General features: G+C 36.4%; 1 pseudogene; it reads left to right on the top strand.

Annotated features, from left to right (window-relative positions):
- The first annotated feature begins 49,619 nt into the window (after positions 1–49,619).
- LOC121482660 lies at positions 49,620–53,608 on the top strand (annotated as a pseudogene).
- Positions 53,609–72,089: the final 18,481 nt, after the last annotated feature.

Below are 72,089 nucleotides of genomic sequence, written 5' to 3'. Positions count from 1 at the left end.
ACTCCAAATGTTACATGAATTCAAGTCTTTGTCATGTCAAGGTTTTTCTATTTCAAGAACTTCTAAACTACCTGCTTGGTTCTAATGTCTGATATTATCCATCTCTATAATATGCAGTAACTGCTACTTATGTAATTCCCTTAAGCTCTTATTATCTCTTTATATTCTGGTAAAATTCTGCCCTTAGCCAATGAATTAACATTGGAACCCTTCACAATCTGACCATGTCACCCATGCTCATTATGTTTGAAGTATACTTTATATGAATTCAAAGATGATTATATTTTCTAAAACAAAAATTATTGTGGTAGGCTGAATAATGGTCCCTCAAATGTCTATTTCCTAATCCCTAAAATCTCTGAATAAGTTACCTTACACATAAAATGAATTGAGAGAGAGACTTCAAAAAACTATCTCATTCCATTATGGAGTCTGAGAAATCCCAATCTGCACTTGGCAAACTGGAGACTCAAGAGAACCAACGTTACAGTTATAGTCTGAGAGCAAAGGCAGGAGAAGACTGACATTTCAGCTCAAAGACATTCAATCAGAGAGCAAACTTTCCACTGTTCAACCTTTTTGTTATATTCAGGCCTTCAATGGATTGGATGTGGCCTACCCACATTAGAATGAACAATCTGCTTTCCTCAGTCTACTGATTCCAATGCTAATCTCATCCACCCTTACAGAAACACTCTTACAGGCATGTCCATAATAATGTTTAGACAAATATCTGGGCACCTCATAGCCTATCAAGTTGACACAAAAAATTAAGCCTTACCAATCCATCCCTTGTCAACTTGGCATTCATATTCATTGCCTTAGACCATATTTAATCTCCAAATAAAGATAACAAAAAGATAACACTTTAACATGATATAACAATTCTATGTACAACTAAAAATAGAATCACCCATTCCCCAGAAAAGGAGATAAATATCTTGAGTCATGTCTACTCATTTTCTTCATACCCTGCAACTTAAATACAATCATATGAAGTTAATATTTAAATACCATAGTATGAAGTCAGTACATTTTATGTTACAGAATGAGGGAATAAGAGAGGAGAGAAATTTGCAAAATACATACACAGAAACATAGGCATACAAACATATTCATAACAAAATAAGGAAGAGATACACATGATGATTACAGTCCTCATTTCTGTAACTGATCATGTGCCTTTAGCTGGAAGAACTACTTTCTTCCACTATCCATCTTGTATTCCTTTATCTTTTATCCTATATCACAGCAAGCACCTCACCTGGCTACAGTTCTTAATTTATCGAGATAAACCAAATCTTCACTGACAGTAGTTTTCTATCCACCTTAATTACAGAGCATGGTAACACTAAAAGGCACTTTAAGGGATATCTATTCCAGACATAGTCTTCCTTACTTCCATTGTAGAATAGTAGTCCAATTCCCCCTTAGTATTCAGGATCAATCACTCCACACAACAGTTACTCCTTTCTTTGCCTATTGATCTAGAAACATGGGGACCAGGTAGCAGTTTTAACTTTCAGGTCAATGGAATTGTTGTTGTGTTTATTGGTGGAAGAATTCCTCCCTGTGGAGTTAAGACATCGAGACCAGCAAGGCATATTATCATGGGATCAAAAAGCAAAAATTTTTCCAGTGGGTCACTAGGAGTAATAATGAGTGATATCACTACTATTTCCATCCCTTGATTCCCAGATCTGATTCAGAGGATGCTGATTCAGAGGATATACACCATTCTGGAGAACATTGCCTCAGCCCTGCAAGGTATTAGCACTTTGCTGGTGCTGTTACTGACTCTTCAGATGGCTGTTCCACCATTCTATTGGCAGCTGCTTCAAGATGGTAATTACCATGGTAGACCAATGCACTTCATGAGCATAGGTCTTTGTCATACTCCTTTTGCTGTGGAATGAGTTCCATGATCACAAGCAATGCTATTTAGAACATTATAATGGTGTACAAGGCATTATATAAGTCTATGGATGGTAGTTTAAGCAAAAGGACTGCATGCAGGGAAGGCAAATCCATATCCAGAGTAAGTGTATATTTCAGTAAAGACAAAACCCAGCTCCTTCCATGATGAGAGCAAATCAATGTTATCAATCTGCCAGCAGGTAGCAGGCTATTACCCTGGGGCAATGATGCCATATATTTGGAACTCAGTGTTGGTTTCTGTTGCTTGTAGTTTGGACACTCAGCAGTGGCCATAGCCAGATTGACCTGGTGTGTGAAACTCCATGCTGATGAGCTGATGAATATCCTCCTAAGCTTGCGATCATATCCACTTTACAATTGAGTCCATTGGGTCATAACAGGGGTGACTGGAGAAAGAGGCTGCCTGGTATTCATAGACACTATTCAAAGGATTATTAAAATTCTGCTTTGCTCAGGTCACTTTTTGGTGGACATTCATGTACAGCACACATATGTTTATGCCTTTGCCCATTCAAAGAGGTATACCCACATACTTTCCCACCAAAATCCTTTATCACCAAACTTTTCACTTATATTCCTTTCACATAACTCACCATCCTGCCAAACCATTGTCTACAGCCCATGAATCAGCATATAAACACACATCTGGAAATTTCTCCTTATATGCAAAGTGAATAATCGGGTGCACTGCTCAAAGTTCTGCCTTATTGGAGAATTTCCTTTTGCCACTGTCATTTGGCGATATATCAGAAAAGAGATATGATGCCAAAACTATCCACTTTAAGGGGGTACTTGCATATCATGCAGGACCATTTGTAAATCAGCCTCTGTTTTTATATCTTCTAGCAGCTGATTGTAGGGAATTCTTCATTAAGCTATGCACGTGAGTTGGGAGAGAAAAGACAGTGTAGCAGGAATGGAATCATTATCATTTGGGCTATTTCATGTTACTTATGTGTGCCTTCAGGGCCTGCTCAGGACAGTCATTTGAATGATTTCCATTTGATGATGGAATGCTGCTGTGCATATCCAAATTTATGTCTTGGTAGGTCAGATAACACCCAGTTCATCATGGGAAGTTAAGTTTGAGTGGTAATTTATTGAGCTATATTTAAGCAATCAGGCCTAGTAGCAGCTCAAGAGCTTTTTTCCAAAAGGAGACTAGTTATCCACAGAGTATGGAAAGCCTTGTTTTGAAATCATGAAGACCTGTGCCACGATTCACCTATAGGAGTCAGCTAAAGGTTCCTAACAGCATCCCTAATCACCACTGATACTTCAAACCCCACTGGGTATATTGGATCATATGACCCAAATGGCAGAGCAGCTTGCACAGAAGCATGGATCTGTTGCAGACTTTTCTTTTCTAAGCTCCACCCATATCTAGCAACTTTTCAAGTACCTTGGCCAATGAGCCAGAGTAAGATACCTAATTAGGAAACATGTTGCCCCCCAAATCCAAAGAGGCACACAAGACATTGTACCTCCTTTTTGGTTGTTGGAGGGTACATATACAACAAATTATCCTTCACTGTCATAATCTGGGCAACTATAATAGAATACAATGGACTGAGTGTCTTCTAAAGAACATAAATTTATTTCCCACAGTTCTCGAGGCTGGGGACTCCAAGATAAAGGTGCTAGCAGATTCAGTGTCTATTGAGACCTGCATTCTGGTTCACAGTCAGTCATTTTCTCTCCATGTCCACACACAGTGAAAAATATAAGGGGGTTATCTTGGATCTCTTTTATAAGGACGTGGATCCCATTTATGAGGATCCACCCTTATGATATAATCACTTCCTCATCTCCAATACCATCACATTGAAGATTAGGTTTCAACATTTGAATAGGAGTGCGTGTGCAAAACATTGTAAATAGCATTCACCTTAAATAGAATATCTAAAAAGAATATCTTAACATGCTCCATACACCACCACCATAGTTATTTACTGAGGCAGAATGAATAAAATATTGTCAGATTTATTTTCCACCTTCTGACATGCAAATATCATTAGGTCGATAATAGCTGCTAATTCTTGATAACTATGTCCAATAAGCATAATGTGATCAATGCAATGGGTGAATGTAACAGCCTATTGGAAAAGGTGATCAAGATCCCTGTAAACTAAATTATGACATAAGGATAGAGAATTGCTCTATCTCTCCAAATAGGACATAAAGGTATATTTCTGGTCTTTCCAGCTGAAAGCAAACTGCTTCTGGTAGATTATAAGGACAGGGATGTATAAAAAACTATTTGACAAATCAGTAGCTGAAAACCAGGTATCAGGGGATGCATTGATTTCCTCAAGCAATAAAAACACATCTGGTACAACAGCTGCAATTGGAGTCGCCACCTGGTAAAGCTTGCAATAATCAACTGCCATTCACCAAAATCCATCTGAGTTCTGCACAAGCCAAATAGGATATTTGAATGGGGATGTGGTGGGAACTTCCACCCCTACATCTTTCATATTTTCAAGTTTTTCAAGTCTTGGCACTAACTTCTGCATTTTTTTCAAGAATGTGGTATTGTTTAGGGTTTGCAATTTTTCTAGGTAGAGGCAGCTCTACTGGCTTCCATTTGGCTTAATCCAGAATAATAGCCTTCATTCCACAGATCAGGGAGCCAATGTGAGGATTCTGTCAGCTGTTGAGTATATCTATTCCAAACATGCATCCTGTGTGACTATAACCACAGAATGGGGTTGGGGACCCACTGAGTCCACTGGGAGATCTGAGCTAAAATTTCACTAATCATTTAACCTTAATAAGTCCCTACTTTGATTAATTATAGTGATATTTTGGGTATCCTCACATTAGTGTCCTTTGACAGTCAGGGTCTGGTAGTTTCTAAATGGTCTGTTATTTCTTTTCCCACAATATAGTTACCCTGGTACAAGACCATTGGTGCCTTTGGAAAAGGCAGGGAAAAAGAGTAACTGTAAAATTTTGACAGTGTACTAGAGTTGTTCCTCAAGAGGGCCTGGTATGTCCTTCATTAAAAGAGTTCTGGATAAGTAAACTGGCTCAAGACTGGAAAGTGATTGGGGTGCCTGGGTGGCTCAGTGGTTGAGCATCTGCCTTTGGCTCAAGTAGTGATCCTGGGGTCCTGGAATTGAGTTCTGCATGGGGCTCTCTGCAAGGAGTCTGCTTCTTTCCCTGCCTCTCTCTGTGTCTCTCACAAATAAATAAATAATAAAATCTTTAAAAAAAAAAGACTGGAGAATGATTAAGGATCCATGACACCTTTTATGATCCAATTTAGACTTTTTTCACTTCACCTAGAAGTTTTCTTCTTATTCAGATGAAATAAGAATTTAAGAGACTCTTAACTATAGGGAACAAACTGAGGATTGCTGGAGGGGAGGTAGGGTGAGGGATAGGATAACTGGATGATAGGCATTATGGAGGGCACTTGATGTAATGAACACTGATGAATCACGAAATTCCACCCCTAAAACTAATAATACATTATATGTTAACTAAACTGAATTTAAATAAAAAATTAAAAAATAAATAATTTAATTTTTAAAAAGTAAAAAAAAAAGGATTTAGTAAAATTTTTATCTATTTCACTTCCACATTCACCATGATAAATTATCCAACAGCACAGGTCTGCATGAGTCAGACTATTCTGATTACTGCTTTGATTCTACTGTTTATTATAGCAACCACACTCAACTTGCTTTTGGTAGCTGATTCCTGCTGCTTAGATCTTGCCACCTGGCATCCAGTTACTTATTGTTTTTATATTTGGTAACTTAGTGACTGTGGTTCCATGAAAAAGTCTTGCTTACATAGAAGAACAATTATAAAACTCTTCAAGGATGCTGGGGCTCCCCTCAGAAATTTATTTCTCAAAGTTGTGGTGAAAGGTAAAAGGTATATCTTCTGAATTTTCCCTGTGTTGTGAGTAGGTCTTAAATGACATACACATTCTACCATCTCAATCTCCCTAAGCCTTAAAATCTTTTCCTCTGCATTAAAACAGGGCAAGTTTGCCTTTTCTAATTCACTCATTATGGGCCACTTAAAAAAAAGATTTTATTTATTTATTTAAGAGAGACAGAGAGAGTGCAAGCAGGGGGAAGGATAGAGAGAGAAGGAGAGGCAGACTCTCCATTGAGCAGGGAGCCTGACACCAGGCTCGATGCTAAGACCATGTGATCATGACCTGAGCTAAAGGCAGATGTTTAACTGACTGAGCATCCCAGGTGCCACTGTAGGCCACTTTTTATCTATGTTTCAGCCAATCAAACAAACTGTTATATCCCTTTCTAACTCCCTGAGCTACAACATTAAATGTAGAATTTCTGCTTGGTGAGCGCATCTCAATATTTGTTTTTCTGATCCAACATTGTTTGTTCTATTATTATTCCACAACTTCAATTCTCCTATCCATTCTCATACATGTCCCTGAGATCTGTCTATATAAATTAGAAAACTCAAGTATTTCTTTTGGTGTGTGACACACAGTTTTGTGGGTCATAATTTGTACTTCACCTTTAGGAACCTTCTGGGACTTGAGTCAAGTTAGAGGTCTAGAAACAAAGATAAGTAGTAGGGATGGGACTGGGAAGAATTAGCACTGTCTTGCAAGACAACTGCCTTAGGGGTGCCATTACAATTTTCTCAAGCAATGCAGGGCTAATCCCCTTAGATTATGGTGGGGACACCACTCTCATTGTGGTTGAGAAGTCCTATTCCTCTGACAAAGAAGAGAATTCAAAGTTTAGGAGCTCAGTGTCTAGCTACTTAATAGTAATTTTGAAAAGTTCATCATTCTTATTCACATCAAATAGGTAGGAGGAAAATATGACTCTGGTTACAAGTTACTTTCAATAATTGTATTAGTAATTTGATAAAGAATATTTTTCTTCCCATGTGCCATTTATTTTGCACAAAAGCAAAAGACACATTCTAATAGTTACAAATAATTTTTAAAAAGAAATGATATTTGCAGACACAAATTTGAGAAGGTGTGAATGAATATTCATTCACTCATTAGTAAGTTTGTAAACCTGAGTTTTTTAAAATTGATATTGATCACATAGTCCTTCTTTTTGAGAATGGCTTTATAAATGTACACAAGCAAATGAAAAATATTCAGTTGCCCACATGAATAGAATTGCTAGTTCAACTAATCTTATGGAAGCTAAAACTAAACACATGTGCTATAGATAAGGTAGAAAATTTACTTTTTTCCAGTTTTATTGAGATATAATTGACATATAACATTGTACAAGTTGAAGGTGTACCATGTGATGATCTGATACACATTACAAATGAGTATCACAATAAGGTTAATTATCACATCCATCACCCAACATGATTATCTATATATATTTTATGGTATTAACATTTAAGACCTATTCTCTTTGCAAATTTCATGAATACAGTACAGTATTGTTAACTATAGTCACTATGCTGTATACTAGATCCCCAAAATTTATTCAATTCATAACGGCAAGTTTGTATACTTTGGCCAACATCATCCCATTTCTGTTACCCCCAGCCCCTGGAAATGACCATTCTTTTTTATTTTATTTTTTTATTTAAATTAATTTTTATTGGTGTCCAATTTACCAACATACAGAAAAACACCCAGTGCTCATCCCGTGAACTGGTGCAGCCACTCTGGAAAACTGTGTGGAGGTTCCTCAAAGAGTAAATCACCATTCTATTTTGTTTTGGAGTTTGGATTTTTTTTAATTCCAAATATAAGGGAAATCATACAATATTTATCTTTTTCTGTATGGTTTATTTTACATAGCATAATATACTCAATGTACATTCATATTGTTACAAATAGCAACATTTTCCTCTTTCTTATGACTGAATAATATTCAATTATATATACATATATTTATATATACACACATATACATATATTAATATACATACACATTTATACTTACATATTTATATTTATCACTTTTCTTTATCTAGTCATCCACTTATAGACACTTAGGTTCTTTCTAGGTGTTCTCTATTGTGAATAATGCTGAAATGAGTAGGGGGATGCAGATATATACTCAAAATTGGGATTGCTTGATCATATGGAGGTTCTGTTTTGTTTTTAATTTTCTTGATAAAGCTACATACTATTCTCCATAATGGTTGTACTAGAAATTTGACTTTTAAAAAAATAATGTTGAGAAGTGTGGCAGTAGATATTTTTTTCCAGGCTAAAATGTCCTTAAGATTGTCTCCATATAGGTCTATTTCCATAGAATAAAATTTAATGTAAACTTAAATTTAAGAGGCAGGGCAAGATGACAGAGAAGTCAGGTTCTCAACTCACCTGGCCCAAAAAACTTACCTAGATAACTTTCAAACCATCCTGAAAACCAACGAATTAGACCTGGGATTTAAAGAGAGAACCTCCAGATGCTACAGAGAGAAAGAATTTTGCTTCTAATAAGACTCAACTAGGGTGAAATTACGTTAGGTTGTGGTTGATATTCTTCACACAGCCTGCTCATACAGCCAGTCTGAACTGAGCAAAATGATTATAAGGAAGAATTCATCACAAAACAAAGAATCAGAAACAATACTCTCTGCTACAGAGTTACAGAATTTTTATTACTATTCAATGTCAGAAAGCCAATTCAGAAGCACAATTATAAAGCTACTGGTGGCTATTGAAAAAAGCGCAAAGGAATCAAGAGACGTCATGACAGCAGAATTTAGATCTAATAGGCCAAAATTAAAAATCAACTAAATGAGATGCAATCCAAACTGGAGGTCCTAACAGTGAAGGTTAATGAGGTAGAAGAAAGAGTGAGTGACATAGAACACAAGTTGATGGCAAAGGAGGGAAGCTGAGGAAACAAGAGAAAAAAAATTAAAAGACCATGAGGAAAAGTTAAGGGAAATAAATGACACCCTCCGAAAAGGAAAAATCTATGTATAATTGGGGCTCCAAAGAACTCCGAGAGGGACAGAGAAACAGAGAGCATATTTGAACAAATCATAGCTGAGAACTTCCCTAATTTGGGGAAGGACACAGGAATTCAAATCCAGGAGAAAGGTCCTACCCTAAAATCAATAAAAACCATTCAACACCTCGACATTTAATAGTAAAACTTGCAAATTCCAAAGATAAAGAGAAAATCCTTAAAGCAGCGAGAGACAAAAGATCCCTAACTTACATGGGGAGAAATATTAGATTAACAGCAGACCTCTCCACAGAGATATGGCAGGACAGAAAGGTCTGGCAAGATATATTGAGAGTACTAAATGAGAACATGCAGCCAAGAATACTTTATCTAGCAAAGCTCTCATTCAGAATAGGAGGAGAGATAAAGAGCTTCCAAGATAGGCAAAAAGTAAAAGAAAATGTGACCACTAAACCAGCTCTGCAAGAAAGATTAAGGGGTACCCTGAGAAAGAAGAGGAAACCCAAAGAGATAATCCACAAAAACAGGGACTCAATAGGTATTATAATGAGACTAAAATCATATCTTTCTATAGTAATGCTGAATGTGAATGGCCTAATGATCCCATCAAAAGGCACAGGATTTCAGACAGGATAAAAAAGCAATACCCAAGTATTTGATGTCTACAAGAGACACAATTTGGAACTCAGGACACCTCTAGCCTGAAAATGAAAGGTTGGAGAATCATTTACCATTCAAATGGTCCTCAAAAGAAAGCTGGGGTAGCAATCTTCATATCAGAAAAATTAAAGTATATACCAAAGACTGTAGTAAGAGATGAAGAGAGACACTGTATCATATTTAAAGGGTCTATCCAACAATAAGACCTACCAATCATGAATATTTATGCTTCTAATGTGGGAGCTGCCAAGTATATCATTCAATTAATAACCAAAGTAAAGATGTACTTATATAATAATACACTAATAGTTGGAAATTTCAACATGGCACTTTCTGCAAATGACATAATCAAAGCATAACATCACCAAATAAAAAAGAGCTTTAAATGATGCACTGGACAAGATGGATTTCACAGATGTATACAGAACTTTACATCCAAATGCAACTGAATGCACATTCTTCTCAAGTGCACATGGAACTTTCTCCAGAATAGACCACATACTGGGTCATAAATCAGGTCTTAACCAATAGCAAAAGACTGGAATTGTCCCCTGCATATTTTCAGACCACAATGCTTTGAAACTTGAACTCAATCACAAGAAGAAATTTGGAAGAAACTCAAACACGTGGAGGTTAAAGAGCATCCTGTTAAAAGATGAAAGGGTCAACCACGAAACTAGAGAAGAATTAAAAATATTCATGGAAATTAATGAAAATGAAGATATAACCACTCAAAATCTTTGGGATACAGCAAAAGCATTCCTAGGAGGGCAATACATCACAATACAAGCATCCCTCAAAAACATGGAAAAAACACAAATACACAACCTAACCTGACACCTAAAGGAACCAGAGAGATAACAGCAAATAAAACCTACACCAAGCAGAAAAAGAGAGTTAATAAAGATTCAAGCAGAACTCAATGAAATAGAGACCAGAAGAACTGTAGAATAGATCAACAAAACCAGGAGTTGGTTCTTTAAAGAATTAAGGAGACAGATAAATCATTAGCCAGCCTTATTAAAAACAAAAGAGAAAAGACTCTAATTAATAATTTCATGAATGAAAAAGGGAGATGACAACCAATACCAAGAAAATACAAACGATTTTAAAAATGTATTATGAGCAGCTATATGCCAATAAATTAGGCAATCTAGGAGAAATGGACGCATTTCTAGAAAACCACAAACTACCAAAATTGGAACAGGAAGAAATAGAAAACCTGAACAGGCTGATAACCAGGGAGGAAATAGAAACAGTCATTCAAAATCTCCTAGGACACAAAAGTCCAGGTCCAGATGGCTTCCCATGGGAATTCTATCAGACGTTAAAGAAGAAACAATACCTATTCTACTAAAGTTGTTCCAAAAGGTAGAAAGCGATGGAAGACTTCCAAACTCATTTTATGAGCCCAGCATCACTTTAATTCCAAAACCAGACAAAGACCCTACCAAAAAGGAGAACCATAGACAAATATCCCTGATGAACACAGATGCGAAAATTCTCAACATGATACTAGCCAATAGAATCCAACAGTACATTAAGAAGATTATTCACCATGACCAAGTGGGATTTATCCCTGGGATGCAAGCCTGGTTCAACACTCATAAAAATCAAAGTGATAGATCATATCAACCAGAGAAAAAAAAGAACCATATGATCCTGTCAATAGATGAAGAGAAAGCATTTGAAAAAATGCAGCATCCATTTCTGATCAAAACTCTTCAGAGCACAGGGATAGAGGGAAAATTCCTCAGCATCTTAAAAGCCATCTACAAAAATCCCAGAGCAAATATAATTCTCAATGTGGAAACACTGAGAGCCTCTCCCCTAAGATCAGGAACACAACAGGAATGTTCACTCTCACCACTGCTATTCAACACAGTACTAGAAGTCCTAGCCTCAGAAATCAGGCAACAAAAAGAAATAAAAGGCATTCAAATTGGCAAGGAAGAAATCAAATTCTCTCTCTTTGCAGATGACATGATACAGTACATAGAAAACCCAAAAGACTCCACCCCAACATTTCTATAACTCATACATCAATTCGGCAGTGTGGCAGGATGCAAAATCAATAATCCATAAATCAGTGGAATTTCTACACATTAATAAGGAGACTGAAGAAAGAGAAATTAAGGAGTGAATCCCATTTACAATCTCACCAAAAAGCATAAGATACCTAGGAATAAACCTAACCAAAGAGGTAAAGGATCTATACCCTAAAAACTACAGAACACTTCTGAAAGAAATGGAGGAAGACACAAAGAGATGGAAAAATATTCCATGCTCATGGATTGGAAGAATTAATATTGTGAAAATGTCCATGCTACCCAGGGCAATTTACCCATTTAATGCAATCCCTATCAAAATACCATGGACTTTCTTCAGAGAATTGGAACAAATCATCTTAAGATTTGTGTAGAATAAGAAAAGACTCCGAATAGCCAGGGAAATACTGAAAAAGAAAACCTGAGCTGAAGGCATCACAATGCCAGATTTCAAGGTGTACTACAAAACTGTGATTATCTAGACAGTGTGGTACTGGCACAAAAACAGATAGATCAATGGAACAAAATAGAAAACCCAGAAATGGGCCCTCAACTTTATGGTCAATTAATATTTGACAACGCAGGAAAGACTATCCACTGGAAAAAGAACAGTGTCTTCAATAAATGGTGCTGGGAAAATTGGACAGCTACATGCAGAAGGATGAAAGTAGACCATTTTTTTACACCATACCCAAACATAAACTCAAAATGGATGAAAGATCTAAATGTGAGACAAGAATCCATCAAAATCTTAGAGGAGAACACAGGCAACACCTTTTGAACTTGGACACAGCAACTTCTTGCTGTAAAAAAATAGATAATAATTTAGTTTTGTCGTAAAGGAGGAAGAACTTTTAACAGAAGTGAAGGTCTATAATTATGCTATTGTTTTAGCTTCTTCTGATCATCTGATTATACTGGACATCTCAGTCACAGTTCAGCATCATCTTATGGCTACATTTATCTCTATGGCACTTCCCTACATTTAGGTTAACTATAAGTGGATGAATGAATTTGGACTTGAAGATTTAAGTGTGATTGAAATGATATCATAACAGGAGTACCTGGGTGAACCAGTCAGTTAAGTGTCTGCCTTCAGCTGGAATCATGATCTTGGTCCTGGGATCAAGCCCTGCTTTGGGCTCCCTGCTTGGTGGACAGGCCGCTTCTCCTTTTCCCTCTGCCTCTTCCCCCACTTGTACTCTCTCTCTCATTCACTCTTTCTCAAATAAATCAATAAAAATCTTTAAAAACATGATGTCTTTCCAGGTAATTGGGTATTTTTCAGCCACCTGAATGAGAAGTTAGGCAGACCAATGCTAATTAAGTCAACGTATTATCTCTCTTTCAATATTCAACATCCACAATTTCTCACATTTATCAAATATTTCTCAGTAAAAATAACCGGCATTTGAGAGCTTACTATGTATCAAGTATGGTTCTGAGAGCTTTTATGTATTATCTCCCTTAGTCATCACAACAGCCGAATGAATCAGTACTATTGTTACCTACTTTTTACAGATGATTAAATTGAGACCTAGAGAGCTAACTAACTTACCCAAAGTTACACAGATAGTAAGTGGTAAAATGGTTATCTATATAAGTGATCTTGTTTCAGAACTTTTTGTATGTGTGTGTTTGTTTTTGTTTTTATTCATGAGAGACACACACACAGAGAGAGGCAGAGACACAGGCAGAGGGAGAAGCAGGCTCCAGTCAGGCAGTCCGACATGGGACTTGATCCCGGGTCTCCAGGATCACACCCTGGGCTGAAGGTGGCACTAAACCACTGAGCCAACAGGGCTTCCCTTGTTTTAGAACTTTTATTCTTCATTGATGACCTATATCATTACCAAATCCTATTGTATTTTTTTCTTTTTTTTCCCATACACAAGTGCTTTGTTTATTTCAATTGTAGACTGAACTGTACATAAAATGAAAGGATTGACAGCTTCAGGTCATGTGGGGCTACTAGTAGCCTCTATAACCTTGTATGGTCTCTGAAATTGCTTGGAAAATGATCAGTGGGCCAGTGGTGAGAATAATGATGAGCATAATGATCAGAAAGAGGCCTAAAACCAGGGCCCAGATGCTCAGACACTTGGTGGTGGAGGCATAGGCCTGGGCTCCAATCATGTCACCCACCATCTTCCAGTCCCTAGATGTCATGGAGTAGGCCCATGCCACAAAGCCCAGGCAACACAAGTTTATGAGGATTGTGTTGAACAGGGACCAGATAATGTGGTTGGGCACAGCCATCTCAATGTGGATATTGACCATGGTAGTTATCCAAGGAGCCCAGTTTTGGAGTGCCCTGAGTACAGCACCTTGTGCTCCTCTTTGAGAATCTCCTAGGTTGGATGATTCAGGTATGGGCACCAAGGAAGAAGGGCTGGGAATTAGGGTTTATGGTGTGAGGTGGAGCAGCTGTTATTTTTTTAATAGCTTTCTAAGTTGACCAAATGTCATTAATTGATGAATAGTCCAATGTTTTAATCCCTCAGGATTGTTTATATTAACTCTTTATTTCTAATAATCATTCATTTTTATAGAAAAAGGACTATCAAAACATAAGTAAAGTAAAAGTGATAGTTTCCCTATAATCTCATCAATGCTACTGAGTTAAATTCCCTGGATTTAATTTTCTCCATTTAAATCCTGAGGTAATGCCTGATTATTTCTATCACCACTTTCTTATTATTCAAATCAACTTAATATTAGTGAATATTAATTCAGAATTAATATTTTAATTATGTTTAGAATTTTAATAAATACTATCTTCTAGCTTATTCATAAACACACACACTCAAAATTGTCAATTATGTATTATTAAATAATTTTCAGATGAGGAAATTGAGGCACAAAGGTTGTAAATTACACCAAGTAACATACCTAGAAAAAAGACAAAGTGAGATTCAAACTGATGTCTCCTGACACCTAAAAATATATACTTTCTAATACATTATACCAAATACAAATTGAAGCTATCAAATGAAAAATACTATAGACCTGAAAACCATAATATGAGATGGATAGTGATGAGAGAATAGTGGCCTATATAGCCCCATTTTGGTTATAGAAGAAAAACTATTGTGGAATGTGTTAATTAGAGTAGGCTAGACTGCAGTAATGATTAAAATATGAAATGGATCAATAAATATAGTTTATTTCTTGCTCACCTAAGAGTCCACGGATCTTGTGTTCTGCTTTTCCAAAACATTATTTACATGCTAACCAAAATAATGCCATCCAGGTGGCCTGAAAGGGAAAAGAACATGGAGAAAGTACACTAGCTTAAGAGCTTTGGCTTGGAAGTGACACAGATCACTTCCATTAACATGCCACTCACAACTTGCTGGCTGGGTATCCTGGTACAATTGATACTGAAAAATAAGAAAGTAGATTGAGAAGGACAGATATTCATCCTTGCCACAGGAGGTTATTGGTGTTGAGTTAAATAATAGCCTAAAATTGATTGCATATAAGAAGATATTTTTTATTGTTACATGTGGACCAATAGGCCAATATATATTTAAGTGAGCACCCCTGGCATTTGTAAACATATATATATATATATATATACCCTTTGTGTGTGTGTGTGTGTGTGTGTGTGTGTGTGTGTGTTTTAAGTGAGAAGATATGCCTAAGGGAATTGCTGATGAAAAAAACATAACATTATGTAAGTTCCTTTTTTCACACCTGCCAAAGATTATTTAATAGCCACTCATGTCTAATCATTCTTAAATGAAAAGTAAGTAGAATTGTAATGTTAGAATAATTTACTGTTCATCAGAAATGAGAAATTAATAGAATAATATGCTGTTCACACATTTATAATCAAAATAAAATGAAAACAGTTTTTATTTCTATTGAAATCTAGCATCTAGACCATCAGAAGACAAACTTTAGCAAGTAAGGACAAAAGATGCTTAGCTGCATCTGTTATCTTTGTAAACTGTCAGTTTCTTTTTTTAAATAAAAATATTTTAATTTATTTATTCATGAGAGACACACAGAGAGAGGCAGGAACATAGGCAGAGGGAGAAGCAGGCTCCCAGGAGAAAGCCTGATGTGGGACTCAATCCTAGGACCCAGGGATCACGACCTGAGCCAAAGTCAGATGCTCAACCATTGAGCCACCTAGGTGCCCCTAAATTGTCAGTTTCTTTGTTATAAAGGCCTTCAAAAAAGAATGTAGCTTAGAAATAAACATTGAACATAGGTTCAGTCTTTATTCCAAAGACTGAGAAAATATTGGGATGAGACATAAATGCCAGATTTTGTTTGGCAGGCTAAATACAAAAAAAAAAAAAAAAAAAAAAGGTAATTTGCATGTTGCCATTAAAAAAAAGCGCTTAAAAATACTTTTAAGGGGATGCAGTGATCATTTTAACTATAAAATAAATTTGGTTATTGGTTCATTTAGATAAACCTAAATCACATCTAAAATGATATAGAATAAAGTTTTACCCCATGTTGCACTATTATGCTATCCAAATATAATTATATTATGTTTACATCCTTTGAAGGTCACTGAATTGACAAACATATTGCCTATATAAGTGCTATTTGAATAAAGATTATGTTGTTTTATCAATGTACCATTTGTAATGGTTTGCTAAATGTGAAAAAAAACACATCAATAATGGGACAGTTTAGCTTGCTTTTCCCTTGTCTGTATATTTTCAGTCACTTAAATATTACTAGATCTCGGAAAGTTGAAATCACTAAAGTACTATGCTGCTTGAAATTTCTTTGCAAAATATATGAAGATCTCATGATTTGCCTGAGTGCTTAGAGTGCATATAGAGAACAGATCTGATGATATTGAGGCTCTAACCCTGAAATGACTAAAAGATATTTTAACAGACTTTGACATAGGCATAATTTGATTTGGACAACTGCTTTCTTTCAGATATTCAAAATATATGTTGATTATTACCAGATCACAAAAGTTTCACAATTATTATAATGTGAAAATATCTTCAGTTAATATGAATGAATTATAATTGACTCACTTATGTAGTTTTAAAAGGTAAAAAGCCATTATACAACTGGACAATGGTATTAGATTCCCTCCCTTGAGCTATCTGATTAGATGTGTAACATTCACCACTACTTGTGAGTCTTTTTAGATACACAGAATCCACAATGCCTGAGAGTTATAATTGAAAAATTTATTTTTGACATGCTTTCATTGTAATATAGATACACAATAAACAGATAAGTCCAAACAATTAATTTTTTTAATGTCTTTATTGGCAGTTGACCATTTGAGAAACAAAAATGAGTAATATCAAGATGAAAGAGATGAATGCACCTGTGTTGCTTGCAATTGAACAGTGAAACCAGTCTCTACATGAAAATGACTGTACATAAGCTTGAATTCATAGTTTACGCTAAGAAAAAAAAAGAATTTTCCATTGCATGCATTGTAGTAAATAAAGCCTTTATGGATTTTTATGTTGATGTTTTGCTAGATATCAAAATGATTTGTATGGGCAGCCCCAGTGGCGCAGTGGTTTAGTGCCAACTCCAGCCCGGGGTGTGATCCTGGAGACCCGGGATCGAGTCCCACTTTGGGCTCCCTGCGTGGAGACTGCTTCTCCCTCTGCCTGTGTCTCTGCCTCTCTCTCTCTCGTGTCTCTATGAATACATAAATAAAATCTTTTAAAAAATGATTTATATCTATCCCCTACTTTTTAAAAAAGATTTTATTTATTCATGAGAGACACACAGAGAGAGAGACAGAGAGGCAGAGACATAGGCAGAGGGAGAAGCAAGCTCCATACAGGGAGCTCCATGTGCGACTTGATCTTGATCCCAGGACTCCAGGATCATGCCCTGGGCTGAAGAGAGGCGCCCAACTGCTGAGCCACCCAGGTGTCCCATATCACCTACTTTTTAAGCTATGTTTATTTTAGTTACTATAGATACATAAAAATTCCAACAAATTGAATGAGCAAAAGCACAACATGAAAAATTAAAATATAAAGAGAATATTGTTCTTTAGGCCCTACTGCTTTCAACTTAACTCAGATAAGAGGTATGTACCACAGTATTTGTATTTGAAAATAATTTTATAGTAAAACATTACTTTCAAAAGTATATACCTAATTACGTTTCACAATTGTTTGTGTTTCTACAGACTGCTTGCAAAATATATAATAATACCTTTAGTTCCTGAAGTTATTGGTGTGGAAATGAATTGCATAATATAAAAAGAAACATAACTAAAGTGTTACTAGTAAATATAAGGTACAAGGAGAAGCATCTAGGATTAACAAAGTTCCGAAGAAAATACAATTGAAAAATATGAATCTTTCAATCACTATGAGTTTTAGACATCACCTAAAGGCAGATGAATTAACTATGTTTACTATTAATAGATTTTTAAAATTCATTTTGTCTACTACATTTACATAGGTATTTAGAAATTATAAGCATGTGTAGTATTAAGAGGATGAGCATTACAGAGGGACGGGCAAGATGGCAGAAGAGTAGGGTCCCCAAATTACCTAGATAACTTTCAAACCATCCTGACAATCTACGAATTCGGCCTGAGATTTAAAGAGAGAACAGCTGGATTGCTACAGTGAGAAGAGTTCGCGCTTCTCTCAAGGTAGGAAGACGGGGAAAAAGAAATAAAGACACAAAAGGCCTCCAAGGGGGAGGGGCCCCACGAGGAGCCGGGCTGAGGCTGGGGCGAGTGTCCGCAGGACAGGAGAGCTCCGTCCCAGAGAAGCAGGAGCTGCACCAACCTTCCTGGCAGAAAGGGGCTCACAGGGAGTTAGAGCAGGACCCAGGAGGGCGGGGATGCCCTCGGGCTCCCTGGGACACTAACAGGCACCTGCGCCCCGGGAGAGTGCGCCGAGCTCCCTAAGGGCTGCAGCGCGCACAGCGGGACCCGGAGCAGCTCGGAGGGGCTCGGGCGGCGGCTTCGCGGAGGGGGCTGCGCGGCCGGGAGCGGGAATCCAACAGCGCAGGCCCCGGAGCACAGGGCGCGGGGACACAGGCCATGATCCGACCTCCATCAGGGACAGGCAGAGGCCACGAGAGCCCAGGACAGCGAGGACGCTCCTGCCCCGAGCTGAGCAGATCAGTGGCCCAACCCCCGGAGCATCCAGGCCCCTGCAGACTGAGAGCTCCATAGTTACTGCGGGGGCTGAATCCAGGTTTCCAGAGCTGGCCCCGCCACTGCGGTTGTTCCTCCTGGGGCCTCACGGGGTAAACAACCCCCACTGAGCCCTGCACCAGGCAGGGGGCAGAGCAGCTACCCCAAGTGCTAACACCTGAAAATCAGCACAGCAGACCCCTCCCCCAGAAGACCAGCTAGACAGACAAGTTCCAGGGGAAGTCAAGGGACTTAAAGTATACAGAAACAGAAGATACATCCCCGTGTTCTGTTTTGTTTGTTTTGTTTTTTGTTTTTTGCTTTTTGATTTCTGTTTGCTTCCCCCACCCTTTTTTCCCTTTCTTTCTTTTTCTTTCTCTTTTTCTTCTCTTTTTGTCCTTTTATCTTCCTTTTTTCTTTTTCTCTTTTCCTTCCTTCTTTCTCTCCTCTCTTTTTCTCCTTTTCCCAATACAACTTGTTTTTGGCCACTCTGCACTGAGCAAAATGACTAGAAGGAAAACCTCACCTCAAAAGAAAGAATCCGAAACAGTCCTCTCTCCCACAGAGTTACAAAATCTGGATTACCATTCAATGTCAGAAAGCCAATTCAGAAGCACTATGAAACAGCTACTGGTGGCTCTAGAAAAAAGCATAAAGGACTCAAGAGACTTCATGACTGCAGAATTTAGATCTAATTAGGCAGAAATTAAAAATCAATTGAATGAGATGCAATCCAAACTAGAAGTCCTAACGACGAGGGTTAATGAGGTGGAAGAACGAGTGAGTGACATAGAAGACAAGTTGATGGCAAAGAGGGAAACTGAGGAAAAAAGAGAAAAACAATTAAAAGATCATGAGCATAGATTAAGGGAAATAAGTGACAGCCTGAGGAAAAAAAAATCTACGTTTAATTGGGGTTCCTGAGGGTGCCAAAAGGGACAGAGGGCCAGAATATCTGTTTGAACAAATCATAGCTGAAAGCTTTCCTAATCTGGGAAGGGAAACAGGCATTCAGATCCAGGAAATAGAGAGATCCCCCCCCCCTGTAAAATCAATAAAAACCGTTCAACACCTCGACATTTAATAGTTAAGCTTCCAAATGCCAAAGATAAAGAGAAGATCCTTAAAGCAGCAAGAGACAAGAAATCCCTGAATTTTATGGGGAGGAATATTAGGTAAACAGCAGACCTCTCCACAGAGACCTGGCAGGCCAGAAAGGGCTGGCAGGATATATTCAGGGTCCTAAATGAGAAGAACATGCAACCAATAATACTTTATCCAGCAAGGCTCACATTCAGAATGGAAGGAGAGATAAAGAGCTTCCAAGCCGGGCAGGAACTGAAAGAATTATGTGCTCTCCAAACCAGCCCTGCAAGAAAGTGTAAGGGGGGGGAACTCTCAAAATTTGCCTTTAAGAAGAAATCCAATGGAACAATCCACAAAAACAGGGACTGAATAGATATCATGATGACACTAAACTCATATCTTTCAATAGTAACTCTGAAAGTGAACAGGCTTAATGACCCCATTAAAAGGCGCAGGGTTTCAGACTGGATAAAAAAGCAGGACCCATCTATTTGCTGTCTACATGAGACACATTTTATTTTATTTTTATTTTTATTTTTTTTAATTAACTTTTATTGGTGTTTAATTTTCCAACATACAGAAAAACACCCAGTGCTCATCCCGTCAAGTGTCCACCTCAGTGCCCGTCACCCATTCCCCTCCAACACCCGCCCTCCTCCCCTTCCACCACCCCTAGTTCGTTTCCCCGAGTTAGGAGTCTTTATGTTCTGTCTCCCTTCCTGATATTTCCCAACATTTCTTTTCCCTTCCTTTATATTCCCTTTCACTATTATTCATATTCCCCAAATGAATGAGAACATACACTGTTTGTCCTTCTCCGATTGACTTATTTCACTCAGCATAATACCCTCCAGTTCCATCCACGTTGAAGCAAATGGTGGGTATTTGTCGTTTCTAATTGCTGAGTAATATTCCATTGTATACATAAACCACATCTTCTTTATCCATTCATCTTTCGATGGACACCGAGGCTCCTTCCACAGTTTGGCTATTGTGGCCATTGCTGATAGAAACATCGGGGTGCAGGTGTCCCGACGTTTCATTGCATCTGAATCTTTGGGGTAAATCCCCAACAGTGCAATTGCTGGGTCGTAGGGCAGGTCTATTTTTAACTCTTTGAGGAACCTCCACACAGTTTTCCAGAGTGGCTGCACCAGTTCACATTCCCACCAACAGTGTAAGAGGGTTCCCTTTTCTCCGCATCCTCTCCAACATTTGTTGTTTCCTGCCTTGTTAATTTTCCCCATTCTCACTGGTGTGAGGTGGTATCTCATTGTGGTTTTGATTTGTATTTCCCTGATGGCAAGTGATGCAGAGCATTTTCTCATGTGCATGTTGGCCATGTCCATGTCTTCCTCTGTGAGATTTCTCTTCATGTCTTTTGCCCATTTCATGATTGGATTGTTTGTTTCTTTGGTGTTGAGTTTAATAAGTTCTTTATAGATTTTGGAAACTAGCCCTTTATCTGATATGTCATTTGCAAATATCTTCTCCCATTCTGTAGGTTGTCTTTTAGTTTTGTTGACTGTATCCTTTGCTGTGCAAAAGCTTCTTATCTTGATGAAGTCCCAATAGTTCATTTTTGCTTTTGTTTCTTTTGCCTTCGTGGATGTATCTTGCAAGAAGTTACTGTGGCCAAGTTCAAAAAGGGTGTTGCCTGTGTTCTCCTCTAGGATTTTGATGGAATCTTGTCTCACATTTAGATCTCTCATCCATTTCGAGTTTATCTTTGTGTATGGTGAAAGAGAGTGGTCCAGTTTCATTCTTCTGCATGTGGATGTCCAATTTTCCCAGCACCATTTATTGAAGAGACTGTCTTTCTTCCAATGGATAGTCTTTCCTCCTTTATCGAATATTAGATGGCCGTACATTTCAGGGTCCACTTCTGGGTTCTCTATTCTGTTCCATTGATCTATGTGTCTGTTTTTGTGCCAGTACCACACTGTCTTGATGACCACAGCTTTGTAATACAACCTGAAATCTGGCATTGTGATGCCCCCAGCTAAGGTTTTCTTTTTTAAAATTCCCCTGGCTATTCGGGGTCTTTTCTGATTCCACACAAATCTTAAAATAATTTGTTCTAACTCTCTGAAGAAAGTCCATGGTATTTTGATAGGGATTGCATTAAACGTATAAATTGCCCTGGGTAACATTGACATTTTTACAATATTAATTCTGCCAATCCATGAGCATGGAATATTTTTCCATCTCTTTGTGTCTTCCTCAATTTCTTTCAGAAGTGTTCTATAGTTTTTAGGGTATAGATCTTTTACCTCTTTGGTTAGGTTTATTCCTAGGTATCTTATGCTTTTGGGTGCAATTGTAAATGGGATTGACTCCTTAATTTCTCTTTCTTCAGTCTCATTGTTAGTGTATAGAAATGCCATTGATTTCTGGGCATTGATTTTGTATCCTGCCACGCTACCAAATTGCTGTATGAGTTCAAGCAGTCTTGGGGTGGAGGCTTTTGGGTTTTCTATGTAGAGTATCATGTCATCGGCGAAGAGGGAGAGTTTGACTTCTTCTTTGCCAATTTGAATGCCTTTAATGTCTTTTTGTTGTCTGATTGCTGAGGCGAGGACTTCCAGAACTATGTTGAACAGCAGTGGTGAGAGTGGACATCCCTGTCTTGTTCCTGATCTTAGGGGAAAGGCTCCCAGTGCTTCCCCATTGAGAATGATATTTGCTGTGGGCTTTTCGTAGATGGCTTTTAAGATGTCGAGGAAAGTTCCCTCTATCCCAACACTCTGAAGGGTTTTGATCAGGAATGGATGCTGTATTTTGTCAAATGCTTTCTCTGCATCTAATGAGAGTATCATATGGTTCTTGGTTTTTCTCTTGCTGATATGATGAATCACATTGATGGTTTTACGAGTGTTGAACCAGCCTTGTGTCCCAGGGATAAATCCTACTTGGTCATGGTGAATAATTTTCTTAATGTGTTGTTGGATCCTATTGGCTAGTATCTTGTTGAGAATTTTTGCATCCATGTTCATCAGGGATATTGGTCTGTAATTCTCCTTTTTGGTGGGGTCTTTGTCTGGTTTCGGAATTAAGGTGATGCTGGCCTCATAGAACGAATTTGGAAGTACTCCATCTCTTTCTATCTTTCCAAACAGCTTTAGTAGAATAGGTATGATTTCTTCTTTAAACGTTTGATAGAATTCCCCTGGGAAGCCATCTGGCCCTGGACTCTTGTGTCTTGGGAGGTTTTTGATGACTGCTTCAATTTCCTCCCTGGTTATTGGCCTGTTCAGGTTTTCTATTTCTTCCTGCTCCAGTTTTGGTAGTTTGTGGCTTTCCAGGAATGCGTCCATTTCTTCTAGATTTCCTAATTTATTGGCGTACAGCTGTTCATAATATGTTTTTAAAATCGTTTGTATTTCCTTGGTGTTGGTAGTGATGTCCCCTTTCTCATTCATGATTTTATTAATTTGAGTCTTCTCTCTCTTCTTTTTAATAAGGTTGGCTAATGGTTTATCTATCTTATTAATTCTTTCAAAGAACCAACTCCTGGTTCTGTTGATCTGTTCCACAGTTCTTTTGGTACATGAGACACATTTTAGACAGAAGGACACCTACAGCCTGAAAATAAAGGGTTGGAGAACCATTTACCTTTTTTTTTTTTTTTTTTTTTATTTTATTTTTTATTTTTTTTTAACTTTTATTGGTGTTTAATTTACCAACATACAGAAAAACACCCAGTGCTCATCCCGTCAAGTGTCCACCTCAGTGCCCGTCACCCATTCCCCTCCAACACCCGCCCTCCTCCCCTTCCACCACCCCTAGTTCGTTTCCCCGAGTTAGGAGTCTTTATGTTCTGTCTCCCTTCCTGATATTTCCCAACATGCACATGAGAAAATGCTCTGCATCACTTGCCATCAGGGAAATACAAATCAAAACCACAATGAGATACCACCTCACACCAGTGAGAATGGGGAAAATTAACAAGGCAGGAAACAACAAATGTTGGAGAGGATGCGGAGAAAAGGGAACCCTCTTACACTGCTGGTGGGAATGTGAACTGGTGCAGCCACTCTGGAAAACTGTGTGGAGGTTCCTGAAAGAGTTAAAAATAGACCTGCCCTACGACCCAGCAATTGCACTGTTGGGGATTTACCCCAAAGATTCAGATGCAATGAAACGTCGGGACACCTGCACCCCGATGTTTCTATCAGCAATGGCCACAATAGCCAAACTGTGGAAGGAGCCTCGGTGTCCATCGAAAGATGAATGGATAAAGAAGATGTGGTTTATGTATACAATGGAATATTACTCAGCAATTAGAAACGACAAATACCCACCATTTGCTTCAACGTGGATGGAACTGGAGGGTATTATGCTGAGTGAAATAAGTCAATCGGAGAAGGACAAACAGTGTATGTTCTCATTCATTTGGGGAATATGAATAATAGTGAAAGGGACCATTTACCTTTCAAATGATCCTCAAAAGAAAAGAGGGGTAGCCATTCTTATATCAAATAAACTAACATTTACCCCAAAGACTGTAGTGAGAGATGAAGAGGGACACTATATCATACTTAAAGGATCTATACAACAAGAGGGCTTAACAATCATCAATATATATTCCCCGAATGTGGGAGCTGCCAAATATATCAATCAATTAATAACCAAAGTTAAGGCATACTTATATTATAACACACTTATACTTGGTGACTTCAATCTAGCACTTTCTACACTCGATAGGTCTTCTAAACACAACATCTTCAAAGAAACGAGAGCTTTAAATGATACACTGGACCAGATGGATTTCACAGATATCTACAGAACTTTACATCCAAACTCAACTGAATACATATTCTTCTCAAGTGCACATGGAACTTTCTCCAGAATAGACCACATACTGGGTCACAGATCAGGTAGGAACCAATACCAAAAGATTGGGATTGTCCCCTGTGTATTCTCAGACCTTAATGCCTTGAAATTAGAACAAAATCAAAACAAGATGTTTGGAAGGACTTCAAACACGTGGAGTTTAAGGACCATCCTACTAAAAGATGAAAGGGTCACCCAAGAAATTAAGGAAGAATTAAAAAGATTCATGGGCTAATGAGAATGAAGATACAACCATTCAAAATCTTTGGGATGCAGCAAAAGCAGTCCTAAGGGGGAAACAGATTGCAATACAAGCATCCATTCAAAACTGGAAAGAACTCAAATACAAAAGCTCATCTTACACATAAAGGAGCTAGAGAAAAAACAGCAAATCAACCCCACGCCCAGCAGAAGAAGAGAGTTAATTAAAATTCGAGCAACTCAATGAAATCGAGACCAAAAGAACTGTGGAACAGATCAACAAAACCAGGAGTTGGTTCTTTGAAAGAATTAATAAGATAGATAAACCATTAGCCAACCTTATCAAAAAGAAGAGAGAGAACACTCAAATTAATAAAATCATGAATGAGAAAGGAGAGATCACTACCAACACAAAGGAAATACAAACGATTTTAAAAACATATTATGAACAGCTCTACGCCAATAAATTAGGCAATCTAGAAGAAATGGACGCATTCCTGGAAAGCCACAAACTACCAAAACTGGAGCAGGAAGAAATAGAAAACCTAAACAGGCCAATAACCAGGGAGGAAATTGAAGCAGTCATCAAAAACCTCCCAAGACACAAGAGTCCAGGGCCAGATGGCTTCCCAGGGGAATTCTATCAAAAGTTTAAAGAAGAAACCATACTTATTCTACTAAAGATGTTTGGAAAGATAGAAAGAGATGGAGTATTCCAAACTCGTTCTATGAGGCCAGCCACACCTTAACTCCAAAAGCAGAGGGATCCCTGGGTGGCACAGCGGTTTGGCGCCTGCCTTTGGCCCAGGGCATGATCCTGGAGACCCGGGATCGAATCCCCCGTCGGGCTCCCGGTGCATGGAGCCTGCTTCTCCCTCTGCCTATGTCTCTGACTATCTCTCTCTGTGTGACTATCATAAATAAATAACAAAATTTAAAAAAATATTTTTAAAAAAGCAGACAAAGACCCCACCAAAAAGGAGAATTACAGACCAATATCCCTGATGAACATGGATGCAAAAATTCTCAACAAGATACTAGCCAATAGGATCCAACAACACATTAAGAAAATTATTCACCATGACCCAAGTAGGATTTATCCTGGGGACACAAGGCTGGTTCAACACTCATAAAACCATCAATGTGATTCATCATATCAGCAAGAGAAAAACCAAGAACCATATGATACTCTCATTAGATGCAGAGAAAGCTTTTGACAAAATAAAGCATCCATTCCTGATCAAAACACTTCAGAGGGTTGGGAGAGAGGGAACTTTCCTTGACATCTTAAAAGCCATCTACGAAAAGCCCACAGCAAATATCATTCTCAATGGGGAAGCACTGGGAGACTTTCCCCTAAGATCAGGAACAAGACAGGGATGTCCACTCTCACCACTGCTATTCAACATAGTACTGGAAGTCTTCGCCTCAGCAATCAGACAACAAAAAAGACATTAAAGGCATTCAAATTGGCAAAGAAGAAGTCAAACTCTCCCTCTTCGCCGATGACATGATAATCTACATAGAAAACCCAAAAGCGGAGGGAGGGGCAAGATGGCGGCGGAGTAGGGTCTCCAGGTCACCTGGTCCTCAGCAAATTACCTAGAAAACCTTCCAATCATCCTGAAAACCTACGAATTCGGCCTGAGATTTAAAGAGAGACCAGCTGGAACGCTCCAGTGAGAAGAGTTCGCGCTTCTATCAAGGTAGGAAGACGGGGAAAAAGAAATAAAGACACAAAAGGCCTCCGAGGGGGAGGGGCCCGAGGAGCCGGGCTGAGGCCGGGGCGAGTGTCCCCAGGACAGGAGAGCCCCGTCCCGAGGAGCAGGAGCTGCACCGACCTTCCCCGCGGAAAGGGGCTCCCCGGGAATTGGAGCAGGATCCCCAGAAAGGCGGGGACGCCCTCGGGCTCCCTGGGACAGTAACAGAGGAACCGCGCCCCGGAGAGTGCGCCGAGCTCCCTAAGGGCTGCAGCGCTCGGCGGGACCCGGAGCAGCTCGGAGGGGCTCGGGCGGCGGCTCCGAGGAGGGGGCTGCGGGGCTCCGGGAGCAGCTCGGAGGGGCTCGGGCGGCGGCTCCGCGGAGGGGGCTGCGGGGCTCCGGGAGCAGCTCGGCGGCGGCGGCTCGGGCGGAGGAAGAAGCTCCGCGGAGGGGGCGGCGCGGCTCCGGGAACAGCTCGGAGGGGCTCGGGCGGCGGCTCCGCGGAGGGGGCTGCGCGGCTCCGGGAACAGCTCAGCGGCGGCGGCTCGCGCAGAGGAAGAAGCTCCGCGCGGAGGGGGCTGCGCGGCTCCGGGAACAGCTCGGAGAGGCTCGGGCGGCGGCTCCGCGGAGGGGGCTGCACCGCCGGGAGCGCGAATCCAACAGCGCAGGCCCCGGAGCACAGGGCGCCGGGACACAGCCCAGGATCCGGCCTCCCCCGGGACAGGCAGAGGCCGGGAGGGCCCAGGACAGCAAGGACGCTCCTGCCTGGAACTGAGCAGATCAGCGGCCCCGCCCCGGAGCCCCCAGGCCCTGCAGACGGAGAGCCCCGGAGCTACTGCGGGGGCTGGATCCAGGGTCCCAGAGCTGCCCCCGCCACTGTGGCTTCCTCCCGGGGCCTCACGGGGTCAACAACCCCCACCGAGCCCTGCACCAGGCAGGGGCAGAGCAGCTCCCCCAAGTGCTAACACCTGAGAATCAGCACAGCAGGCCCCTCCCCCAGAAGACCAGCGAGACGGACCAGTTCCAAGGGAAGTCAAGGGACTTAAACTACACAGAATCGGAAGATACTCCCCCGTGGTTTTTTTTTGTTTTTTGTTTTTTTTGTTTTTGTTTTTGTTTTTTTTGTTTTGTTTTGTTTTGCGCTTTTTTTTTTCTCTCTTTCTTCTTGATTTCTGATTGCTTCCCCCACCCCCCCTTTTTTCTTTTTTCTCCTTTCTTTCTTTTTCTTTCTTTTTCTTCTTTTTCCCCTATTTTTTTCTTCTTTCTCTTTTTTCTTTTTCTCTTTTCTTTCCTTCTCTCTCGTTTTCTCCTTTTCCCAATACAACTTGTTTTTGGCCACTCTGCACTGAGCAAAATGACTAGAAGGAAAACCCCTCAAAAAAAAGAATCAGAAACAGCCCACTCTCCCACAGAGTTACAAAATATGGATTACAATTCAATGTCAGAAAGCCAATTCAGAAGCACTATTTTACAGCTACTGGTGGCTCTAGAAAAAACCATAAAGGACTCAAGAGACTTCATGACTGCAGAATTTAGATCTAATCAGGCAGAAATTAAAAATCAATTAAATGAGATGCAATCCAAGCTAGAAGTCCTAACGACGAGGCTTGACGAGGTGGAAGAACGAGTGAGTGACATAGAAGACAAGTTGATGGCAAAGAGGGAAACTGAGGAAAAAAGAGACAGGCAATTAAAAGACCATGAGGATAGATTAAGGGAAATAAATGATAGCCTGAGGAAGAAAAACCTACGTTTAATTGGGGTTCCCGAGGGCGCGGAAAGGGACAGAGGGCCAGAATATGTATTTGAACAAATCCTAGCTGAAAACTTTCCGAATCTGGGAAGGGAAACAGGCATTCAGATCCAGGAAATAGAGAGATCCCCCCCTAAAATCAACAAAAACCGTTCAACACCTCGACATTTAATAGTGAAGCTTGCAAATTCCAAAGATAAGGAGAAGATCCTTAAAGCAGCAAGAGAAAAAAAGTCCCTGACTTTTATGGGGAGGAATATTAGGGTAACAGCAGACCTCTCCACAGAGACCTGGCAGGCCAGAAAGGGCTGGCAGGATATATTCAGGGTCCTAAGTGAAAAGAACATGCAACCAAGAATACTTTACCCCGCAAGGCTTTCATTCAAAATGGAAGGAGAGATAAAGAGCTTCCAAGACAGGCAGGAACTGAAAGAATATGTAACCTCCAAACCAGCTCTGCAAGAAATTTTAAGGGGGACTCTTAAAATTCCCATTTAAGAAGAAGTTCAGTGGAACAATCCACAAAAACAAGGACTGAATAGATATGATGACACTAAACTCATATCTATCAATAGTAACTCTGAATGTGAACGGGCTTAATGACCCCATCAAAAGGCGCAGGGTTTCAGACTGGATAAAAAAGCAGGACCCATCTATTTGCTGTCTACAAGAGACTCATTTTAGACAGAAGGACACCTACAACCTGAAAATAAAAGGTTGGAGAACCATTTACCATTCAAATGGTCCTCAAAAGAAAGCAGGGGTTGCCATCCTTATATCAGATAAATTAAAATTTACCCCGAAGACTATAGTGAGAGATGAAGAGGGACACTATCTCATACTCAAAGGATCTATCCAACAAGAGGACTTAACAATCCTCAATATATATGCCCCGAATGTGGGAGCTGCCAAATATTTAAACCAATTAATAACCAAACTCAAGAAATACCTTGATAATAATACACTTATACTTGGTGACTTCAATCTAGCTCTTTCTACCCTGGATAGGTCTTCTAAGCATAATATCTCCAAAGAAACGAGAGCTTTAAATGATACACTGGACCAGATGGATTTCACAGATATCTACAGAACTTTACATCCAAACTCAACTGAATACACATTCTTCTCAAGTGCACATGGAACTTTCTCCAGAATAGACCACATACTGGGTCACAAATCGGGTCTGAACCGATACCAAAAGATCGGGATAGTCCCCTGTATATTCTCAGACCATAATGCCTTGAAATTAGAACTTAATCACAACAAGAAATATGGAAGGACCACAAACACGTGGAGGTTAAGGACCATCCTGCTAAAAGATGAAAAGGTCAACCAGGAAATTAAGGAAGAATTAAAAAGATTCATGGAAACTAATGAAAATGAAGATACAACCGTTCAAAATCTTTGGGATGCAGCAAAAGCAGTCCTGAGGGGGAAATACATCGCAATACAAGCATACATTCAAAAACTGGAAAGATCTCAAATTCAAAAGCTCACCTTACACATAAAGGAACTAGAGAAAAAGCAACAAATAGACCCCACCCCCAGCAGAAGAAGAGAGTTAATTAAAATTCGAGCAGAACTCAATGATATCGAGACCAAAAGAACTGTGGAACAGATCAACAGAACCAGGAGTTGGTTCTTTGAAAGAATTAATAAGATAGATAAACCATTAGCCAACCTTATTAAAAAGAAGAGAGAGAAGACTCAAATTAATAAAATCATGAATGAGAAAGGGGACATCACTACCAACACCAAGGAAATACAAACGATTTTAAAAACATATTATGAACAGCTGTACGCCAATAAATTAGGAAATCTAGAAGAAATGGACGCATTCCTGGAAAGCCACAAACTACCAAAACTGGAGCAGGAAGAAATAGAAAACCTGAACAGGCCAATAACCAGGGAGGAAATTGAAGCAGTCATCAAAAACCTCCCAAGACACAAGAGTCCAGGGCCAGATGGCTTCCCAGGGGAATTCTATCAAACGTTTAAAGAAGAAATCATACCTATTCTACTAAAGCTGTTTGGAAAGATAGAAAGAGATGGAGTACTTCCAAATTCGTTCTATGAGGCCAGCATCACCTTAATTCCGAAACCAGACAAAGACCCCACCAAAAAGGAGAATTACAGACCAATATCCCTGATGAACATGGATGCAAAAATTCTCAACAAGATACTAGCCAATAGGATCCAACAACATATTAAGAAAATTATTCACCATGACCAAGTAGGATTTATCCCTGGGACACAAGGCTGGTTCAACACTCGTAAAACCATCAATGTGATTCATCATATCAGCAAGAGAAAAACCAAGAACCATATGATACTCTCATTAGATGCAGAGAAAGCATTTGACAAAATACAGCATCCATTCCTGATCAAAACCCTTCAGAGTGTTGGGATAGAGGGAACTTTCCTCGACATCTTAAAAGCCATCTACGAAAAGCCCACAGCAAATATCATTCTCAATGGGGAAGCACTGGGAGCCTTTCCCCTAAGATCAGGAACAAGACAGGGATGTCCACTCTCACCACTGCTGTTCAACATAGTTCTGGAAGTCCTCGCCTCAGCAATCAGACAACAAAAAGACATTAAAGGCATTCAAATTGGCAAAGAAGAAGTCAAACTCTCCCTCTTCGCCGATGACATGATACTCTACATAGAAAACCCAAAAGCCTCCACCCCCAGATTGCTAGAACTCATACAGCAATTTGGTAGCGTGGCAGGATACAAAATCAATGCCCAGAAATCAATGGCATTTCTATACACTAACAATGAGACTGAAGAAAGAGAAATTAAGGAGTCAATCCCATTTACAATTGCACCCAAAAGCATAAGATACCTAGGAATAAACCTAACCAAAGAGGTAAAAGATCTATACCCTAAAAACTATAGAACACTTCTGAAAGAAATTGAGGAAGACACAAAGAGATGGAAAAATATTCCATGCTCATGGATTGGCAGAATTAATATTGTAAAAATGTCAATGTTACCCAGGGCAATTTATACGTTTAATGCAATCCCTATCAAAATACCATGGACTTTCTTCAGAGAGTTAGAACAAATTATTTTAAGATTTGTGTGGAATCAGAAAAGACCCCGAATAGCCAGGGGAATTTTAAAAAAGAAAACCTTAGCTGGGGGCATCACAATGCCAGATTTCAGGTTGTATTACAAAGCTGTGGTCATCAAGACAGTGTGGTACTGGCACAAAAACAGACACATAGATCAATGGAACAGAATAGAGAACCCAGAAGTGGACCCTGAAATGTACGGCCATCTAATATTCGATAAAGGAGGAAAGACTATCCATTGGAAGAAAGACAGTCTCTTCAATAAATGGTGCTGGGAAAATTGGACATCCACATGCAGAAGAATGAAACTGGACCACTCTCTTTCACCATACACAAAGATAAACTCAAAATGGATGAGAGATCTAAATGTGAGACAAGATTCCATCAAAATCCTAGAGGAGAACACAGGCAACACCCTTTTTGAACTTGGCCACAGTAACTTCTTGCAAGATACATCCACGAAGGCAAAAGAAACAAAAGCAAAAATGAACTATTGGGACTTCATCAAGATAAGAAGCTTTTGCACAGCAAAGGATACAGTCAACAAAACTAAAAGACAACCTACAGAATGGGAGAAGATATTTGCAAATGACATATCAGATAAAGGGCTAGTTTCCAAAATCTATAAAGAACTTATTAAACTCAACACCAAAGAAACAAACAATCCAATCATGAAATGGGCAAAAGACATGAAGAGAAATCTCACAGAGGAAGACATGGACATGGCCAACATGCACATGAGAAAATGCTCTGCATCACTTGCCATCAGGGAAATACAAATCAAAACCACAATGAGATACCACCTCACACCAGTGAGAATGGGGAAAATTAACAAGGCAGGAAACAACAAATGTTGGAGAGGATGCGGAGAAAAGGGAACCCTCTTACACTGTTGGTGGGAATGTGAACTGGTGCAGCCACTCTGGAAAACTGTGTGGAGGTTCCTCAAAGAGTTAAAAATAGACCTGCCCTACGACCCAGCAATTGCACTGTTGGGGATTTACCCCAAAGATTCAGATGCAATGAAACGTCGGGACACCTGCACCCCGATGTTTCTATCAGCAATGGCCACAATAGCCAAACTGTGGAAGGAGCCTCGGTGTCCATCGAAAGATGAATGGATAAAGAAGCTGTGGTTTATGTATACAATGGAATATTACTCAGCAATTAGAAACGACAAATACCCACCATTTGCTTCAACGTGGATGCAACTGGAGGGTATTATGCTGAGTGAAATAAGTCAATCGGAGAAGGACAAACAGTGTATGTTCTCATTCATTTGGGGAATATGAATAATAGTGAAAGGGAATATAAAGGAAGGGAAAAGAAATGTTGGGAAATATCAGGAAGGGAGACAGAACATAAAGACTCCTAACTCGGGGAAACGAACTAGGGGTGGTGGAAGGGGAGGAGGGCGGGTGTTGGAGGGGAATGGGTGACGGGCACTGAGGTGGACACTTGACGGGATGAGCACTGGGTGTTTTTCTGTATGTTGGTAAATTAAACACCAATAAAAGTTAATTTAAAAAAAAAAAAAAATAAATAAACTGTATCCTGCTATTAAAGGTAAAAAAAAAAAAAAAAAAAAAAAAAAAAAAAAAAAAAAAAGAAAACCCAAAAGCCTCCACCCCAAGACTGCTTGAACTCATACAGCAATTTGGCAGTCTGGCAGGATACAAAATCAATGCCCAGAAATCAATGGCATTTCTATACACTAACAATGAGACTGAAGAAAGAGAAATTAAGGAGTCAATCCCATTTACAATTGCACCGAATGCATAAGATACCTAGGAATAAACCTAACCAAAGAGGTAAAGGATCTATACCCTAAAAACTATAGAACACTTCTGAAAGAAATTGAGGAAGACACAAATAGTTGGAAAAATATTCCATGCTCATGGATTGGCAGAATTAATATTGTGAAAATGTCAATGTTACCCAGAGCAATTTACACATTTAATGCAATCCCTATCAAAATACCATGGACTTTCTTCAGAGAGTTAGAACAAATTATTTTAAGATTTGTGTGGAATCAGAAAAAGACCCCGAATAGCCAGGGGAATTTTAAAAAAGAAAACCATAGCTGGGGGCATCACAATGCCAGATTTCAGGTTGTACTACAAAGCTGTGGTCATCAAGACAGTGTGGTACTGGCACAAAAACAGACACATAGATCAGTGGAACAGAATAGAGAACCCAGAAGTGGATCCTGATCTAATATAATCAACTAATATTCGATAAAGGAGGAAAGACTATCCACTGGAAGAAAGATAGTCTCTTCAATAAATGGTGCTGGGAAAATTGGACATCCACATGCAGAAGATTGAAACTAGACCACTCTCTTTCACCATACACAAAGATAAACTCAAAATGGATGAGAGATTTAAATGTGAGACAAGATTCCATCAAAATCCTAGAGGAGAACACAGGCAACACCCTTCTTGAACTTGGCCACGGTAACTTCTTGCAAGATACATCCACAAAGGCAAAAGAAACAAAAGCAAAAATGAACTATTGGGACTTTATCAAGATAAGAAGCTTTTGCACAGCAAAGGATATAGTCAACAAAACTAAAGACAACCTATAGAATTGGAGAATATTTGCAAATGACGTATCAGATAAAGGGATAGTTTCCAAAATCTATAAAGAACTTATTAAACTCAACACCAAAGAAACAAACAATTCAATCATGAAATGGGCAAAAGACATTACGAGAAACCTCACAGAGGAAGACATGGACATGGCCAACATGCACATGAGAAAATGTTCATGAAAAATTAAGTTTATAAATTTTTTTGAAATACTGATTTGGTGATTAATGACATTTTTACAAATGTTGAACCTAGATTATAGCTTGTTTTATTTTGAACCCAGAATACAATCTAATCAAAATATTTTCATAAAAAAATTTAATAAAATAGAAACTATGTGTGTACATAAAAGCAAAATATTTTATAGACTACATTAATTATCTCAATATAAAAAATTGAATAATCAGAAGAATTATATTGGACATATTCATAATCTTTAATTAGTATTTTTAGTTATATTGGCTTCTAATACTATACCACTGCTGTTTTCTGAACAAAAATATATATGCAGATATATTGCAGTGTTCTTAAACACTTAAATTACATTACTTGTAATAGCCTAACTTTTGTTTTATAGTCTATTTATTTGAAATTGTTGAAACCTTCAACTTTTTATTTTATTTTTTATTTTATTTTAGTTGACGTTTTCTAATTTTTAAAAAATTTACAAACACTAAAATTTACTTCCTTCTGAGTATAGATTTTTTGCAATGTAGCAAATATATAAAATCCTACAACTACACTATAATCAAGATATCACAGAATTCTATTACCCCAAGTAATCTTCCCTCATGCTACATATTTATTGGAAAACACCTCCTCACACAGTTAACCCCTGGCAATCACTGGTATGTTTGTTCTCTGTCACTTTGTTTTGCCTTTTTCATAATGCCATGTAAATGAAATGATCATATATAGTCTTTGAATCTTGTTGCTTTCACACAGTACTTTTACTTTTAAATTTTTAAAGAGGTTTCAAAGTTTTGGTATTAATTATTCTTTTTTAGAAAATCTAAGCATAATGGTTTTTAAAGTTTTCATTTAAATTCCATTTAGTTAACCTACAGTGTAATATTAGTATCGGGTGTACAATATAGTAATTCAACTCTTCCATACAACACCCAATGCTCATCACAGGAAGTGCACCCCTTAATCCCCATCACCTATTTCACTCAGCCAACCACTCACTACCCCTCTAGTAACCATCAATTTGTTATCCATAGTTAAGTGTCTATTTCTTGATCTCTCTCTCTCTTTTTCCCCTTGCTCATGTGTTTGGTTTCTTAAATTCCACATATGAGTGAAATCATATGATATTTGTCTTTCTCTGACTGACTTCTTTCCCTTAGCATCATACTTTCTAGCTCCATCCACATAGTTGAAAATGCAAAAGTTCATTCTTTTTTTATGATTTATATGCCATCTCTTTATCTCTTCATCAGTCAATGGACACTTGGGCTGTTTCCCCAATTTGGCTATTGTAAATAATACTGCTATAAACATAGGGGTGCATGGATCCCTTTGAAGTAGTACTTTTGTACTCTCAGTAAATACCTTGTAGTGTGATCACTGGATCATAGAGGAGTTCTATTTTTAACTTTTTGAGGAATCTGCATACTGTTTTTTTTTTTTTCCGGAGTGGCTGCACCAGTTTACATTCCCTCGAATAGTACAAGAGGGTTCCACTTTCTCCTCATCTTTGCCAACACCTGTTGTTTCTTATATTGTTGGTTTTACCCTTCTGACATGTGTGAAGTCATATATCATTGCAGTTTAAAAGTTAGGCTATTACAAGTAATGTGATTTAAGTGTTTAAGAACTCTCCAATATTTGGTAGAATTCACCAATGAATCCATTTAGATCTGGGCTTTTCTTTGTGGATAGTTTTTGTTTTGTTTTGCTTTTTACTAATTAAATCGTGTTAGTTGTTACAATTTTATGCAGATTTTCTAGATTTGGGGTCAGTTACATGATTTACATCATTCTAGGAATGTTTCCATTTCATCTAATTTATTTAATTTGGTTACATACAGTTATTTGTATTATTCATTCATAATAATGTTTTATTTTGGGAAAGTCAGTAGTCATACCCCCCTCTTTCATTTCTGATTTTAGTCATGGGTCTTTATCTTTGTTTCTTAGTCAAACGACAGGTTTGTTTATATATTTTATCTTTTCTAAGAGCAAACATTTGGTATTGTTGGTTTGTACTATTATTTTTCTTGTATCTATTTCTTTAATTTTTACTCTAATCCTTATTATTTTCTACCTTCTGTTTGTTTTGAGCGTAATTTACTTATCCTTCCATGTGTTTAAGGTGGAAGATTAGGTTGTTAATTTGAGATCTTTCTTCTTTTTATAATATAGGCATTTATAGCTCAAAATGTACCTCTGAACACTGTGTTAGCTGCATTCTGTAAGTTTTGGTATGTTGTAATTTTTTATTCGGTACCATATAATTTCCTTTCTGATTCTTCTTTGTTTTTTTTTTTTAATTGACTCAAGTGTTGCTTAGTTTCCAAGTTTCTGTCAATTTCCCAAATTTCTTTTAAATATTAATTTTCAATTTAACTCCATTGAGAATGGAGAACATATTTTGCATTTTAAAATTTATTGAAGCTTGTTTCATGGTTTAGTTATCCAAGATAATGTTCTATTTGCCCTTGGGAAAATGTCTGTTCTGCTGTTGTCAGATGGAGTATTCAAAATATATGTATTAAAACTACTTGGGTTATTTCATTGTTCAAGTCTTCTATAGCCTTCCTGACCTTCTGCCTAGGTGTTTATCCATTATTGGAAGTGGAGTATTGTGTCTCTGAATATTGTTGAATTTACTATTTCTTCCTGAAATTCTACCTGCTGTTCAGAGTGTATGTGTGTGTGTGTGTGTATACATATATATATCATAACTTTCTAATGTGTTGACACTTTTATCAGTATAAAATAGTTTATTTCTAATAGCATTTTTGGTTCTCAAATCTATTTTATCTTATATTAGTATAGCCACTGAAGCTTTCTTATGTTTCTGTCTGCAGAATACATCATTTTCCATCTTTTTTCAACCTATTTTTTTATCTTTGACTATTTTAAGTCATTGATGTCTAAAGTGTTTCTCCTCTAGATATCATATAGTAGAGTCTGTCTTTTTTAATAGTTAAGTCTAGTTTGACAATCTACATCTTTTGTTTGGATTACTCAATCCATACATATTTAGTCTAATTCCTCTTATAGTTGAATTTGTGTCTACCATTTTACTTTTGTTTTCAGTATGTCTCAAATCTTTTCTGTTCCTTTATTCCTCTCTTACTTCTTCTCATGAATTAGGTATTTTCTATTTTGAGATTTTGAGTCCTGTAATAAATTTTCACTATATTTTTTAGTCATTTTCTTAGTGGTTGTTTTAGGGTATGCCATATGTATCTTAAATTCTTGGGACCTTTCAATTTATAATAATTTTAGTAAGATATACAAATGTCACTGTTAGATTCATTCCGTTTTCCCCTAGTTGTGCTATTATTTATATACAAATTATATCTCCATATGTATAGACCTAATTTACATTGTGAAAATTACCACTTTTGAAGAATGTCTCTTATTGTAAGGCTGATAAAAGAAAAAAAAAGAGTAGGTATACATTCATAAGATTTGCTATATATTTTTTCAGATTTGTTTTATTTAACTTTTTTATTTAGCATTTCTGATTCTCTTTATTGGTTTCTGTGTATTTAAATTACCATTTAATGTCATTTCTTGCGGGATGGGGCAAGATGGTGGAAGAGTAGGGTCCCCAAGTCACCTATCCCCACCAAATTACCTAGATAACCTTCCTTTTTTTTTTCCTAGATAAATCATTCTGAAAACCTACGAATTCGGCTTGAGATTTAAAGAGAGAACAGCTGGAATGCTACAGTGAGAAGAGTTCCCACTTCTATCAAGGTAAGGAAAAAAATAAAGAAACAAAAGGCATCCAAGGGGGAAGGGCCCCAGGAGGAGCTGGGTTAAGGCCCCCGCCTCGAGTGCCCCCAGGATAGGAAAGCCCCGCCCAGAGAAGCAGGAGCTTCACCAATCTTCCAGACAGAAAGGCGCTTGTAGGGAGTTGGAGCAGGATCCCAGGAGGGGCAGGGATGCCCTCAGGGTCCCAGGGACACTAACAGAGCACCTGCGCCCCTGGGAGAGCGCACCACACCCCACGGCGGAGCTCCCTAAAGGGCTGCAGCGTGCGCCCAGTGGGGCCATGAGAGCGCTATTCCAGTGGTTCAGGCCCCCGAGCCCAGGGCGCCCAGGGACACAGCCCAACATCCGGCGCTCCCCCCCCCCCCCCCGACAGGTAGAGGCCGGGAGGACACAGGACAGCAAGGACGCTCCTGCCACCGGGATCGGGTGATGAATGGGGACATCTTTGCCTTGTTCATGACCTTAATAAGAAAGCTTCTGTTTCTCACTTTTAAGTATGATGCTAACTGATGACTTTTTGTAGATGTTCTTTGCTTTGTTGAGAAAGTCTTCCTTTATTTATTTATTGAGGGTTATTTTTTACATGAATTGGCATTGGATTTTGCCAAATGATTTTTTTATATGCATTGATGCAATCATATGCCTATTGATATGATGCTTTACATTAATTGATTTTGAATATTGAACCAATCTCCCTTGCCTGGAATGAATTCCTCTTGGTCCTGATGTATAATTCTTTTGTACATTGTTGGATTTAATTTGATATTTTATTGAGGATTTTTGCATCTATGTTCATCAGAGTAATTGCTCTTTAGTGTTCTGTTCTTATAATGTTTTCTTTGGTGGTGTTATTAAGGTAATGTGTGTTTCAAAAATGGGTTAGGAAGTAATCCCTCTTATTCTATAATCTGGAAGAGATAATAGAAAATTGATAGAATTTCTACCTTGAATTTTAGGTAGAATTCAACAGTGAAATCATTTGGCCCTGGTACTTTTTGTTTTGAAAGGTTGTCACTTACTGATTCAAGTTTTTAATAGACAGAGGGCTTTTCAGATTTTGTAGTTCTTGTGTAAGGTTTGGTAGATTCTGTTTGTAAAGGAATTGGCCTATTAAGGTTATTAAGATTATTAAATGTGTGACCATAGCATTGTTAGGTAGTAGTATATATTGTCTTTTAAATGGTTACACAATTTTTTGTTGATGCTGCCCCTTTCATTTATGAGATTAGTAATTAGAGTATTCTCCATCCTTTCTTAGTTACCTTGGCTAAAGTTTTGTAAATGTTATTCTTTTTTTTATAGTCAGCTCTGTGTTTCTTTGTTTTTTCCCTAATGATTTCCTATTTCCAATTTCACCGAATTCTGCTGAAATCTTTTCTTCTGCTTACTTTGGAATTAATTTGTTCTTGTTTAATTTCCTAAACTGGAAAGTTATATTACTGATTTTAGCTGTTTCTTGTTTTGTAACATATGCAGTCAATTGTATAAACTTCCCCGCAAGCACCGTTTTCACTACATTCCGCAAATTTTGAGACATTATGCTTTCATTTTTATTAGGTTAAAATATTTTTTTACAATTTCACTTGATATTTAGTTTTTGACCCATGTTTTATTTAGAAGTATGCTGTTTGAGAATTTCTTTTTTTTTTAAACATTTTATTTATTTATGATAGTCACAGAGAGAGAAAGAGAGAGAGGCAGAGACACAGGCAGAGGGAGAAGCAGGCTCCATGCACCGGGAGCCCGACGTGGGATTCGATCCCGGCTCTCCAGGATCGTGCCCTGGGCCAAAGGCAGGCGCCAAACCGCTGTGCCACCCAGGGATCCCTGTTTGAGAATTTCCAGTCATCTTTCTGTTTTTCAGTTCTGCTTTAATTTCATTCTTGTTTAAAAGCATATATTGTATGACTTCTATTTCTTTAAATTTTGTTTGGTGGGGGTTCCCTGGGTGGCGCAGCGGTTTAGCGCCTGCCTTTGGCCCAGGGCGCGATCTTGGAGACCCGGGATCGAATCCCACGTTGGGGTCCCGGTGCATGGGGCCTGCTTCTCCCTCTGCCTATGTCTCTGACTCTCTCTCTCTCTCTCACTGTGTGCCTATCATAAATTTAAAAAATTAAAAAAAATGGTTTGGTGTGTTTTATGATCCAGAATGTGGTAGGTATATCATGGTAAATGCTCCATGTAAGCTTACAAAGTATGCACATCCTACTGTCATATATGATTCTATATATGTCAATTATATCTAATTATGCTGTTCAGTTTAACTCTGTCCTTACTGATTTGCTGCCTGATGGATTTGTTTATTACTGATAAGGGGTATTGAATTTCCAATTATAATAGTGATTTCATCTATTTCTCCTTCCAATTCTAGCAGTTTTCACCTCATGTATCTTGATGTTGTGCTGTCAGGTACATACACATTAAAGATCATTATGTCTTCTTGTTTAATTGACCCCTTTATCATCATGTAACATCCATCTTTATTCCTTTTAATTCTCTTTCTCTGAAGTCTGCTCTGTCTGAAATTAATATAGCTACTCTGGCTTTCTTATAATTAGTGTACTTAGCATATATTTCATCATCCATTTAATGTACATGTGTCTATATTTAAAGTGGATTTATTGGGGTGCCTGTGTGGCTCACTCAGTTAAGTGTCTTCCTTCACCTTGGGTTGGTCCCAGGGTCCTGGAACTGAGCTCCGCATCAGGATACCTGCTCAGTGGGGAACCTGTTTCTCCCTCTGCCTGTCACTCCCCCTACTTATGCTCTCTTTTTGGCTGTCAAATAAATAAATAAAATATTTTTTAAAAAATAAAGTGGATTTCTTGTAGACATGCAGTTGAGACTTAGCTTTTTATCTACTCTGAAAATTTCTGGCTTTTTAATGCTTATGCTTAGTAATTGTTGGATGCCAGACATCAAGTTGTATTACAATGTTGTAGTAATCAAAACAGTGTGGTACCAGCACAAAAATAGATATATAGATCAATGGAACAGAAGAGAAAACCTAGAATGAAACCCAAAATTATATGGTCAATTTATTTTCAACAAAGCAGGAAAGAATATCTAGTGGGCAAAAGGTAGTATTTTTAACAAATGGTGTAGGGAAAACTTGTCAGCTACATGCAAAAGAATGAAACTGGACCACTATATTATACCTTATACAAAAAAAAAAAAAAAAACACTCAATGGATCAAGGACCTAAATGTGAGATTTGAAACCATAAATCCTAGAAGAGAGCATAAGCAGAAATGTCTCTGACATTGGCCATAGCAACATTTTAGTAGATGTCTCCTGAGGCAAGTGAAATAAAAGCAAAAATAAACTATTGGAACTTAATCAAAATAAAAAAGCTTCTGTACAGTGAAGGAAACAATCAACAAAACTAAAAGACAACCTACTGAGTGGGAGAAGATATTTGCAAATGACATATCTGATAAAGGGTATCCAAAATTTTAAAAGGACTCATACAACTCAACACCCAAAAGACAAATCTTAAAAGACGGGCAGAAAACATTAACAGACATTTCTCCAAAGGAGACATCCAGATGTCCAAAAAGCACATGAAAAGATGGTCAACATCATTCATCATCAGGGAAATTCAAATCAAAACTACAATGGGATATCACTTCACACTTGTGTGAATGGCTAAAATAAAAAACACAAGAAACAAGTATTGGCAAGGATGTGGAGAAAAGGAACCCTCTGCCACTGTTGGTGGGAATGAAAACTGGAGCAGCCATTCTGGAAAAAAAAAAGTATGGCTATTCCTCAAAAATTAAAAATAGAAGCACCATAAGATCCTACAATCACACTACTGGGTTTTCACCCCCAATATACAAAAACAGTATTCGAAGGGATACATGCTTCTCTATGTTTATAGCAGCGTTATGGACAGTAGCCAAATCATGGAAGCAGTTCAGTGTTCATCAATGGATGAATGGATAAAGATGAGATTATTAGAATATATTAGATATATTCTTAGAATATATTAGAATATTATTCAGCATAAAAAGGAATGAAATCTTGCCATTTGCAACAACATCAAAGGAGCTACAGAGTACTTTAAGTGGAATAGGTCAGAGAAACATAAATACCATATGATTTCTTTCATGTGGAATTTAATAAAGGAATAAAAACAAAGGGAAAACACAGAGAGACAGAGAGACAGAGAGAGAGAGAGAGTTCGAGAAACAGACTATTAAATATAGAGAACAAATTGATGGTAACCAGAGGGAAAGTGAGTTGGGGGATGAGTGAAATAGGTGATGAGGATTAAGGAATGCACTTGTCTTGCAGAGCACTGGTGATATATGAAATTGTTGAATCACTATATTGTACACCTGAAACTAATATATACTATATGCTAACTACAATGAAATTTAAATTAAAAAATAAGAGTATTTGGTGATATAGTTGGATTAATGTCTACTATGTGTGTTACTTTTTTCTATTTATTGATCTTTTTCTTTGTTCCTTTTTCTGCCTTTTGTGGTTTTAATTACACATTTTATTATTCCTTTTTCTCTCCTTTACCAGCATATCAATTAAACTTCTTTTTAAAATTTTTCATATACAACTATTCCATTTCTACATTCAAATATACTACTTCATAGGTTGTGTAAGTACCTTATATAAAAAGTATGCCTAATCCTCCCTCTAAAACATTTTTGCTACTGTTGCCATTCATTTCAATTATATGTTATTATTATTAAATTCATTGTTATTATTTTGAAAAATGTTATATACTAGATTAATCATTAGAAAAATGGAAGATTTTTATTTTACTTTCACTTTTTCTTTCTCTATTGCTCTTCCTTTATGTTCATGTTCCGACCCATATCATTTTCTTTCTTTCTGAGGAATTTTCTTTTAACATTTCTTGAGAGACAGGGCTACTACAATGAATTCCCACAATATTTATTTATCTGACAAAGTCATTATTACTCCTTCACCTTTGAAAGGTAATTTTGCAGGATACATAATTGTGACTTGATGCTTTTGTCTTCTCAATATTTTTTTTTCTCAATATGTCTTAAATATTCACTTTGCCCTCTTCTTGCTTGTATGATTCCAGGGGAGAAATGGTATGCAATTCTTATCTTTTCTCCTCCATAGGTAACGGCTCTCCCCCTGCTCACATCTCCAAATTCTTTCAAGACCTTCCCCTCCACCCCCAACCCCCCCAGTTATCCAATTTGACTTTCTCTGAGATTTCTGGATCTGATTTGGTTTCTGACATTCATTTGGGGGAATGCTCAGTCATTATTACTTCGAATATTTCTTTTGTTCTTTTTTTCTATTCTCCTTCTGGTATTCCTAATACCCATACATTTAATCTTTCATAGTTTTCCCACTGTTCTTGGATATTCTGTTCCATTTTTTTCATTGGTTTTCTCGGCTTTTTGATTAAGAAGACTTTGTTGACATATCCTCAAACTCAGAGATTCTTTCTTTAGCTGTGTCAAGTCTATTAAAAGTTTATCAAAGGCATCTCCGTTTCTGTTACAGTGTTAGGATTTTTAAACTCTTTCTTAGTGTCTTCATTCTCACTGTTTATATTATCCAACTACTCTTGTATTGTTTAATTTTTCTATTAGAGATTTTAGTATATTAATCATAGTTATTTGAAATTGTTTCTCTGGTAATCTCCAAATTCCTGCTATATTAAACACTGATTCTAATATTTGATCTGTCTCTTGAACCTGTGTTTTATGACTTTTAGTATTTTTTTATTATTATTGAAAACTGGACATTATGTACTGGGTAAAAGGAACTGTGAGACTTTAGTAATATGTTAAATGGGAATACAGAAAGCATCCTATAGTTCTATGATTAGATCTTAGTCTTTTAGGGACCCTGTACCCTTGACTTGTGAACTTCAAAAGTGCTTTTATCCTCCGACCTCTTTAGGTGGGACGAAGGATTAGCTAGAAGACTAGCTTGAGTTGAGTATGTCCATTTCCCCATTTGGAGAGCTAGAAGGAGCTAGAGTTAGATATTTCTTTCTCTCCAGGTTAGTTTGGCTTTGGTAAACTCCAATAAATGAGGCTCTAGCAAAATAGTTTTTCTTGAAAGCAGTCTGTGTTAAGAAGAACAGAATGTTTTGGTATATTTCAAATGGTTGTTTTTTCCCTCCTCTTGCCAGAATCATAAGGAGGTTTTTCTCTGATCTTAATTGTAAGAACCTAATAGAGTTCCTGGAGGTAATACAAAGGTGTGTGTTCCCTAAGGCTGGTATGTACTCCTAGAATTTTTCATTCTCAGAATTGTTCACACTGAACCTCTGGAAGTTTGCCAATTACAGTTTAAATTTTCCTATCCTGTACTGATTTTTGGCTCATAGGTCTCTGCTCAGAAAAGTTGTGCTGTATATAGCTGACTGGTTGTTTCTCCAATTTGGGGCCAGTGATTTGCCTTGTGATCTCAGTTCTTTGAGAGATTCTAAAATGAGTTGCATGTTTTCAGTTTTTTACTTGTTTTTAGGGTGGAATGATAACATTAAAACTCCCTTCATGATGAACTTGCAACTAGATTTGAAAATACTTTGGTCTTCACATAGCATTCTCACTTCCTAAGTCACTATGTTTTGCTTAACATATCTTATAACCACCAAAAATTAAGTAATTAGTTTGCTTTTTGTGTCTATCTCTTCAACTAGAAAATGAAGGATCTTCCATGAAAGCATAAACTTATGTCTTGCGAAACATAGTATACCTTTCACTTAAGACAATTGCTAATATCCAGGAGGCACACCTTATTTATTTTAAATTTTATAATATTTTTTAAAGATTTTATTTATTTATTTATTTGAGCAACAGAAAGAGGGAGCATGCACATGCAGGGGGAGGGGAAGAGAGAGAGAGAGAATCTCAAGCAGACTCCTCCCTGAGCACAGAGCAGAATTTGGGGCTCCATCCCACCACCATGAGATCATGACCTGAGCCAAAGTCAAGAGTCAGATGCTCCATCAACTGAGGCACCCAGGTGTTCTAACTTAATTATTTTTAAAATTAATGTTGGTACGAGCCACCTGAAAGCCACCTGAAAATTACCTGAAATATAGGGTAAATTTTTGATTTAGTGTTCATTTGATTTTATGATTTTATTATTTTATTTATTCAACTTAGATATAAGAGCAGTTTCCTTCAGTGTAAGTAACACTCTAAATATTCAATTGTAATAAAAGTATAGGGAGCCCGGGTGGCTTAGTGATTTAGGGCCACCTTCGGCCCAGGGCTTGACCCTGGAGACCCGGGGATCGAGTCCCACGTTGGGCTCCTTGCATGAAGCCTGCTTCTCCCTCTGCCTGTGTCTCTGTTTCTCTTTCTCTCTGTCATGAATAAATAAATAAAATCTTAAAAAAAAAGTATATCAGAATGTGGGCCAGCATCAATAAGAGTTGGAGATCTCTCAGCCTATATGGCTGTGCATTTAAACAGAATTATCTGTAACAGTTGGTATTGGATGTAATCTCTGTTGAATTCAGTTTCTTAAAAAAATAAATAAATGCAAAACCAACAATGGAAGCAACATGAGATAGACTGAAAAAGGAAGTAACAAAATAAAGGTTATTGTTACATGACACTGGTGAATTTTAGGCAACCTGATAGACCTTCCACTGCTTACTGAGAGTACATTCATCTCTAACTATAGAAGTTCTGAATGTTACACATTCATAGATATTAAAATTGTGATTCTGGGCATAATAAGATGCCAAGTTTCCACTGAGCTACTCTTTAACAACATTTCTAAACACTGATCTTTTTATTGTCATTGTAGTTCCTTGTTTGTTTCCTCTAATGTTTATAATTCTTAATGCTAATTATGTATAATGGTTTCTAGACATTAAGACATAAGAAAAGAGAAAGGAATTTTATTTTATTTTATTTTATTTTTTTTTTGAGAAAGGAATTTTAATAATTGTTCTATATTTTTAAAATAAGAATGCCCTTTTCAGACAAGCTGCGTGTCATTTGTAATAACAAACAATTTTATAAATTGTGAATATTTAAGGTATCAATCTTGAAAAATTGTATCTAAAAATCCAAAGATAATCATTATCTTTCTCAGAATATAAGTATCAAATCCTTTTTTAAAAATTAAGTTAATTTGTTCTCTAACTCCTAAAAAAGTGTATGTCTTATGTATTGATGACACGTATCCTAAATTTACAACTCACAATTAAGAACAAATAAAGGAATTTACTCATGGATTTTGTTTTTCTTATTATTTCTATCAGTTGTATTTACAATCAAGTTTATTGATTAAAAGTAAGGCCCAAAGTGCTATCATTACTGGATTATTTCACTCTTATTAATGTTCTAGTAGTTCTCTAAGTGTAATCTGATGAGATTGTTTATAAGGATGTTAATTATAGGTTTTATTACATTTTAACAATCAGTAATGAAGCAATTGATTATACCAAACAGTGAGTCAATCTGACTGAATTAATCCTACTAACCCCAGTCCAGCTATAGCTATTTAATTTATTTTAAATAGTGTTACAGGATCATATGGGTACAATTTTATAGATTACTACTATTATTTTAAGTTGTGTGGTTTAACAAACAACAATATTCTCAAAGACATAAAACAAACAAAATACATATATTTATATATGTAAATATCTTAACATAATATATGTGTATATATATATATATTTACTTATGTTATTTTAGACTTTAATGTATTCTGTAACTCTATTGACCTCTTGGATTTTGTTGGCATGTGTTGACCCTACTAGACTCTATTAAGCATGTCTATGCTGGATTCAGCTAGATTTGTATGAAAGTGTCTCCACATGTCTTCCCATTCAGAAATCTACACTGAAGAAATGTATCCATTATCTGGGGAATACTCTTTTAATGATTAAAGGTCAAATATTGTAATGACTGACAGTAAAAAAGCCACAGGCCACATCATTGCATCTAAAGTTTTTGTTCACATGCAGCAAATGTCATATGGCTATGACCAAACTCAATATGGCAGAGAAACAAAGCAAGGACAAAAATGGAACAAATGTTCATGAATAGAAGCTCAACCTACCACAAAAGATTCATTATTCACCAACATAAATTTCTTTACTCCTAATTTTTATCCCTTAACATGGAAAATAAATATGTATTTTTAGATCAGAAAGGTTTCTCGTTGTGACATTACATTCAAAGACCAAAAATAAACACCAGATATTTTCATATCCTAACCATCAAAAATATGATTGATAAATGTATCTAATCCTTCTTAAGCCTATTAGTTTCTAACCTGTAACCTTTTGAGCAATGTATTTCACACAGTTTTGATTGAATTTTCTTATTTTTTATTTTTAATTTACCAAGAAAAACAATTTTTTCATATTTAGAAACAACTTTGGAACAGCCAGCAGATATAGTAATCTTGGAAAACTAGTTAAAAAGTGATTAAATAAACATGAATATCAATATAGCTAAAGCAACAGTTCATTGATAAATTGTACTTTCCCTACAAAAATATGTTGTTTGAATATTTCACTTGATTGTGTTTCTAAAATGTATCTAAGACAATAAGGGATTCCTCAACTGTTCATTGGTTCTATTATAACAGAAGGTATCATAACATAGAATATATATTTTTGGACTAGGAGGATATATATGATTCTACAGTTATCCATTAAAATTAGGTCATACAGTGAATTAGGGTTTTTTTCATGTTTCTCTATTACTATTCCCTTGTATTTCTAAACATATAGTACTACACTAGCAGACACATACCCCACAGAGACATACACAGAGAACATGTGTGCATGCAAGATAGATAGGGAGATAGATATCAACAGAATTACCATGAGATCTTATTGTTTTTATAATCCGCTATCAGTTTTCGTCTTGTTATCGTCTTGCAAATAATCTTATCAAGTTTCCAGGCGCTTGGCTTAACATAAGGCATAATAGGAAAAACCTAAGAAAGAATTATCTGTGCTTTAAGCACACAGTGGAAACTGGGACAACTGTAAAAAGTTACTAATTTTAATAATCTGGATCTATTCAACTTAGTCAACCAGTGGGAAAATAATTATCATTCCTGCCTGTCTGAAAAGTTATAAGAGCCCATATGTGTAGGATTCAGACAGTCTTCCCTCTTTCTGAAGAGTCTCAGAAATAATGTTCAGTAAAAAGCCCACTAGTCTCATTTACTCTGCATGAAAAGGTACTGAATGCCACCAAACCAGCAGTGAGTGACTTTTTCCTCTTCATTTAATTACAGCAAGAATTGTTTACACACAGTAAGGGATAGGAGACTTTCAAACTAAAAAATAATACTTTCAAATATTTTTTTAAAAATTGTAATGACCAGGAAGGGAAAAGTAACGTGTGGGAAATATCAGGAAGGGAGACAGAACATAAAGACTCCTAACTCTGGGAAACAAACTAGGGGTGGTGGAAGGGGAGGAGGGCGGGGGATGGGGGGGAATGGGTGACAGGCACTGAGGGGGACACTTGACGGGATGAGCACTGGGTGTTTTTCTGTATGTTGGTAAATTGAACACCAATAAAAATTAATTTATAAAACAAACAAACAAACAAACAAACAAAAATTGTAATGACCAGTGGAAATTATCCAGTAAAATATCCAGTAGAACTGTAGTAGAAGTATAAGAAAAACTATAGGACTAAGAACACTGTTTGTCAACAAGGTATTTAAGATTCTTCACTTGAGACATAAGAACAACTCCTAATATTAAAGGTCACATTTGAATTGGAAATGACCAATAAGAAGTGATACTTTAAGGAACTTAAAATGCATCACTAAAGTAAACCACTAAATTACTCTTCATGTTGACCAATTTAGAACACTATATGTGCATCACAAAATTTTTCTATCAGCAATTTTTATCTTTTTCTCCTTTATTTTTTGCTTTTCTTCCTACATATTTTTAAAAAGATTTTATTGATTTATTCATGAGAGACACAGAGAGAGAGAGAGAGATGCAGAGACACAGAAAGAGGGAGAAGCAGGCTCCATGCAGGGAGCCCAATGTGGGACTCAATCCCGGGTCTCCAGGATCACGTCCTGGGCCGAAGGCAGACGCTAAACCACTGAGCCACCCAGGGGTCCCTTTCTACGTATTTTTATATTAAATTTACATGTGAAAAAAAAAGTTTTGTGTGAGGTGAATGAATAAACATATACCAATATTTAATTATTGGTATATTTTTAGTTTCCCACTTATGGTACAAGCTTTGCAATAGTCTAGGTATTGGACACCATAAATCTGAACAGTGCACTTCCTTAATCATTCACAAAACAGACAGAATCGAATTTCCTTAGAAATTTTTGTCTTATCTGTCTTATAATTTGATTGTCTTAGTTTATTTAGCTAACTTTAATTTTTTTTAGATAATCATATATTCACAGTTGTAAGAAATAAAATATAGAGACACCAATTACACTTTTATCAGTTCCCCTCAATGTTAACATCTTGCAAAACTATACTACAACACCACAACCAGTATATTAACATAAGTACAATTTACTAACCTTGTTCAGATTTTCTCTTCTTACTTATTTGCATACATCCCTGTTTAGATTCATGCAGTTTTGTTCTTATAAACACCACTCACAATCAATACAAAACAGTTCAAATTTGCAAGGATCCTTGATGTTGTCCTTTAATAATCAAACACATGCATCCTTCCCTGTGTCCCAATTTAGCACCTGGCAGTCAGTTCTCCATTTCCATAACATTATATTTTTAAGAATGTTATAAGGAGATGTCAAATAAAATGGAAGATGAAGGAAGGCTGAAACACTGCCCAGCCTTAAAAGAATGGAAAAACAAAGTAAATAGAATAAACTTTTCTGGAAGTTAACCCAAAACTTGTAGCAATTCAAAAGCTTGCAGGAAACCATTTCTGAGAAAAATGCCTGAAAATCAGTAAGAAGAGAGAGCTTTGGAGAACTTTAGCTAACTCTAGTCTGTTGTTACACTCTCTAGCTCAGAAGTAACATTAAAAATAACACACATTCTCAGTACTAGAGAAAGCAACAATTGCTATTATTTGATCTGTATGGTAAACCACTAGGACACCATCTCAAAAGATTTGTATTGTTTTGCCCAGGCCACTACATGGGGATATTTGTTGAATAATTTGCAGGCATATATTTTACCCACTGATGCCAGAAATGATAAATAGTTGAGACAAACAAGAGACTAACCAAAAAGCTTGGGAGGAAATGTTGGGGAATAAAATGTACATAAAGGGTTTTAAACTTTGAACATATTTTGAGACTTTAGAGGATAATATGCATGCTCAGTGCTGTGTACATGCTCAGAAAAGACCAGAGAAGACTCTCAACCCCCACTTCTGGTTGACCTTGAGGCTCTGCATAGGCAGGAAGTGAACACTAAGGCAGAGCTGTAAACTTCCCAGCTGAGTATTGAAGAAGTGACTGAACTTATATGAATGGCCCCTTCAGGAAATATGAGAAAGATTTTGCTTCCAGAAGCTTACCAAAATTTCTGTCCAATCATTAGCTGACTATAAAGCTGATAAAGATTTCAATGGACAACAAAAATACAGACTTCATAGAATAAATTCAGAAAAGTTACTTAACAAACAAAACAAATCACAACCTCAAATAGCCACAAAGGCAAACCCTGGGGAGAAGAAAAAATATAATTTTCTGAGTTGTTACATTACAGTATTAAAAATGCCTAGTTTTCATTTCTATACTCTAACAATGAGACTGAAGAAAGAGAAATTAAGGAGTCAATCCCATTTACAATTGCACCCAAAAGCATAAGATACCTAGGAATAAACCTAACCAAAGAGGTAAAGGATCTATACCCTAAAAACTATAGAACTCTTCTGAAAGAAATTGAGAAAGACACAAAGAGATGGAAAAATATTCCATGCTCATGGATTGGCAGAATTAATATTGTGAAAATGTCAATGTTACCCAGGGCAATTTATACGTTTAATGCAATCCCTATCAAAATACCATGGACTTTCTTCAGAGAGTTGGAACAAATTATTATAAGATTTGTGTGGAATCAGAAAAGACCCTGAATAGCCAGGGGAATTTTAAAAAAGAAAACCAGAGCTGGGGGCATCACAATGCCAGATTTCAGGTTGTACTACAAAGCTGTGGTCATCAAGACTGTGTGGTACTGGCACAAAAACAGACACATAGATCAATGGAACAGAATAGAGAACCCAGAAGTGGACCCTGAAATGCATGGTCAACTAATATTTGATAAAGGAGGAAAGTCTATCCATTGGAAGAAAGACAGTCTCTTCCATAAATGGTGTTGGGAAAATTGGACATCCACATGCAGGAGAATGAAACTGGACCACTCTCTTTCACCATACACAAAGATAAACTCAAAATGGATGAGAGATCTAAATGTGAGACAAGAGTCCATCAAAATCCTAGAGGAGAACACAGGCAACACCCTTTTTGAACTTGGCCACAGTAACTTCTTGCAAGACACATCCACAAAGGCAAAAGAAACAAAAGCAAAAATGAACTATTGGGACTTCATCAAGATAAGAAGCTTTTGCACAGCAAAGGATACAGTCAACAAAACTAAAAGACAACCTACAGAATGGGAGAAGATATTTGCAAATGACATATCAGATAAAGGGCTAGTTTCCAAAATCTATAAAGAACTTATTAAACTCAACACCCAAGAAACAAACAATCCAATCATGAAATGGGCAAAAGACAGGAAGAGAAATCTCACAGAGGAAGACATAGACATGGCCAACATGCACATGAGAAAATGCTCTGCATCACTTGCCATCAGGGAAATACAAATCACAACCACAATGAGATACCACCTCACACCAGTGAGAATGGAGAAAGTTAACAAGGCAGGAAACAACAAATGTTGGAGAGGATGCGGAGAAAAGGGAACCCTCTTACACTGTTGGTGGGAAGGTGAACTGGTGCAGCCACTCTGGAAACTGTGTGGAGGTTCCTCAAAGAGTTAAAAATAGACCTGCCCTATGACCCAGCAATTGCACTGTTGGGGATTTACCCCAAAGATTCAGATGCAATGAAACGCCGGGACACCTGCACCCCGATGTTTCTAGCAGCAATGTCCACAATAGCCAAACTGTGGAAGGAGCCTCGGTGTCCATTGAAAGATGATGGATAAAGAAGATTTGGTTTATGTATACAACGGAATATTCCTCAGCCATTAGAAACAACAAATACCCACCATTTGCTTCAACTTGGATGGAACTGGAGGATATTATGCTGAGTGAAGTAAGTCAATCAGAGAGACAAACAGTGTATGTTCTCATTCATTTGGGGAATATAAATAATAGTGAAAGGGAATATAAAGGAAGGGAGAAGAAATGTGTGGGAAATATCAGGAAGGGAGATAGAACATAAAGACTCCTAACTCTGGGAAACGAACTAGGGGTGGTGGAAGGGGAGGAGGATGGAGGGTGGGGGTGAATGGTTGATGGGCACTGAGGGGGGCACTTGAGGGGATGAGCACTGGGCGGTATTCTGTATGTTGGTAAATTGAACACCAATAAAAATTAATTTATTAAAAAAATAAATAAAAGATCTACACTTAGTTGCTGCAGGACCACCATTTAAACAATGGTCCTTGCTCCATTAGTGCTATATTAACAGCAGCCACTGCCTCTGCCCTGTGATCTCTGGCTGCACTTCATCCTTCTCTTCCTGCTGAGCCACATTCATCTTAGACCTATAACCATCGTCTCCGTTCCACAGTGGGAGTCACTTGTCCTGGGTGGGCCATCTTGCATCCCTGGGCTTTTCTGATCATGGTTACTTCAGGACATTCTGGATAGTGACTGCAGTCCCGCCACCTTTGCCCTGGATTCCAGACCCCTGGGGAACTGCCCCCAACCCTTTTTGTCCCTCACTTCCTTGGGGGATATAGTCCCTGTATGACCTCTCAATCTTGTGCCTCATCACCTCTGTCCAACTGTTGTCTAGCTACAGCAGGAGGCATCCCTCAGAAAGGGAGCCACAAAGAAGGAGCAAAAGAAGGTGTAGGCCACCCTGGCAGGGCAGCTGCCCAGCAGCTTATCTCAGAGCCTCAAGGGCTGGCAAAGACCCACAACGGTCATGAGTGGAGGCAGCAAGTCCTGGACCAGGCCACCAATTTGGCCATGGGTCCTTCAGACACAACCCAAACTAAAGAAGCAAGCCCTTTCCCTGGGCTGCTGCTGGCCATGGTCCCTGGCCAACCCTTGTTCAGAAAAGAGGTTTTAAAATCAAAGATGGGAAAATCATAGAAAATTGCCACTCCCCTCGGCCAGCTTGTTCATAGTATACTTTCGTGTGAACAACCAAAGATATTCAGAAAAGCAAATATAATTTACCACTAACAATGATTACCTTTGCAAGAAGAAGTGAAAATAACTTTTGGCAGTATTCTCTTTCATCCAATATAATCTGAATCAGAGAAACAAAACAAAACAAGAACACAGCCCTTTTAAAAACAGTGAAACACTGCAAATATGCATTTGAAGAAATCAGCATTTTTAACTGAAGTGAACCAAAAGGAAAATTATACTGGGGCGAAGTTTAGGGATACACCTTCTCTGTTCTTCCAAAACCTCTTAGTCATTGTATGGGAAGCACTACTGATAGTTCCAGCCACAACAGGGAGTTAATGGCAGTGCACTTAAAGGCTCACCTGGGGCAGCTGGGGACAGTCAGTCAAGCATCTGACTCTTGGTTTCCACTCAGATCCTCATGTCAGACCTGAGAGATCAGCCCTGAGTCCAGCTCTGCTCCAGACTCCTGCACCCTCTGCCTCTCTCCTGCTCTCTAAACTAAATATATCTTTATAAACAAAACAAAACAAAGCAAAACAAAACTCTCCTAAAAGTTCAAACTTAGATCTCAGATTGTTTATCTGTAAAACAGCTTTTTTCAAAATCCCTGGACTCTTGAAAAGAAAATTGATACAGAAATGGAAATTTGCCTTGTAACATACAAGTGCAAAAGATGAGTTTAAAGATTACAAACAATTTATATTATATTTTATATTTTTAAAATACTGTATACCATGTTTATGTGTATATTGTTCATACTTGAAAGTACATTAGAATTTTGTTATAGAAGTATGTATTTTTTCCTACCAAATGATACATGTTTTGTATATACACAATGAAGAAATTTTAAGTGTGCTAAGGCACATGGAAGACTAATTTATTTGCACAGGTTGCTAAGATTGTTTTTAAAGAAATAGCTATCTAATATCAAAGTGAAGATCTAAATGTGAACAGTTACTAATGCACTATGAAGTTTAAATCTGTGGCACAGTCATTGTAAACATGAGGTTTGTATGTGTTTCTCTAAATTGATTTCTGCCTTCTAATCTGTAATTACTGGAAAAATCTTATTCCCATGTTTACTACACATAATTTCTGGTTTTTGATTTGTCCTTTCAAATTTAAAAAAAAAACAAATTTAATGCCAACAACATAGAATGTATTCAAAATTTTAAATACTATAATAGTTTGGCCCCCTCTTAAAATACATAAGATCCATACTTAGACAAATTATAATCTGTCAAACATCAAAAACAGAGAAAGAATCTTGAAAGCAGCAAGGGAGGAACAACTCATCTTCTATAGGGGATCATCAATAAAATAAATAGCTAATTTCTCACCAGAAACCACTGAAGACAGAATATGGTAGGTGGTCTATTTAAAGTAAAAAAAAACAATCCAATCATGAAATGGGCAAAAGACATGAACAGAAATCTCACAGAGGAAGACATAGACATGGCCAACAAGCACCTGAGAAAATGCTCTGCATCACTTGCCATCAGGGAAATACAAATCAAAACCACAATGAGATACCACCTCACACCAGAGAGAATGGGGAAAATTAACAAGGCAGTAAACCACAAGTGTTGGACAGGATGTGGAAAAAGAGGAACCCTCTTGCACTGTTGGTGGGAATGTGAACTGGTGCAGCCACTCTGGAAAACTGTGTGGAGGTTCCTCAAAGAATTAAAAATAGATCTGCCCTATGACCCAGCAATTGCACTTCAGGGGATTTACTCTAGAGATACAGATGCAGTGAAACGCTGGGACACCTGCACCCCGATGTTTATAGCAGCAATATCTACAATAGCCAAACTGTGGAAAGAGCCTCGGTGTCCATCGAAAGATGAATGGATAAAGAAGATGTGGTTTATGTATACAATGGAATATTACTCAGCCATTAGAAACGACAAATACCCACCATTTGCTTCAACGTGGATGGAACTGGAGGGTATTATGCTGAGTGAAATAAGTCAATCGGAGAAGGACCAACATTATATGTTCTCATTCATTTGGGGAATATAAATAATAGTGAAAGGGAATATAAAGGAAGGGAGAAGAAATGTGTGGGAAATATCAGAAAGGGAGACAGAGCATGAAAGACTCCTAACTCGGGGAAACGAACTAGGGGTGGTGGAAGGGGAGGTGGGTAGGGGGTGGGGGTGACTGGGTGACGGGCACTGAGGTGGGCACTTGACGGAATGAGCACTAGGTGTTATTCTATATGTTGACAAATCGAACACCAATAAAAAATAAATTTATTAAAAAATAAAAAAGAAAAGAAAAAAGAAAAAAATGACAAGAATTGTATATATAACAAAATAATACTTCAAAAACAAAGAAGTAATGAAAACTGTGGATAAACAAATTTGAGAGTTTGTTGCTAGCTGATGTGACCTATAAGAAGTCCTGTAGGGAGTCCTTCAGGCTGAAATGAGAAGATGGTAATTCAAACTCATAAAACAAAACAAACAAAACACCAGTTAAAGTAAATAACAAAGTGAAGATAAATATACAAAAAAAGTATAAATATGGTTTTTGTTTGTATTTTTTCCTGCTTTAAAAAAACATAAAAAATATTTATAAATGTATGTAAATGGGCACACAATGCATAAGAAGGCAATTTGTGGTAATAAATGCAGAGAGGTTTAAAAATACACACACAATACTATTGATATGGTAATAGTATTGCATACTATTGAGATTAAGTTACTATAAGTTCAAATAAGGTTGATATGAACTTAGATGATAATTATAATCCCCTGGGCAGCTACTAAGAAAATAAATTGAAAACATAACTAAAGGACTGTCCAGGGAATTCAAGTGATATACCAAAACAATATCTATTGAACACCAAATAAGGCAATAATGGAGAAAATGAGAAATAAAAATGATGTAAGACACAATGAAAACAAATTGTAAAAAGCAGAGGTAAGGCCTACCTTGACAATATTTACATTAAATATAATGCATTCAACTCTCCAAGTAGAGAAAATCAACACAACCAAAAATTGTTCCTTTGGAAAAAAAAAGATACACTTTTAGCAAAACTGACTGAGCAAAAATGATAAAATATTCAAATTACTAAAATTAGACATAAAAGTGAGAACATTACTACTGACCTTATAAAAACAGTAAGAATTGTAAGGAAATATTATTAACAACTGTATGCCAATTTACTAGACAATTAAGTTGAAATATATAAATTCCCAGAAAGTCACAAAGCACCGAAGTGTATTCAAAAAGAAATAACAAGTCTGGAAAGACCTATCACAAAATGAGAGATTAAATTAGTGGAAAAAATAAGCTCCAACAAAGAAAATTGCAGTTCCAAATAGTGTCACTGGTAAATTCCACAAACATTTAATGAAAAAAATGATATCAAGCCTTCAGAAACTCTTCCAGAAAAAGGAGAGGTAAGAATATTTTTCAAATTATTCTGTGAAGCAAATTCAATACCCCAAAATAAAAAGAAAATACAATCAAGAAATGGACAGAAGACATTAACAGACATTTCTCCAAAGACATACGAATGACTAAGAGAGACATGAAAAAATGCTCAACATCATTCATCATCAGGAAATACAAATCAAAACCACAATAAGATACCACTTCACACTGATCAGAGTGGCTAAAATTAACAAGTTAGGAAACAACAGATGTTGGTGAGGATATGGAGAAAGAGGAATCCCCTTACACTGTTGGTAGGAATGCAAACTGGTGCAGCCACTCAGGAAAACAGTATGAAGATTCCTCAAAAAATTAAAAATAGAACTACCCTATGACCCAGCAATTGCAAGACTAGGCCTTTATCCAAAGGATGTAAAAATACCGATTCAAAGTGGCACACACACCCCAGTGTTTATAGCAGCAATGTCCACAATAGCCAAACTATGGAAAGAGCCCAAATATCCATTGGAAGATGAATAGATAAAGAAAAAGTGGTATATATGTACAATGGAATCCACTCAGCCATCAAAAAGAATGAAATTCTACCCTTTGCAAGGACATGGATAGAACTAGAGGGCATTATGCTAAGTGAAATAAGCTAGTTATACAAAAACAAATACACATACCATTTCACTTAAATGTGGAATTTAAGAAACAAAACAGATGAACATAGCGAAAAGAAAGGAAAAATAAAATAAGATAAAAATGGAGAGGGAGGCAAACCATAAGAGACTCTTAACCATAGAGAACAAACTGAGCATTGCTGGAAGGGAGGTGGGCTGGGGCATGGGGTTAGCTGGGTGATAAGCATTAAGGAGGACACTTGATATAATGAGCACTGGCTGTTATATGCAACTGATGAATCACTAAATTCTACTCCTGAAACTAACAGTACACTATGTGTTAACTGAAATGAATTTAAATAAAAATTTTTCAGAACTTAAAAAATAAGAAAAATAATACATGCCAAGACTTACATGTGGCTGTGAGAAGAAGGTGTTAAACATTAAATGTCATATTGTGTCAGCAGCCTTTTACTATGTACTCAGCACTCTGCTAGTCATATGGTGTCACACAAATAAAACTCCAGACCAAAATGATCTCACTGGTAATTTCCAGCAGACATGTAAAATAATAATACCAATTATTGCATACAATCTTTCAGAAAATAGTGGAGAAATGAATATTTCCTAACACTTTTTGAGAGAACAAAATCATCTTGACATAAAATCGGACAAATAAGAGAATTAAATCTATAGACATATATCCCTCATGAAGATAAGTGCAAAATGCCTTCTTAATTATTAATTGAATGCAAAAAGTATTTTAAAAGATAATATATTCCAGATTATAAGGTTGCTTTAATGTTTAAAAATATGATTTATCATAGTAATAACATAATGGAGATAAATAATATGTCTTAGTCAAATAATGTTCAAAAAGTAATTGTATCAATTTGCGTTATAATTCATGATATTTAGAATAAAATAATCTTGGCCTGGAGTTACTTTGTGGGAACGTTATTAATAACAAACATATTTTAATTGTATTTGTTTAATAGATATAAAAGCATTTGGATTTTCTCCTTCATTTTTAGTCAAACCATGCCTGTAGTCCACACCTTTTTCGTACCATCCATACTGCCTCCCTGATGTGCCTGCTGAAGTTGGAGTCCTAACTTCACTGGACACGCATGTTCCATCTTCAGCCCACCTGTCTCATCCTCCTTCTTAGCTCAAGAGCTTAGAGGCATTGTGCAATGAATGAAAATTCTATTCCTTTACATCCTAGACAAATTGTATTATCAAGCGTATCTATTTTAGCCATTCCAGTGGGTATTTTGTTATGTAGATTTTCATTTGCTAATATCTAATGATGTTGAAATTTTTCACATGGCTTTTCTTTCTTTAAGATTTATTTATTTATTTTAGAGAGAGTGAGAGAGAAAGTTGTGAGGGACAGAGGAGAGAATCTTCAAGCAGACTCTCGACTGAGTGTACAGCCCGATGAAGGGCTCTATCCCACAACCCTTGAGATCATGACCTAAGCCAAACCAAGAGTCAGATGAGTAACCAAAGGAGCCACCCTGGTGTCCCTCACATGGTTTTTTAATCATTTAATGGTGACTTTTTAGGAGCAAGAATTTTTAATTTTGATGAAGTTTAATTTCTCTTTTTAAAAATGTTATGCTCATTATTTCCCATCTAAGAAATATTGTCGTATTTAGGATGTAAATATTTATATCCTGTTTTCTGTAATAAATACTATAGCTTTACATTTTACTTTTAGTTCTATGATTCATTTTGAATCGATATTCGTATATATATGAGGAAAGGATAAAAGTTGGCTTTTTTTCTCCCTTATAGATATTTAGTTGCTCCTTGACAGCTTGTTGAAAATATTATAATTTCTTCATTGAAATACCTTGATATTGTTGCTAAAAAGCAATTGACAATATATGTATAAATCTATTTTTGACCTCTCCTTTCTGTCCCATTTATACATGTGCCTATCCTAACTGCAGTTACATACTTTTTGATTCCTGTAATTTAGAGTAAATCTTTTTAAAAAATAGATTTTATTTATTTATTCATGAGAGACACAGAAAGAGACAGAGACACAGGCAGAGGGAGAAGCAGAGCCCCTACAGGGAGCCCAATGTGGGATTCGATCCCAGGACCCCAAGCCAAAAGGCAGATGCTCAACCACTGAGCCAACCAGGCATCCCTAGAATCAATCTTATAATCACATGATTCATGTACTAATCTTTATTTTCAAGAAAGTATTTTCTATTCCAGGTTTTTTAAATTTTTATACAACTTTCAGAATCTGCTTGTAAATTTCTATAGTCTGCATGAGTTTTAATGATGATTGCATGAAATCAACAGATCAATTAGGAAAAAGTGTATTTTATCAATATTGAGTCTTTTTTAATTGAGTCTTTTTTCAGTATTGAGTCTTCTGATTGATGATAATGGTTCAAATTTCCATTTTTTGTTTGTTTAACAATTTGTCTCATCGATGTTGTATGGTTTGTCGTACAAGTCAACATGTTTTAAAAACATATTCTTGTATTTTCTTTTAATTTTAATGCAATTGTACATGACTATTTTCTGTTGTTTAAATTTTTTCCTAGTATATATAAAGAACAATTGATACTGGCCTTTTTATATTGTGTCCTGGTAAATGCACTTAAAGCTCTTGTAAACTATTGTAGACTTTTTAAGATGTTCTATGTATATGAATATATCATTTCTTAAACCAATATAATTTTTTCCACATCAATATGCTGTTTGTTTATTTTGCTTTATTGCTGTTAAGATGACCTTCAGTAAAATGGTGAATAGAAATTGTGAGAGCAAACAGTCTTGTTCCTGATCTTAGAAGAAAAGCACTCAATCTTTACCATTAAGTTTGAAATCCTGCCTAGGTTTTTCATAGATGTACTTTCTCATCTTATCAGCAAACTGAGAAAACCTCTTGTGTTCTGTGTGCTGAAGTTTTTATTATGATTAGATGTGGAGTTTTACTAAATGCTTTTTGAACATTATTTGAGTAAAAAAAATACCATTTCACCCCTTTATATTATTAATATGGTAACTGCATTGTTCTTTTGACATTTAGCCAAACTTACAGTCTGTAATATATTATCTTTATAAAAATATTTTATTTGCATTAGATTAGCTAATAATTTAGGAAGAAAATTTGCACTTATATTCATGAAGGATATTTGTTCATTTTCATTCCCTTATTTGTCTGATTTTTGTGTCAGGATAATTTCGTCTTCTCAATTGTAATAAAATACTCACTCTTCTATTGTTTCTTGGAAAAGTTTATATAATATTAGTATTATGGCAATTTTAAATATCTACTAGAATTTACCAGTGAGATCATTTGCGTCTAGGGTTTTCTATGTGTGAAACTTTTTAATAACATTAAATGTCTTTAATACCTAAGGATACTCATATTTTCTTTTTCATATAAAGCAAACTTTGATAAATTGTGTTTCTGCAAATAATTTATTTATTCCATGTAAGTCATTAAGAATATTGTCCTACATTTGTTCATAATGGTGTCATTATTCTTTTAGTGAGTGGAGGATTTATAGACATTTTCCTCTCTTTTATTCTGGATAATGGTACTTGGTAAAGTTGAGTGCTTTCTCACCATGTATCTATCTATAATCTATCTACCTATCTGTTTATTTATCATATATCTATCTAATCTATTTATATCTATTTATTGTTGACCAGTCTAGAAAGAGATTCACACATTTTATTTTTACTATTTTCAAACAATTAGCGTTTGCTTCCATCAGTGCTTTTTTATAATTTATTTTCTTTTATTAAGTTCCATTCTAATTTTTCTTTGCCTCTTTCCATCTACTTACTTTGTGTTGAATTTACTATCCATTCTCTAGTTTAAGTTAGAAATTAACCAGATCATTGGTTTTAAACACTTCTTTTCTAATATAAACATTTAAAGCTATACTTTAAGCCCTGCTTTAGCTGTATCCCACAAACGTTGGTGTGTTGTTTTCATTATTCATTTCAAAATATTTCTTAATTTCCTTTTGATATTTCCATTGACCCATGGTTATTTATAATCATGCTGCATAATTTCCAAATGTTTGGGAATATTCCAAATATTTTATTTTCTTAATTTCTAATTAAATTTAATTGTAGTCAGAGAATATTTGCTCTCTAGTTTCAATCCTATTATATACAGCAATTGAGTCTAGGTCTTAGGGGTAGCTGGTCTATCTTGGTCAATGTTCCATATACACTTAGAAAGAATGTTGATTTTGATATTATTGGTGGGGAGCTCCATAAATATGAAATAGGTCATGTTGTTTAATAGTGTTATGCAATTCATCTATATCTTAATTGCATTTCTGTCCGTTTATTCCATCAATTAACATGAAGGTAATATTGACATCTCTAAATATAAATGTGGATTGTCCATTTCTCCTTTCAGTTCTATCAACTTATCCTGTGTCATTTTTCAACTCTATTAATAAGTACATTCTTTTTTTAGTTTTTAATATCTTATTTGTGAGTTACCCCCTTTATCACTATGAAATGTCTCTCTTTGTCCCTGTTAATATCCTTTATACTGAAAACTAATTCATATAGACATTTCTGCTCTATTGTGAATAGTAGATTAGTATTTCCATACTATATACTTTCCATCTTTTTACATTTAAGGAGTATTTGCCTTTATTTTTTTTGAGTATTTGCCTTTAAAATTAAAGTATATTACTTATAAACTGCAAATATTTAGCACTATATATTTATGGACCATTTACATTAAAATTTAAAAATAGAATGTTGGTTTTAAGCCTACTGTCTTATTTGTTTTACTTCTGACTGCATGTATCTTTATTGGTTTTCTTCCTTTTCTGTTTCTTTTTTTTTTTTTTTTTTTTAGTGTTTTTAGCATTTTATTTAAAGTCTTCTTTGGTTCATTGTTTTAAAAAAAAAGATTTTATTCATTTATTTGACAGAGAGTGAGCCCAAGCAGGGGAAGGGGCAGAGGGAGAAGCAGACTCCCCACTAAGCTGGAATCCCTGACCTAGGGCCTTATCCCAAGACCCTGAGATCCTGAAATGAGCTGAAGGTAGATGATTAAAAACTGAGCTACTAAGTCACCCTTACTGGTTCGTTTTTTATCTCATCATATATTATTTTAGGCTTTACAGTACTCTTGAGTTTAATCACAATCTACATTCTAACAAGCATGTACTTCTTAACTTGTAACATTCCAATATCTCCCTTGTGTAATTTTCTATTCATTTTACTTTTACATGTGTTATAAAAAGTTGTTGTTATCATCATCATCATCATCATCATCATCATCATCCTCTTTCCTTTTGGGACTATAATTTCATATGTATCAGATTGTTTGATGTTGTCTCATCATTTGCTAAAGATTTGTTCATTTATTATTATTACTATTCTTATTTTGTTTCTGCATCAGTTTTTCTTCTGCAATTTCTATACTACTGTTTCATCAATCCAATGAAGTGGTTCACTTAAATTTGCATTTTTCAGCGTCAAGACTTTCCTCTTTTATATATTGCCTCCATTCCTATATTGCTACATTAATTTTTAAGTATTTATTTATTTTTGTTGTTATTGTAAATCAAGTTGTTTCCTTAATGTCTTCTTTGGATTCTTCATTACTTCTATATAAAAATACAACCAAGTTTTTTGTGTTGATCTTGTGTTCTGTAACTTTGCACTGTTGGGGATTTACCCCAAAGATACAGATGCAATGAAATGCTGGGACACCTGCACCCTGATGTTTATAGCAGCAATGTCCACTTTGCTAATTTCTTATTAGCTTAATAGTTGTTTTTATTTTTTTTTAATTTGGTGTGGGTTCTTTTAGGATTTTCCATGTGTAAAATCATGCCATCTATGAATACAGATAGTTTTACTTCTTCATTCCCAGTGCAAATGACTTTTATTTCTTTTTCTTTACAAATTTTCTGACTAGAAATTCCAGTAAAATGTTGAATAAAATGGCAAAAATGGATACTTTCGCCTTGCTCCTGATATTGGGGGGAAAGCTTTCAGTATTTTATTATTGAATATGGTGTTAGTTGTGGAAAATTCATAAATGTATGCTATCATGTAGATCAAGTCCCCTGGTATTTTTAGTTTATTAAGTGTTTTATAATAAAATGTGTTAGATTTTGTTAAATGGTTTTTCTACATCAACTGAAATAATCCTATTGTTTTTCATTACTTTCAATGTGGTGTACCACAATGATTTTCATATGTTAATACATCCTTACATTCCTGGGATAATCTCATTGGTCATAGTTTGTCTTTCTTTTAACATGCTTATAGATTTGGCTTCTGGTATTTTGTAGATGATATTTGCATTTATATACATAAGGGTATTGGTCTGTACTTTTCCTACAATGTCTATGTCTGGCTTTGGTATCAGGTTAAAGCTAGCTTCATAGAATGAGTTAGGAAGTGTTTCTCCCTCAGGTACTTTATGAAAAAGTTTAAACAATTTTGTTGTTTATTTTTCTACAGTTGTTTGGTAGAATTTATCAGTGAAGGTTTTGGTCTTGTGGGTTTTTTTTGGTAGTTTTAAAAGATTTGCTAATTCAATATCTTCATTTGTTATAGATCTGCTTACACTTTCTATTTCTTTTTTAATCAGTTGTGGTACTTTGCATGTTTCTAAGAATCTGTACATTTTGTTTATTGTTAATTTGTTGGCCTATATATGTTCAGATTATTCTCTAAGAATCCTTTTTATTTCTGTAAATTTGATAGTAATGTTCTCATAAATTTCTGATTTTAGTAATTGGAGCCTTTTTTGGTAGTCAATTTAAATAAATATTTTAAAAAAATTCTGTTGATGTTAAAAAAATGTTACCATTTTTCTGTTCTCTGTTTATTTTATCTCCACTATAATCTTTATTATTCCCTTATTTCTGTTAGCTTTGAGATAGTTTTGAGATAGACTTTTCTAATTTATTTAGATGTAGAATTAGATTATTGATTTGAGATCCTATTTTTAAATGTATACGTTTATGACTAAGTTTTACCCTAAACAATAATTTTTTTGATGTATCCTATCAGTTTTTGTATGTTATGTTTACATTGATTGGTTACTTAAACGTGTTTAATTTCCACAAATTGTAAGTTTTCCACCTTCTTTCTGTCATTAATTTTTAGTTTTATTTTATGTTGGTCAGAGAAAATACTACTCATGACATCATTTTTTTTGTTTTGTTTTGTTGACACTTATTTTGAGTTGTAGCATGTGGTCTATCCTGGAAAAAGTTCCATGTGCATTTTGGAAGAATATATATTCTACCGATTTGGAAAGGAAGGGGCGTGCTATTTATTTATTTATTTATTGGGGGGGAGTGCATTTATATGTCTGCTCGGTCAAGTTGAGATATAGGTTGATAAATTTCTTTTATTTCTTATAGATATTCTATCCAGTTTTAATATCTATTATTAAAAGTATTAAAAGTGTACATTGAGGAGTGCCTGAGTAGCTAGTTGATTGGCTGATCAACTCTTGATTTCAGCTCAGATCATGATCTCAGGGTGGTGAGATTGAGACCTGCATCAAGCTCAGATGTGGTCTGCTTGATTCTGTCAATTTAACTTCATATATTTTGAGGTTCTATTACTTAGGTATACATAGTTTATAATTGTCACATCTTGATGGATCACTTCTGTCGATATACAGTGCCCTTGTCTCTTGTAACAGTTTCTAAGTCAACATATATTTTGATTTTGTCTGATAGTAGTAAAGCTACCACAGCCCTGTTTTAGTTACTATTTCCATCAGATGTCTTTTCCCAACCTTCAAGTTCAATTTATTTGTATCTTTATATCTAGAGTGTTTTATAAGCAATACCTACTTGAACATTGTTTTTTTTTATCTATTTACCAACCTCTGAGAGTCAAAAAGAATTTATGATCCATTTACATTAAAATATTTGTATGATTTATTGTTATTCTTTGAACATATTTGTTATAGCTAAAATCTTTGTCTAGTAAGTCCAATGGCTGGTCTTCAGATACAGTTTCTATTAATTAAGTTATATTTTTCCTGTGAATGGCCCAAGGTTAATTTCTTTAAATGTCTCATTATTATTTGTTAAAAACTGTAGTTATTAGCATTATAATATGATAATTTTATAAATCTGATTCTTTACTATTTCCAGGGCTTGTTGTCACTGCTTTTTGTATGTTATATGTCTGTTTGTTTAGTGATTGCTTCATACCATTGTTGTAAATACCATGTGTCATTCAGGATTCTCCAGAGAAACAGGGCTAATAGGATGTATATATATTGTATTATAAATTTTAAAACAATATTTTCCCTCTATTTCAACATCTCTACCCCTCACAAGGCTGTGAGTACCTTGCCTAGATATCCAGGTGTAGCAGTATGATAGAGCTGGCTGTTGTCACAAGTTTTCCTTCTTGCCTTGTGATCTATTGGTATTCAAATACACCAGTGAAATCCCCTTGTACCTTTTGCTTACCTTCTTCATCCTGATTCCCACTAGAGGCACTCACAGTGGACCTCAGTCTCTTCCTTAGCTCTCCAACTGCTTGGTTGAGCCCATTCTCTCGTTTCTACTTCCATGTGGTCCCCTCATGGTGTGTGGTAACCCAGTCTCTCTAGTATCTGTAAGTATAGTAAACTTTGTTTTCCTGAACTTATTCTGTGTCCTCACTTGGGGCCTCATGTCTCATGTCATGGAAGAATATGATGTATATAGAAAGGGATTTTATTATAAGGATTGTTTCACCTGGTTATGGAGGCCAACAAGCCCTACCATCTGTAATCAATAAACTGGAGAGTTGGTGGTGTAGTTTTAGGCTAAGTCCAAAGGCCTGAGAACCAGGAGTGCCACTGTTGTAGGTCCAGTTTGAAGGCTGGCAGCCTAGGGACATAGGAAGAGCCAATGTTTTAATTGAGTCTGAGATAGGAAAACCTGGTGTCCTGGGACACCTGGGTGGCTCAGTGGTTGAGCATCTGCCTTTGGCTCAGGTTGTCATCCCAGGATTGGCCTCATGCATTGGGCTCCGCGCAGGGAACCTGCTTCTTCCTCTACCTATGTCTCTGCCTCTATGTGTCTTTCATGAATAAATAAATAAAACCTTTAAAAACAAATCTTATGTCCCAGGTCAAGGTAGTCAAGCATAAGGAAATTTCTTCTTACATGGGTAGTGTCAGCCTTTTCTATTCAAGCTTTTAATGATTGGATGAGGCCCATTTACATTGTGGGGGGCAATTTTCTTTACATAGCCTATTAATTTAAATGTTGAAGTCATACAAAACACCCTCACAGAAACACCTAGAATGATGTTGAATGGACACCAGGGCACCTTGCAGCCTAGTCAATTAGACATGTAAAATTATCCATGATATTTAAAATATGTCATGTATGGTCACCAAAGTACATTTTCGATTAGCAATTGGTTAGCTAATGATAAACAAATGCTTATCCAAATCCTTTACATCTCTGCCTATTCCTTACTTCCTGTTTTCACAGAGCATAAAATTCAGTCACAGGTGAAAGCTTGGGGTCTTCTAAGGTAATTTTTGAACATATGTTCAGCCCTGGTGGTGTGCATGGCCTTCTAGATTCTAAGGTATATGTGGAAGCTTCTCAAAGTCCTTATTCCTCTTTGTTAGAGTCTAGAGTTCTGAAAATGTTAATTCTGAAAGTTTCCAACAGTTTAATTGTTGCTTTAGTGAATGGACAGAATTTTGGAGTTCCTTACTCTGCCATTTTCAGTGACATCACTTGTAGGTCTGGTTTGTTCTCTTAAGGTGTGATATTTTGTAATATTCATTGCATGACCTGGGTATTGAAAATATCCTCACTTTGGTTTATAAAGCTAGAAATCTCCCAAACAATGCAAACTGGAGTTTCCTCACTTAGAACTCCATGACAGTTTTTTTTTTTTCTCCCAATAGTATTTGCCTAGTCTAATAGAAATTTATCTTCTGAATTGGTCATTTTTTTAACCAGACATTTAATTTAGACTATTCAAATTTGAGATCATTTTCTCTGCATATCTACATTCTCTCTAACTTGGTTCTGCATATCCTAGCTATTCAGTTTCCATGAACTCAAATTTCTTCTCTCCTTTGCTCAGTGAGACCTACATCCTGTGCTTGGGTTACCCTTCTCCCAACAGGATCAAATAAATGCCTTGAGGCAGAAATTTAGGATGGTAGTAGGTCTCATCTAATTTGTTTAGATTTTCTTATGCATCACAGTAATGCATTAATTTCCAATACCTGAAAATAATTTCTTCTATGCTTTTTATCAGTTTTGGAGTCACTCGTGGTTTGATGACTTATCATGTGCAGGTTAATCATGGTCTCAAGTGGAAGTCCCTGATACTATATAGTGCAAGATCATTTAAAGTATGCCTTATTTTTCTATTGAGGTAAAATTGTTCTAATTTTATATAATATGTTTCAGATGTGCATTATAATCTGATACTTGTATAAATCAAGAAGAGATCACAACCATAAGTCTAGTTGCCATTCATCCCCATACAATTAAATCCCTTCACCTATTTTCTTCAACCTCCAACACCCTCCCCCTCTGGTAACAATGAATCTATTCTCTATATCTATGAATTTGTTTTTACTTTATTTGCCCACTTGTTTTGTTTTAGATTCCACATATACTTCAAATCATGTAGCATTTGTCTTTTTCCATCTCATTTATTTTACTGAGCATAATACCCTCAATGTCCATCCATCTTTTCACAAACAGCAAGGTTTTCATCTTTTTAAAACCTGAGTAGTATTCCATTATGTTTGTTTGAGAAGGTGTGCATATTATAAATATCACACAACATCTTTATCCATTTATCCTTGATGGATATGTTCCATATCTTGAACATTATAAATAATTATGTGATGAACATAGAAGTTTATATATATTTTTTAATTAATGCTTTTATATTCCTTGGATAAATACCCAGATGTGGAACAGCAGGATCATATGGTAGTTTTATTTTTAATTTTTTGAGGACAGCCCATACTGTTTTCCATAGCAACTGCACCAATCTATATTCTCACAATGTAAAAGTGTTCTCTTTTCTCTATATCCTCCCCAGCACTTCTTATTTCTTGTCTTTAGATTCTGAAGGTGTGAGGTGATATGTCACTGTGGTTTTGGTTTGCTTTTCTTTAATAATTAATGATCCTGAATGCTTTCCATGTGCCTGTTGGCCACCTGTAGGTTTCTTTTTGGGAAAATGTCTATTTAGATCCTCTGTCCATTTTTTTTAGCCAAATTGTTTTTGTCCTTGTTAAGTTGTATGAGTTCTTAATATACTTTGGATATTAATTCCGTATTAGATATATCATTTGCAGATACCATTTCCCATTCAGTAGGTTACCTTTTCATTTTGTTGATGTTTTCCTTCATTGTGCAGGAGCTTTTTAGTTTAATGTAGTCCAATTTGTTTTTATTGCCCTTGCCTTTAGACTCAGATCCAAAAAAATATTAAGACCAATGTCGAGGAGGTTACTGACTATATTTTCCTCTAGGAATTTTGTGATGTTAGGTTTTACATGCAAATCTTTAATCCATTCTCAGTTAAATTTTGTGTATGGTGTATAGTAGTCTAGTTTTATTCTTTTGCATGTATCTGTCCACTTTTCTCAGCACTATTATTAAAAAAAAACCTCTTTTGTCACTATTGCATATTCTTGGTTCCTTTATCATAAATTAATTGGTCATATTAATTTAGGTTTATTTATTGGCTCCCTATTCTTTTTTTTTTTTTTTGGCTCTCTGTTCCATTGATCTATGTGTTTGTTTTTTTTTTAAAGATTTTATTTATTTATTCATAGACACAGAGAGAGAGGGGCAGAGACACAGACAGAGGGAGAAGCAGGCTCCACGCAGGGAGCCCGATGTGGGACTCGATCCTGGGTCTCCAGGAGCACACCCCAGGCTGCAGGCGGCGCCAAACAGCTGCGCCACTGGGGCTGCCCTATGTGTCTGTTTTAATGCCAGTGCTATACTGTTTTTATTACTATGGCTTTGTAATTTAGTTTGAAATCAAAAAGAATGATACCCCTGCCTTCATCCATTCTCAAGATCACTTTCACTCTTCAAGGTCTTTTGTAGTGCCATACAAATTTTATGATTATTTATTCTAGTTCTGTGAAAAATGCCATTGAGATTTTAATAGGGATTGCATTGGATCTGTAGATTGTTTTGCATAACATGGGCATTTTAACCATGCTAATTCTTCCAATCCATGAGCATGGACTGTCTTATCATTTATTTGCGTTTTCAATTTCTTTCTTCAATGTGTTAGCGTTTTCAGTGTACAAATCTTTCACCTTCTTGGTTAAATTTATTCCTCTGTATTTTATTATTTTTCATACAATTGTAAATGAAATTATTTTTTTAAATTTTTATTTATTTATGATAGTCACACAGAGAGAGAGAGAGAGAGAGAGAGAGAGAGAGAGAGAGAGAGGCAGAGACATAGGCAGAGGGAGAAGCATGCTCCATACACCGGGAGCCCGATGTAGGATTCGATCCTGAGTCTCCAGGATCACGCCCTGGGCCAAAGGCAGGCGCCAAACCGCTGCGCCACCCAGGGATCCCTGTAAATGAAATTATTATTTCTGATCATTCATCTTTAGTGTACAGAAATGTAAGAGATTTTTGTATATTGATTTTGTATTATTGGGGAGAAAGCCCTTCCTCTCTTGTATGTTCCTTCTAGCTGGACTTACAATCAAATTGACATGAAACTGATTAACAGGAGAATATCAAATTTAATAGGTGTATATGTAAGGAATGCACATAGACACGGAATTCCGAAGACAGTGAGGCAACATGAAGCTCTTATGAACTGAGGAGAGGGAGGGGGGCCTGAGAATACCATGTGGAGAAAGTTAATTAGCAAGAAGATGAAAGATGTTTGGAAAAACAAGGTTGCCCTATCATGCAGATGAGATCCTTAGACAAAGGAGCCTCTGGTAATAGCTCTCTTCCTCTTGTGACCTCTCCTTTCCAGTGTAAAACTTGGCAGTTATTGGAGAGGCAGAGAGCTTTTCCTGCTTGTGCCTGGTTTTGTTTACTTTTAACTCCAAATAATCTTTGTTCCAACGTGGCAAATTTGGGGGCATGTCATCCTGTACACCTTCAGTGTCCTGCAGCTTCACTAAGGTGGACACTTGACGGGATGAGCACTGGGTGTTTTTCTGTATGTTGGTAAATTAAACACCAATAAAAGTTAAAAAAAAAAATAAAAAAAAATAAACAAAGAAACTCTTGCACATGCAAAAAAAAAAAAAAAAAAAAAGATTCATTTATTAGTTCTAACAGTTTATATTCCTGAAAATAAAATGTAAAGTCTTCATTTTGATTTTTAAAATCTCTAAATTCTAAATGTTGCATAATTTTTACATATAAACAGCAAAATGAATCAAAAGACTGAATTATATAAAGTCATAATATGTAGGCAGACATAAAGATATAATTATACATATATGTGGTTTTAGCCAACAATTCCAACTTCATCTAGACAGATTTACTTCTATGGTAGGATATTCCAAATATGAACTTGAAATTTAGCAAAACAAATATTATTTGGTGTGAAGATTTGGCTCGATGCTATTGATATAACTTTGTAAGTTTTAACTATTTAAAAAAATCCTTAGAAAAAGCCAAAACTAACTTTAAAAGTTGTGTTTTTCCCTGGAGTTCATAATATGTGATTAAAATAATACCACCCAATTGTTATTATTGTTTCATAAAACCAGAGGTTGAGATCATAATTAAATGCTGGTTTATGAAGTTAGTTAAAAGTACTCTATATCATAATAATTATTGTAAAGTGCCAGTATGGCTGGCCAAGCATGGGCATGTTGGTGTTTATGATGTTTCATTACCCATCTTGTGGCTTGTCACTATTATCAAAGATATGTAAATTAATTATTATTGGTATTAGATTAGCAGTTTGAAAATAAAAAGCATATCAGAAGGCATTCCATGATTTTTAAAGGAAATTATATCTAAATTTCCAAGAACTACTTTTTTCCTTCCTTTTTCATTCATGAAACATATACTTACTGAGTACAAACTATGATTCAGGAATTTTTCTTGATGTTAAGAATACAGCAGTAAAGGAAAACTATGCCTTGCATTCATATAAGTTATATTTTAGGAAAGAAAAGATGATATAAAAATTATGTATTATAAAAGTATTAACTTCTAGGAAAAAATAGAGCAGAGTAACAAATATAATGTGACTATACTTATAGAACATTTATATTATAGCACAAATATGTGTCTTATAGTACAAATATCTGTCATGTTTGCAATCCAATTTTCAACTAAAAATTCATTGGCTTCAATTGATTTCTCCTTATCTATTTAATGCAGTTGTTGTCTGTTAGTAGGACATGATGTGCTTGGATTTCACAAATATGTATGAGTTGTTTCTATATTTTCTCACAAAGTCTTTCATTAAGAAAGACTTACAAAAAATACTTCTCTCAGAATCACAAAAGCTGTGAATTATTTTTTTGCCTGCCATAGAATTGCAAATTAAAACCGTACTAATATATTTGCACATAACTTGTTTCCTGAATAAAAAGAGATAGAGTTTCATTTTTGATTTTTTGTCCCCAACATTACTAAAAGTTCTACTTTCTCAAGAGAGTGAGGGAAAATGGGAAGAGAAGGAAAAAGGGATATCTTGAAAAAAATAATTAAGCATTTTTATACCCAGAACTTTCACAAAATAGAATGAATACAAAATCCTATGGGACAGGAAATCTGTCCAAAATGATGGTAGCGCTATGTGGTACTGAGTAGAGATGGAAGCCAGTGTCCTTGAAGGTTTAAACAGGATATCTAGGAGTAGATAGTTTCTATAAATATTTAGTTTTTGACTTAAGAAGCAGAGT

The sequence above is a fragment of the Vulpes lagopus genome, chromosome X (assembly GCF_018345385.1).
Source record: "Vulpes lagopus strain Blue_001 chromosome X, ASM1834538v1, whole genome shotgun sequence".
NCBI lineage: Eukaryota > Metazoa > Chordata > Mammalia > Carnivora > Canidae > Vulpes > Vulpes lagopus.
Note: the sequence above shows the minus strand (reverse complement) of the source record. Positions and strands in the feature narration are given on the sequence as shown.